Raw genomic sequence first — 72089 nt, forward strand, 5'->3', positions numbered from 1 at the left:
TGCTCTGGTAAACAGTGCGGGTCATACGAGATGAAAAGTTTCCATCAGCGCGAGGTTTTCATTACTACCATAACAGTGGAAATAAATAGTACTGCGCACACTTTGACAAACCTAGAAAGGTTCTGGTGTGCCTTCAGGGAGAAATACATTCAAGCAGGATGTCTAAAGTCGAGCTGGAATGAAACAAGGCCGTCACGCACCGTTTCATTTAACTCACTTATTCCAAATGCTTACGTATGACTGCTAATGTACTGTACGGTGAAAAAGTAGGGCCATTTTAGAGATATCGCATAAGGTTTGTTTTGGGTAGTTAACCCCTTGAACCCTAGGCACAGGATTCAGTTATTAATCCTAATGTAGAAATTAGTGTGAGTTATTTGGTAACTGTTTGGTTTAGCATGTCTTGTGGAGTCCCACAGGGCTCTATTTTGGGACCTATGAAACTGATAATAATTATGACAGTAATGTAGCTATGAGAGTGTGGGCTTGCAAGGGCAAGCTGCCGTCCTTCACACTGTGATCTGGCGGTCTTTTAGGTTTTCACACGTGTGATCTGAATGATTTAAATGGTCCATAAGGTGCATTTGGGAGGTGTGTGGGGAGGGGGGGGCATAGTGAGCTTTACAGACTCACTATGATAGCTTTTGAAATCCCACTGTTAAAGTTCTCTTGAGCTTAGAGTCTCGACAGCCGGCTTATTTTCCACTGTTTTAATGAGAATGACAGACAGAGGGGAGGAAACGCGGTGGGTATTTATAGAAACAGCTGGAATGTGAACCCCTAATTGTGCTTAGTCTATTGCTCCCTGTGTCGTCTGTTCACCATTACGCTGCTTTTCAACAATGGCTCCTGAGAAGCGGGAGATTCACTAGTGAGTAAAACATGAGGGGTTCGCTGCGTCCTGTTTCCATTCCCATCACTTCACAGGCTGGAAGACATCTGGGTTTTTCTTCCACTGGACAGGAGTGAGATCCTATTAGTCAGAGCCAACAAATAGGGGACATTGCTAGACAGTGCAACCAATATTAGGATAGTCTAACATCTATATAACATCAATAAAAAAATTAAGTTTCCTTAATGGTTGTTGGCTTGGACATATAACATCTTTACATTACGCAGTAATGTAAACTATAAAACTATCTCAGCAGGCACCATGCGTCAAATTTTGATGTCAGAAAGATGCAAGAGTCTAACGTTGGACAGACGAATGAACTAAATTAAATTTTGTTAAAAATGAGTAGCGTATATAGATGCCAAATTTGGCTGAAATTTGGTTACTTACTTACTTAACACCCTGAGTTAAAACCATATACATGTCAGGCTGATGTACTGTTTTGGTCAGTGGTCTATTGCGCTATCACTATGGCCCAGGGGTCACAAGTTCAAATCCCAAGCCATGCCGCTTTGCCATCAATGGACAGAGTCTGAGAGAGCACAATTGGCTGTGCTTTCACAACTTAAATACAACCAAGCAACAACATCTGTCGATGTTGGTGGCCAGCTGAGACAAAGTTATTTATGCAACTAAGCAATTCTTCTATGGCAGGATTTTTGGGAAAATTTTGCTGATTCAGGTTGTTCCAATCATGCTTTGTGGTACCAAATAAAATTTTCAAAACACTCTTAATAATAATAATAAAAGGTTCTTTGGAGTGATGCCACATAAGAAAGTTCTTCCACGGCAGTCCTGGAGGTCCAGTGTCTGGCACAGTTTGTTCATTTTCCAGTTTAAACACACCTGGTTCAACTCATTTGTGAACTGCCAGGTTTAGTTAGTATGTTTGAGCGGGGAAATCACCAAATTGTGCTGGAGACTGGCCATCCTAAAGAACCCTGTTCTGTGGCATCACTCCAAATAACCATTTTTGGAGCCTACTTTAAAGCTGTTTTTTAGCACCTTCATTTGCCAACAAAGTTTTGGTGAAATTATGTGTTCTTCAATTTTGTATCACATGACTAAAGCCATCAAATTGTACACATGGGTGTATTGGTGAGAAATTTGGCAGCCAAAAATCAAACCCAAATCTATCCATCACGTACAGTTGTATGCAAAATTGTGGGCGCCAATGATCAAATTACAATTACTGTTCATTTTCTAGGTGAAACAGTGCTGCTAGAAGAACAGAGAAGCATCTTCTGTTGTTTAATTATCTCATTCTCTCATCAAACAAATATGTTCCTACCAGTAAAGAAATAAACCATGGTTCACTTAGACACATATATTTGTAGGACCATGATTTCTTTGTTTGGTGCAGACTTGAGTACTGGTGGAGTGTTTGTACCCGCCAAAACAAACAGATTGACTTTTCTACACCAAACAATGTACCTGTACCTAATGTAACACCCTAAAACTGATCCTCACTGGAGGCACCTTATTAATGACTGACTTAGTCTGGGAATCACCAGTTGTTAAAACATACCAAATATCACCTTCAGTGGAGGGTGCTCGTTGATGACTGACCTAGTCTGGTTCTTACTTAAATATATAACTGCTAAAACACCCTAAAATGAATCCTTAGTGAAGGTTTTGCCTTAATGATTGACTTAATCTTGGACTAACCAAATATTTAGCTGTTACATCACCTTAAAATCATTCTTCAATGATGATTCACTTAGTCTGGGACTAAACAAATGCTGAACACTCTAAAAATGATCCTGACTAGAGGCTCCTTATGACTTAGTCTGGCACTAACTAAAATATATAACTGTTAAACATCAATAAATTGATCTTCAGTGGAGGTTCTGCATTGATGATTGGCTTAGTCTGGGACTAATCAAAATATGAAGTTGAACACCTTACAATGATCCTCAGTAAAGGCCCCTAGTCTGGGACTAACCAGTTGTTGAAGCAGCCTTTGACTTTTAGTGGCGGTTCCTCATTGATGGCTGACTTAGTCCGGGACTAACTAAAATATATAGGTGTTAAAACAGACTACAATTGATCCTCAATGAAGGCTCATTGTTGGTGATGGACTTGGTGGTCTGGGACTAACCTGAATATGAAGCTGTTAAAACCACATAATATCGATTTCATTGGAGACTTCTCATCAACATCTGGAACTAGGTCTAATCTGTCATAAAAAAAAAAAACTAGCATTATTTTTTAGCTAAATAACTGTACAGGATTTCCCCTGAGTTTCTGTTGTCCTTCAGCGTCCACGGTGGAATGGTTTCTACCTTAGTAGTTAACAAATCGTCTGAGGCTGTTCATTGAAATATGAGGATTGCACTCTTGCATTCCTTCTGAAAGGTCACCCTTATTTAGAAAATTTCATTTGGTACCACAAAAACATTGTGAATGGAACAATCTGAAGCAGTCGAATTCTCCAGCCATCCCAACAACACATAACAATCTGGGGTGGCCTTGTGTCAGAGACCTCACATGAAACGCTCGCTCATGTTTGCTCAAACGCCACCGAGGAAAGCCGATATGAGTCAAGATCTCCGGGCTGTGAGGGTTCAGTTCTGCAGCTACTTCTCTTGCAGGCCCGCTGTGGCCTTCCTTAAATCCACACTTAAGTTTAGGGGAAAGGATCAGAACGAGCCAATCACGCTAATGAAAGGCACACTGTTTCCCAGCCTCGCTAAATCAGTTGCAGTGCAACTTATGTCATGTTTACTCTCTGTTGTCACTACACCCTTTTCCTTCTATTGGTCTGACGATTCGAAGTGCGTGTGGCTGAGCATGTCTGTGTATGTGTGTGTTCTCTTCGCAATTAAGACTTCGCGTCGGGATCTTTTGATATAAGATAGCTTTGCAGGTAACACGCAAATAAATCTTCCGCCTTTTGGCAATCCCCGTGAATACCTCAAACAAACAAAACAGCCCCGAACGATAATGATTAAACTCTGAAACTTGGCGACGGAGCCCCGAGAACTTGCCTCAGCCGTGACGTGCGCCTGGTAATTAAACATACTAAGCCGGACAATGCGGCATAATCAGTCAATCTCTGCTCGACGAACACATCAGAGAAAGGCCTGGCATGGAAAAAGCTGGTCATGAACATGAGTGCATAGGGGCCTGTGTCACTTTGCATGCGACAGACAGGCTCCCGACTCCACGCTAACATCTGCGGCACACTCCGGGCCAGGCCCCAAACAGCCTGCGCCGGGTTTGTTTGCATTTCTCCGCGATGACCCATGCGCTGACCTGATGTGAGAAAAGGCCATTCTTTATATAGTACATCCGCACCTAACCATGAGGAGATCTTTATCATCACTGGGCATTCCCATTTTCCCAGTCTGCGTGGAGGAGTTTACTGGAGTAAAAGTGTTTATTTCGAACACTCACGAGACCTCTTTTCCCTCTTTTCCCTTTTTTTCCCTCAACCAACAGTTAGAGAAACAGGCCGAGGTCTGTTTAGTAAACGGGGCCAGCATCTGTTGTACTTATCGCTGTGACTCTCCACACTTCTGTCGTGCCTGCCTACTCACTATCACTGGAGTCGAACAAATCTAACACCACGTCTTTGATGCAACGCAGACACAATGAGAATGACACAAGCGTAGGAACTGTTCCCTGACCGCTTGCCATGCTTACTTCACTGACAGGAATATGGAGAGGAAGTGGCACTCAAGCACATCCTGTTCACCTTAGCGCGTGCACACAGGCAAACACTCTCTCATACATATACACACACACACACACATAAACCCGCAATCACTCTCAGTTCCCAAAAATAAAACATGACTTGTGAAAAACAAGTCATATCTCGTGTTGTTTGGTTTTAAGGCCTTTCATATAATTTCTAATGGGAATAATCAAAAACAAATGCGGACCATATTTTTATAGTGCGAAATGATTGCATAGTAATTTTTAATGACTTATTTTTCTGCCTTTCAGTTGCCTTTTTTTCCATTCACTCTCCCACTGCTTCTCCCGGGGCTCGTCAAGCCCAAGGCAAAGAGGAGCGGAGAGACGGGACAGGTCAGGAGGGAGTCTGGCTTTTTTGGACCAGCCTCAAGAACCAAGCCTTCTCTCTGGTGGTCAGCTTGGCTTGGTAGGGGCGAGGGTCCCAGACCACGTTCTCTGAAGCATCCTAGCGTTAAGATCAGTGAGGACGTTCTGTCTATTATCAAAACATCAAAGCATCACGATCAATCTTTAGGAAGCCTTACATCAGTGACCTTAAAAGCAGCTCTCGCTTTTGCTTACTGATCACGATATCTCTCATAAGCCCTGCTTCACTAACCAGCTGCTCCACAGGATCCAGGTCTTTTTTGAAAAAGGCAAATCGGATGGCATTGGCCAAATCATGTTATAAAATAACAATGTTCTTTTGGCCACCGCACCGGCAAAAAGATATTGTTATGATTATTACTATCATTTGTTTCCTTTAAAAGGTGTAGTTCACTTCAGATTAGTATTTTATGCTCGGTATAATTTGCTTGACTGGACCAACTCAGGTCAACCATTGCAGAGGGATCCATTGCCCAAAACATACCTCAGAGCAGTTCAGCAAGTTCATTTACCTACCAGGCACCATACAAACAGCAGAAGGCCGATTTTAGAGATTTCAGGTCAGAGCAGGTTATGGAAGCTAATCGAGGGCACCGTATGTTTACCGTATTCACACAGTTAAAGTGCTGTTTCTGTTTAGTAGTTTACTTGTAGTAGTTTGTTTAATAGCTAACAGAAAAAGAGGCAATAGGAGCTAAAACTGAGGTCTACGGTGCCGTGTGTCAGCAGAGAGGCTGTCATTGGCCCGTTAAACACACATCAGAACATCAGAGCGAGCACATGAGCATAAACACAGCACTGTGTAGTATCTGTATGTCTTGGGTATATGTGATGTCAAGTTCTTGATATGCTGTTGCTGACTTATATGCGACCTCCAGAAAATGTTGGTTAGATGAATTAGGTGTTGCAACACAATATTGACAGTGTCACGCAAGAACCTTGTATCTCCAAAATTCTTATGTGAAATATGTGATTTCAGGTCATTCTGGAGCATTTCTATTTGTCAATTCAGCATGAAATCTGACAGCATGCCAGATTCACATTATGTCAAAAAGTGAAAAACCAGCGACAATGGAGATACCAGATTTTTGCAAGATGATGACAATATATAGCTTATTTATTTATTTGCATTTATTCTATTTAATTTTTCACAAATAAACACTTATTTAATTAGGTGAAGAGCTTTACATATACTCTTTTCAAATGGCCATTGCACATTACTGTTGATCTTAACATAGTGTTGTTGTCATGCAAAAAACTCATATTTCCAAAACAGTAACTTTACAGGAGAACAGATATTCTTATTCTTATTTCAATAGAATATTTTTATATTTTGCAATAGTCAATGCAAAACTTTTATTTACTTTTATTAAATTTTATTTAAAGTAATTTTGGAGCATTTCTATTGGCCCCTTCATAATGAAATGTCAAAGCAATGTATAGGAGAACAGCCAGATGACAAAAAAAGAAAAACAATGACAACAATGACAACAATAATATATAATGTTGGGCCTGAATAAATATGTGCATGTAAGAGTTTTAATGTGTTAGAAATCCAGTAAGAGGGCAAACAATCGTGGCATCCAGAGCAGAATCTAAGCGTGTATGACATCCCCTTCCCTCTACCTCCACCTATAGGACTTCAGCTGATGGGCCAGGAAACGAACGAGACCACCAAACCTCAGACATAACTAAGCAGAGTGCTGAAAACCCTGCCGTTATTGTACCTCCTAGGCGTGTTGGAAAATCAGGAGCAATGCACGCAGAGTGACGTTACGCAGTCAGTGGAGTAGCTGCGGTGAGGGGAAAGCCGAGAGGGTCTCACCCCAGCAGCTCGAGTTATACAATCCACTTCCTCTTCCTTTCAGCCTTTCAGCTGGGGAGGCCATTAGTGGAGCGAGAGAAGTGCAGTTTCTGCCAGAAACACACTTGCATCCTCAGGTCTGCCAGAAACACACTAGCATCTTCAGAAATGATGTCCTGATCTGATGTTCTGATATGATCTGGGAATCGGCTGTTACATCCGATTGCGTTCCGATTCTTTGTTGCTTTTTCCACTCCATTTACTGAACCGTCACTCCACAGGCACCCAAAACAAACAGTAACCACAACCTGTATCAGTGAGTACATTTTTACAGGGCAACAGAGGGCTTCAAAGCAACATTATGCAGGAATGTTACCTTAAAATAGCAGCTTTAGAATCATGCTTAGTCATTGGTACTCTGGGCCGGATCGCTGGAACTGATCTATAAAACTTTGGTGGAGCTGCACGAGGCCTCTCTCCAGAACTGCATAACGCTACGTAACCTGAGTCATATTAGTGTAAAATCCTGTAATATCACTCTTCTGCCTCAGTCCACATGCTTCTTTACCTGCACATGCTGTTTCTGTATCTCTCAGCTTGACAACAAATGCATGTGTATAGCTGTCCATGAGGGGCCGCTGAGGGGCGTGATTTTTATTTACGACAGTGGTGTAAAAGTTAGTTATACTCGTCAACTGTAGGGGGAGTCCAGGAGCAAATAAAGACCAATTCTCATACAATGTTTTCCAACAGGGTTATATTGAGCTGCCTTTCATGTAAACATGGACATGCAAAATGTGAGCATGCAGCTTTCATACATCAAATCCAAGCACGGACTGGCCATTGGGAAGCTCAGTAATTCTCCCAGTGGGCCAGTCTTGTGACTGCCGGTCATCTGATGGACATCAACCCCAGCTTTATGTTGGCAGTCCATCCCTGATCAGATCCATTTTCTGCTGTCTTGCTGGCGATATGCCACCAACACCATGTAGAAAACACTCCTGCCACCTTATTCAGTTGCGAGGCCACAACCGCCTTTAGACAAAAGTATCATTCAAATTAGCTGCTTTACTGAGGGCAGTGCCCCACAATGCCTCAGGGTTAAAACTGGCATGTAACAGCGCATCAGTGAGGTCAGGATGTTGGATGATCACCATCCCACCACCCATCTCCAACTCATCCCATAAGGACTGGATGGAGCATCATCCATCATTCCACAGTTCCACTGCTTCACAGCTCAATGTTGGGGGGCTTTATACCCCTCTAGCCCACGCCTGGCATTAGGCAGCATGGTGCCAATAGATTCATGCTTATCTGCTCCAGGGAGTCCTATTCTACTGGCAGTGCTTCTCTACAGGGACTAGACAAGCTGTATGTATGTGTACATGTGTACACTTAGGCCATTCTACTATAAAACCCCCTCGCATCAATAGACTCTAAAGCCCAGTGAAACAGGCTTGGCTTGCTGGTTCAGTCGGCGGTGGGGGGGGTGATGGATCACTGCTAAGGTGCCCCAGAGATTGCTCCGTGAGTGCTGTGGTGGTGGTGTCTGCCCATCACTCAGGCTATGTATTCTCACTGCTCTATTCTGCAGTGTGAGTGTGTGTTTACTGCCACAGATGGGTTAAATGTAGAGCCTGAACTCTGTTGTCCTGCTGTGGCTGTAGTGGCTGTAAAGTGTGTTTCAGAGTCTTTGTGACCCTGAGGACATGAAAGACATGTGGGTTGGGAGAAGATTTAGAGGTTGGGAGAACTTGTAGCCTTTGCTAGCAACGTTAGCCGCATAGCTCCAGTTCAGAACTAAAGAGGCAACATTTGGACGCCAAACAGGTCTTGGCTGATCGACTACATCTGGAGTAAGAGGAAAACTGTTTAAATGAGATTTTTCGCCAAGCCATTTTTTAATGACCTGCTAACCCTCTATTCGGCAGTACAACACTGACCATAGAACTGTTAAAAAAAAGAGATCAAATGGAAGCCGGGAAAAGGATCAAGCTAATAAAAAGTAGTTGGAGGAAAGGTGGCTATGTTGTGAATCTAAATGTGTAACAGGAAACGGCGAGGTTGTCTCGGTTCATTAGGTTTTCGTACACCGAGGAGCACGAAGGACGGATGAAGAGCAGGGGGAGGGGGTGGGGGAGCAACTCAGAACTGTGAGATAAGATCAAAAATGGTATACACACCAACAGGGTTATATGAGTCATTCGTTTGTGCAGCGTCCAGGGATGTCCTTGGCCTATTTTATAGAACCGAACAATTTTAATTCAATTAAACATTTGGAAATTTTAGTTGAAGAGTGGGGGAGGAGCTTTACAGGAGGTTTCCACATTTAGCTAATGTCTTTTTATCCAGGGAAATGTGTGTAATAAGGTCACTGTGCTTAAGACTGCCCCTTCTGTTGCCATAATAAGCATAATGTTGACACTTCAGTAGCACCCAAGGTCACCAAAAGCAGCTTCACTATTACTACTGAAGCATGCCAGCACTCAGACAGGGTCTATGAGATGTTATCAGTGTGTTCTAGCATGATGGGGAGACTGGGGCGACTAAAAGTAGTGAAACAGAGAGCATACTTTGATTTGTTTTCCTTGATTTTCAGTCCCATGGTTTCAGTTTCATGGTCTCACCTTTTCTAGGCCGCGATTATGTTACCCAGTCTGACCCCGAAACAAGCAGCGCATTCCTCTCTTTAAAGAACCAGTCCCAACTCCCAGGCTGCAAATAATAAAGCCATTGAAATATGGCTCACAGTCACATACAAGGAACGACACGAACGGTTTATTATAGTAGAAAAGAGCAATGGTTGTGGAGAAGCAGGTGAAAGTGCAGCGATCTCCACCAGGCTCATAAAAGTCACAAAGAACTAATAAAAGCTGATGGAAAAAAGCCACAAGACACAGTCCTGTATTACAGGCAAATACATTAGCTGCCAAAATAACCACAGAATCTCATTATGCTGATTGATAGATTTTCACTCTTGCTCTCACACAGACTCACAGCAGAACCCGCTTCACAAAGTGACAGTTTCACTGCACAGGGCAGAAACATTGACTACGTTTAGACGCACAGCGGCGATTTAATAGTAAACCGTTCAGGCCGGGGCGATACAGGTCAGACTGTTCAAGATGTAAACATGTAAACACTTGTATCCATCCACGACTCGGCACAGCCACGCGGTAGGACCACGTAAAATCAAACACACCAGAGGCTAAGGCCGCCTCAATTCATATATTTATAAAGGAGAATAAAATAACCCAGATACAGTGCATCACAAAAGTGAGTACACCCCTCACATTTCTGCAGATATTTAAGCATATCTTTCATGGGACAACACTGACACTTTCGTTGCCGGTGGTTTAGACATTAATGGCTGTATATTGAGTTATTTTGAGGGAAGAATAAATTTACACTGTTATATAAGCTGCTCACAGACTACTTTTCATTGTGTTAAAGTGTCATTTTGTCAGTGTTGTCCCATGAAAAGATATACTTAAATATCTGCAGAAATGTGAGGGGTGTACTCACTTTTGTGATACACTGTATTTTTAGAGATTAGGTGCGTCATGCAGGGGGCGTTTCACATCATAAAAAAAGATGATTAAGATGGGGTTCATAAAAACAGAGCTATAAATGGTCTGTTAGACAGCTCTAATAAATCCCTTGTTTGGTTAGTCCCAGTTTTTGAGACTACTCTCTTTAAAAAATGATGGTGCTACAGCCTTTGAGTGATGCCATAGAATGTTTGTAAAAACAAAATGTGTGAAGAATCTTTTTAAGGGTTAAAGAACCTTTAAATGATAACAATGAACTTTACAGATTTAATGGTTCTTTATACTCACACATCTTAGAAAAATGAATGTTTGTGGACCCCACAGTGCTTCTTCTATGGCAAGAGAGACAGATAAAATCTGAGAATACAATTTTTCATTATGTTCTATTATCGAAAATTCTATTATCTGCATAGTAATATGAGTTAAAGTTTTTAATATGAATTTCTTAGTATTTTGGAGGTTTTTTGTATTAGTATTTGTTTTTTTTTTGGTACACTTGAGCTGTAGTGGACTCCACAACAGTGAAGAGTAGATCAAACCCACCTGACATTGATCTGAACATGGGCTTCAATAGAAGAGATGTCAATCCTCGTACATATTCAGGAATTACTGTTGCAACACAGACACACCGAAATCAAACAATCTGAACAGAGAATGATACAAATAACCAGTGGAATTTTATGAACTGAACCTAAAACTACTCTTAAATTTAACCTACTACACCTAAACCTAATTCTAACCCTAACCTATCCTACACTTAACCTACTACACCTAAACCTTAACCTATCCTACACTTAACCTACTACACCTAAACCTTAACCTATCCTACACTTAACCTACGACCTCAACCTAAACTTAATCTAACCTAATCTCTACTACACCTAAACCTAATTCTAACCTATTCCTACTACAACTAAACCTAATTCTAACCTAATCCCTACTACACCTAAACCTAATTCTAACCCTAACATATCCCACACTTAACCTACTACACCTAAACCTCATTCTAACGTAATCCCTACTACACCTAAACCTAATTCTAACCCTAACATATCCCACACTTAACCTACTACACCTAAACCTCATTCTAACCTAATCCCTACTACACCTAAACCTAATTCTAATTTAATCCCTACTACACCGAAACCTAATTCTAACTTAATCCCTACTACACCTAAACCTAATTCTAATCTAATCCCTACTACACCTAAACCTAATTCTAATTTAATCCCTACTACACCTAAACCTAATTCTAATTTAATCCCTACTACACCGAAACCTAATTCTAACTTAATCCCTACTACACCTAAACCTAATTCTAACCTAATCCCTACTACACCTAAACCTAATTCTAACTTAATTCCCATTACACTGAAACCTAATTCTAACCTAATCCCTACTACACCGAAACCTAATTCTAACCTAATCCCTACTACACCTAAACCTAATTCTAACCCTAACATATCCCACACTTAACCTACTAAAGAATCTTTGCTTTAAGTAAAGGCTCTTTAAACCATAAACTGGTTCTTTTACATTAGCATGGTTCTTCTATGGCATCGCTCTACTACAAGAACCCTTATAGTACATTTAAGTTTAAAAGCATAGGCAATTCTCACAAACTCAACATCCAGGTTTGCTGGTGTTTGACGCAAACCTTACTAGAAGGTTTCAGACAGGAACATCTAATGGCATTTCCAGCTGGTGCCATAGCCTTCCCAAAAATGCTCTGCTGCTCAAACATACAGTAGATTTGAAAAAAACCTGAGCCATTTTTCAAGCAATAACCCATGCAACTCTTTAAAATTATACTTTTCTATTATTCGTTTTTACAGGAATAAGTGATACTCTCCATTTCCCAGATGAAAGACAAGTTTAAAACAACTGATGAAATGTTCAACATCAACATTGTTTTCATTACCCATAGGCCCCCACTGAAATATCACTAAAAGCACCGAGGACCACGGATCGCATTTTTGGTTTTGAAACGTGCAACGCTTTCTGTTCACACTAATTCCACGTCCAAATTGCTTGAATTAAAGGTTCTAAAATAAGAGTGACAGACAATCTGATCAAAGTGCACGACTCCAGCTCGCTTCAAAGCGCAGTCACCCGATAGCTTTACAATTCTTTTATAGACAGCGCTTGAATTCTCTTATTTCCAGTATTACCATTGGCATGGTGGCCAACACAATCAAACTCCGGTCCAAAGGGTACAGTTTTTCCCTTCTCTCAAACCGTAGTAGTGGCTTTGAGGCAAGTATTCTAGATGATCGAGATATTCTGTTCTGAAAGAACATCTAAGCGCCACGAACGTAACGGGCAAGTACAAAAACACTGTCCAAATGCATGACTGATTTGCAGCACGCATTAGCGATGGAGGAATTCGCGAACGGCCTATACGACGACTCACTTTCCCCAGGCCGCGCTCCACAGACCACCGCTATCCCTGCGCCCGCCTCCCTGGGGCTGCAGTTATTCAACGTCTGCTGTTTTTTCCCTCTGTTTACCGAATGTGCACAGCCAGCTCCTCCGACTGGTCAGAAAGGTCTAGGTGAAAGAGACCACCACGAGCCCCACATTGTGTTGACTCAGTTGCCTTGCTTGAGGCTGGACAACATCCCCTGAGGAGAGTGACAGGGCCAGTGGATGTCGGCCCCTGGGCCCTCTTGCCTCTGCCCCGCTCTGTTGCCCCTGTCAGGGGTCAGTGCTCTCCCGCATGATGCTTTGGTCTGTTCCTCTTTCCACTGGTCTGATCCAGACTCTACTGCTTTTCTCACAAAGCTCCACCACCTCACTGTTTACCAGTTGACTAGCAGTGTCCCCCTGTCTCTGTTCCACTGTAGACCTCAAAGGAGGTACTGACCTTCTCTTTGTATGCATGGAGCAAGTATGTGCAGTGAGCAGGTTACTGAGGAGAAGTACTGTAGAGAAGTACTGCCAATAGATTAGGACCTTCTATGGCAGACAAACATAAACCTGTTGGCACCATGCCTAATGCCAGGCCTGGGCTAGAGGAGTATAAAGCCCCCTACAGCATTGAACTGTGCTCCATCCAATAGGTATGGGATGAGTTAGAGAGATGGGGATGAGGTGGGGTGGTGATCATCCAACATCTCAACCTCACTAACGTTCTTACTGCTGAATGCAATCGAATCGTCGCATCAATGCTCCTCCAGAATCCAATCGAAACCGCTCCCTGGACAGTAGAGACAGTTACTCCAACAAAAACAGGATAAGCTATTTTTAATACCCTTGATTTCAGAAGAAACAATCAACAAGCAGGTGTCTCAAAACTTTTGTCCATATGGTGGATGTAACATTGAGGACCTTATAATTTTGTTGTTCCGTTTAGGGTGCCATAAAGGTGCTTTACAGGGTTATTTGAGCTATGCCATTTATTCAAACCAACAACCACGATTACTAAAAAGAGACTTTTAAAAGGGTAAAACAACCATTTTATTTTATTTTAAGTGAAGGTTCTTTTAACTTTGAGGCCGGCCTCCAAACTCTCCGAAAAAGATACGAAAGGTATGGTCACTATGGGTTTTTTCATGGGTTCTTCATGGGTTTGTTCAATCAAGTAGCCGCTCTTATCTCTCAGTTATACAGAGGTTTCTTATTCAGTGTGAACTGATACATAAACAGTACAGATGTGTGGTAAAATTATATTACTTCCCATAAAAATAATCTCATCCTCTTATTACTTTAACTACTAGTAATTATGTGGTTAATCAATCATGCACACATTTGTAAAGCCCATGTTTTTGGGCTGTATATTGTATCCAGGTCGTTAGGTCTGTGTTGCTGCAACCATGCAGTTTCCTCTGCTCTCTACTGAACTCAATTGTACCCTTCATGGTTCATCAATTGTCACTAGGGTGCAGTATTGGAAAATGTAATCTCATTACTTATTACTTTACTTCTGCATTACCCTCTAAAACCCACACACATCAATACCAACTGGAAGCAACACACTTCAAACACACCTATCAGCCATAACATTAGCACCACCCACCTATTATAAAGTAGGTAAAAAGGAGCAAAAGGTAAATGTGCATATATTTGTCAACAGCAAACTTCACAGCCAAGCCCAGTGCCCAGGGAGCAGAGAGGGTAAAGGGCCTTGCTCAAGGGCCCAACAGTGCCAGTTTGCCGGTCCCCTTTGTGCCGCCACCACAGATCTGACCATTTGAGACATGGACTCCACAAGACCTCTGAAGGTGTCCTGTGGTATTTGGTTTGGCACCAAGATGTTAGCAGCAGGCCCTTTATGTCCTGTAAGTTGTGAGGTCGCAATAATTGATCCATGACCCTGTTGTTGGTTCACCGTTTATTCTTTTTGGGTTTTTTTGAAGCATTTCTGGTAGGTACTGGCCACTGCATACTGCAAAAACCTCACCATAACTGCCTGGTGCTCTGGAGCTGTTTTGACCCAGCTGTCTAGCCATCACAATTTGGTTCTTGTCAAAGTGTCTCAGATTCTTATGCTCGCCCATTTGTCCTGCTTTTAACACCAACATCACCTTCAAGAACTGACTGTTATCTTGCTGCCTAATAAACCCCACCATATATATGACAGATCCCACTGTAGATTAAGAAAATCAATGTTTTTAAAAATAAAATCTTTCTAAATAATGTGACTCTTATTTGACTCTCTTTTGAATCTAAAGCAGGTCTGGCCTGTGTACTGCTGAGACTGGAACTCTCTCTTCTTTATCACAGGGAGTTTAGTCCAGCAAGTGTGCCTCCCACACTCGAACTGCACTGCTCGCATTCAGAATCATTTGCTGCTGTCGTAGGTGGTATATGTGTGAGCAAATTAATTGCAGTCCATGAAATTAATTATGTTCTTGTCAGGACATATGGGTAATACAACACCGCTGGGGTGGTACCCTCAAGGTCTGCAGTACCTTTGGCAAGAGAACACACAGTACTTGTATCATATTGCAATGCATTATTATTTATATATATATTTATTTATATATTTTTTTTTCCCTTTAGTCATCGCCTGTTTCCAACCACTAGCTAGAGCTCCTCATCACAAGGTGCCACAAGCACTGGGAAAGGGTGGCCTAGAACATGTATTTGTAGAAAATGTCATTGTATCTTTTCAAACTGTTGCTAAAGCAATGCCAAGTTCAACACGATTTCTGCTATGTAAGCAGATACAGATATCTGCAGTAGCTAGTATTGCTCTGAATAATGGGGGAGAGGAAGGACCATGCTTATTGATGCCAATTATGCTCTTTTATGTGCACATTCTACCCTGGGGGGCTTTATACCCCTCCAGCCCATGCCTGGCATTAGGCAGCATGGTGCCAATAGGTTCATGTTTATCTGCTCCAGAGAGTCCTATTCTATTGGCAGTATTTCTCTACAGGGACTAGACATATAGTATATTGATTGTCCAGGGTGGTCTCTATTCATTTCATGTGAGACTATATAAATAGCAACAAGGTGGCAAATGTCCCTCATTGGCCCATACTCTTGATGGCCAGTTCATCCACTTGTGAGTACAGTATGTAGGTATCTATCCACCTATCCATCCATCCATCTATCCAACCATCCAACCATCCATCCATCCATCTAACTGATAGTGCATAGATGACCTTTACACTTTGTGTGTGTACATCAGACATTTACTGCAAGTATATGGTATATATGGTATATTTTATACCAAATACCCCCCAACCACAGTAAGACTCTTAATTTCAAGGAAAAGCATAGCAGCCTCAGTTCCTATGTCACTCTACATGGCTTTGCAAAAGAATTCAGCATATTTCCAATTGAGAAACGGATACTTCCTGACACACTGTACACTGTTTATTCGAGGCTGAATCATGACTCAGGGTGGGCAGAGCCGTGGCCGGCACGCCATCAGATGGAATGGAATGAGGGTTGTGATCCATGACATTATCAGGTTAGTGCGGAGAACATAATAAAGTCCTCCTTCTCGCCCCCTTAAACTAGTCCAGTGCCAGAAATCAGACACATGCTCAAGAAAGACAGATCCCTCAACCCTCTCCGTTCTGAGAAAGCACGAATCAGGAACAGGCCAGCGCTACTGGCTGGCCATCACTCTGACGCACGCTTGTCGGCACAAATTCCAGGCTTAAGCCTTTACCGGCTATGATGAATTACCACGGAGATGACAATTTGTCCTGTTGAAGTTCCTGGCTTTGACATTGTCAAGCTTTTAGCCCCAACAGGCTTCTTCTTCAGGTTGAGAGTGGTTCGTTCTAATGTTCACAGACATGCTTTTAACGTTACATCTTATCCTCATCTTCATACTTCATACCTCATCTACATCTTCAACTTTGTTCCACCTCGCCACAGGTCAAAGACCACCTACCGTCGATCCTCACTCACAGTGGACTATCAAAACACTGGCACACTACAGTTGTGACTGTTACAGCCCAGCCAAGGAGAAATGGGCCTGCAGGATAACACTCCTATAGCTGCTGCCAATAAACTGCATCTGATTTATTTTTCACTGTTATGTTTCGAACTAGGAAAATGATTTGATGCCATATCAGTGTCTCCGGTGAAGGTAAATGGATGTGGTCGTGGGTGTGGATCAGCAATCCACTTCTTCAGTCACGCCATTTGAACATTTTCCACATCAGCTCATTCACTCCAGTTTCTCATCCCTTTTCCCCTCATACTACCTCACCACAACCATTAGTCTCCTCTCTCTCTCTCTCTCTCTCTCTCTCTCTCTCTCTCTCTCTCCCTCTGTTTCTCTCTCTCTTCCTCTCTCTGTTGCCCTTTCTCCCACACCTCCACAGGGTAAAACTCACACTTCCTACTGAGTGCTAACAGTATGTTCTCCATGCTAACACACACATGTATGCCTGCAGCTCAATGTGAGATATGAAATCAATTTAAAAAAATGATGCCAACTTCATTAAACATGTACATAAACTCCACATCAACTCAATACAAGGAACAGTGATTACCGTTTTTTGCTGTGCTCTTCAGTACACAGTGTACAACCGATACTCAATAAAACACTAATATGCTAATATGGAGCACTCACTGGCTACACTGTCCAAACATCCACTTACAGAAGGATCTACAGCTGTGGAAAAATACAGAAATAAATACACAAATAAATAAATAAAATTCATGTAATTCAGCGTTTGAAAGAATCTTACTCAACCAAAACTGCTACAATTACTCAGATGCCAAAAACAGTCAAAATTCTGTTTCACATGCTCATTTTTCAACCTCTCCTCACCTCTTTACAGACCTGAACACACAGTTTTGACCTCTTTTCTGATTGGCTGCCCTCTGTCGAGCTTTATTCCAGCTTTATTTATACATTTAATAGCTTTTTTAGATCTTGATTTATATATGTAGTGTAAATGGGTGAGTCTAAACTGCTGTAACTGTATATCTGTATATATAAGACGTATCTTCTAAACTGTGACTTTACAAGAGGAGGAAAAAATCTTCTTAACTTGGAACAGAAGTCGATGTAAATAGACTTTATTCCATGCCATTTTGCAGCATTTCTATTGGTCCATTCATTCATAATTCATCACACAGTGTACAGAGCAGCTACAGGGTTCAGATGATGAAGAAAACTAAAAACAAACAAAAATGGAGATACTTGTTTTTCATTGGACAGCAGTGATATATTGATCACGGGAATGAAAAATACCTTTTGGCCAAAATTTCATATTGAACGGGCCAATAGAAATGCTCAGAAATGACTTGGAATAAGTTATTTCACATTGACTTCTTTTTAAAGGTAAGGTGTCCTTCTTCCTTCTGTAAAATTGCTGTTTTGGAGATGCAGGTTTTTGCATGTCAGGGATCTCATCACTGTCACCACTGATGAAAAATAAAACCCTAAACATCCAAATGCTGGATGGAGGTTTAAAACATGTTTGCCAGCATGTATATCCCAAGAATTGATTAACAGCTTAGCGGGTGGGTTACCTAAAAGTAAGACTTTAGTAAAAGTTAAGCTATGGCTGCGATTTAACCCACAACCTTATCTCCCACACTTAGGGTTCTAGGAATGACCGCTAGTTAATGTGTTAAGCCTTGTTTGTGTCTCACAGTTATCATGCAGGCATGGATATACTAAGGATTGATTAACAGCTTAAGGGTTTGTTGCTCTTCCTCACTTGGGCTGCTGGAAAAGACTTGAGGACATGTTATCCTTAATTTTGACGGATATCCCAAGGACTGATTAACAGCTTAGAGGCTGGGCTTACTTTTCAAGTTGAATTGTGGTTAATTGAGGCTGTACAGGGAAGTTATTATTCTAATTATTATTATTTTTACATTTATTTATTTTATTGTTTTTGGTTAATTTTTAATGTTTTTATTTAATGTCTTTTATTTAACTTTAGGGCACTTTGAATTGCCACTGTGTATGAAAGGTGCTATACAAGTAAACTTGCCTTATGTTTAGACTGTATGAACTGGGCAAGGAGTGAATGGTACATTTTAAAACTGTATCAATTTTAATAATCAGTCACATTGTAAATGTTGCTGAAATAAAAACACGGAGAGGACTTAAGATGAACTGGTTGAACAGGTATAAAAACTGAAGTTGTTTTTGTAATATAGTTTATTTATGTTGAAATGATGAAGACACTTAAATTACATCCATTTAACATTACTTTTTTAGCTGTAAATTGTAACCATTGATGGGTGCCATAAAAAATCTATAAATCTGTAACTCTCTGGTTTTGACTTCAGAGGCCCGAAAACGTTGACCTGCCCTCTGCTGCATAGTAGAGTACCATCCGTCTGGGAAGCAAAGGCCATGTGTATGAAGCTGTTTCCTGAACTCGATCGTTTCCTGAAAAGGAGCCATTGTATCCATTTACATCACACAGAACAAAAACGGAAACACTATAAATATGATCTATGAGATTGTGAATTTTTTCCTTCTCCCTCTAAGCACTTGCAGGTTTGAACATAAGCCCTTTTTGACTACATCACTTGACTACTGCTCTGTGACGCAACCTGCAATACATTCAAGTGTCCCAACTACATACTTTTAGTTAAAGGTGTCACAGAATGTATTTATTGAGAATTTTAAGTTGTGCTTTTATGTATAAATCATAAGTATGTGACTTTCGTTTGAGCACCAAAGAAAAAAAAGGCTAATAAAAATTGTGGCTTTGCTTCTACTGGCTGGCTTACATCACTGTAACCACTCAGAAGAGTTACATCCCATAGTCTAACTTAGCCTAGCATTGATTTTATTATTATAAAAGAACATTGTAATTATTTTTTGGATATTGGAAGATGAAGTGATGACCAGATAGGCTAGGGTTTAGCTTTAGCCAAGACCCACAATGCTTTACACAAGGGGCCCTTTTTTCCATGGGGAAAAACATCCATTAAAAAGTGTTTTCCACAGCTGGGCTTCAACAAACAGTGCATTCAATGAGCAGCACATTTGTGAGCAAGGGATATCTTTCAGCCTAGCACCCACTAGCATCTCCAGCTTCAGCCTTTCAGCTTTGAGCTATCATTCTGTGGACGCTGGCACAAGCGAAGCCATGGTCAAGACAACCAGCGCAGTCTAGCGGTGCTGTGCAGCCTGTGGAAAACTGTCTCCGAAAACTATCTACAAGTATCAACAACACTATATTCTCCCAAAACTAGCAAACATGCTAATGTGTGTGGAGCCCCGTCATTACAGCCCACTCTAATCTCATATGGGTCCCATCTGAGGACGGTGGGCATATTTAACCCCTCCTGGTATCATTACTGACCTTGGTGGGACCCTGGTGAGACACTGGTGGATATCCATATGTGGGGCCAACATGGAGCCCATGGACAAAACTTTATGGTTCCCAGTTGGGCTAAAGATACAGGCCCCACATGAGCAGGCTTTTGCAGTTGGGCTGGGTGTATGTACATTTGGGGGTTTAAATATAGCGAATCCAGACTGGTATGTAACAGTTGTGGGGTTTTGGAATTGGCCCATTTTACAGCTCTGTATTGTCTAAGGAAAGAGGGAACAACGGTGTGAATGTAAAAGACCATCAGAGCTTTTGGTTCATGGTTCCTTCAATTGCTCAAATAATATCATTTCCTTTTTGTGACGCTATTTAAAGCAACAGTACATTAGTTATGGACAAAACAGGTTTAGTGTGACGGGGTGGTAAGTCAAAATGAGGGATGCACACAAATCAAACTTTGTTTTTTTTTTTGCAAAATTACTGAATATATGCAAAATTATTTTGAAAATATGTCATATTACAGATACAGATACTTCTAAAAAAATGTATTTGATTGTATTTTGGATGCAAACATTATGTGTCAATGTGGAAATGAAGAAGTAATCATGTACTAATAAAAAATGATTCACAAATAGTATAGTTACCCTATATTACACATGACTCTGACTCCATTACAAAATTCGACACAGTAGAACTTTAAACAGTACATCAGCTTTTATTCTCAAAGTGCCTCAATGAGGACTGTTCAGTCAATGGGGCTACTCTTTGGACAGATTTGGCAGGCGTCACATGAGGAGGGTGGAAAAAACGTGGGAGAGCCTGATAATGACCGTAATGCTGGATGGCCCAAAGCCTTCTTCCTGCCAAAGGCTTATCCTATTCCTGTGCTAAACCATCATTATTACCCTGTGACATCAAACATCACTCTGTGAACACAACTCTCTGAATTTTTTGTCTTTGTATGTTTTTCACTCACTGTTTCTCATCTCAACCTCTTCACTATCTTTCTGGGGCTTTTTTCTTTCCTTCGCCAACAGCGTTTAAATGGTCGTAAATTAATTTCCTATTGTCCATGTGGAAAAGGAGGGCACCCTGTTTCCACTGGGCCGATGCTGCTGTTGACTGTTTTTGCTCACTCTGCTTATGGGTAACATGAATCACAAATCAGGGTGATTCAATGTAGTAAAATATGTTCCTTACACATATATTAGAAACAGCACCTTGAGTGGGTGAAGGCATTTTTGTGTGCTGAAGCTGCTGGGTTTATTTGGGGGCTTTTTTCTTTTTTTTTTTTTTTTTTAACACTTGCGAGCAACTGGTTTGATTAATAAAGCCATATTGTAAAGTGCTAGTGTGGACCAGGAGCATCTGATACAGTAGAAAGTGTAGTGTAGGTTCTGTTCAAACAGCTAGGTGGAAGGATCAATGTGGGCAGCAGCCACAAGAGCACATGAGCTTTAACGCATGAGGAAACGGAAATGCCAAACAAGTTCACGGTGAAAGCGCGGCCAATCGATGGCCCAGTGCCCATGGGTGAGATGGAAAGTGCTGTGAATTGAACACATAGGCATCATCAAGGTGCTTTCCCTCAACAAGCTCTCCATCAGCCAGTGGAGCTGTTTCATTGATGCTTGTCCCTCCACTGTTGGCCAGATCACAGAGACATGAATGAAACGGGTCACTGAGGAGATGCCAGCTTTTGGATTCCATCGTAGATCCACTGAGAGCTTCATGTGGGCTTTCACCTATGAACATCAAATCTATTGGACTATCAGTTGGGCTAACCATACTTGGGCATGTAATCTGGGCTGGCCTAAAAAAAGTTTTTTGCTGGACGACGCAATTTCACTTTCACAAAAGAAAGAACTGCTTCTTGTTTGCCTTGAAGAGACATTTTCTCATTCTGACGGTCATGGGACATTAGCAGCTCGCTGGCTGCTGGCTTTACCCAGCATCACTCCCGCAGCATAAGCTACCATGGTGTTCACATCACTAAACACAGCACTAGCATTGCTACTGTGCTGGCTGCCGGCTTCGACCAGCATTGCTACTGCGCCAACCGCCAGTCTCGATAAGCATCATTAACATGGCATTAGCATCACTTTTGCAGTATCAGCATCACTACACTGCTGTTGCTATTACTATCATGGCATTAGTATCGCTACTACACCGGCCTCGCCCAGAATCGTTGCTGTAGCGTGAGTCACAAGCCATGTTCATAAAGTCCTGGTCCCTTCACATCTAAAAATTATATGTGTAAGTAAATATGTGGGCTACATCTTAAGGCTCTGAGGGCAAGACTTGAGTCCTTTACCAGGCAGGGTCACATGAAATGCTACATGAACCATAACAGAGGTCATCTGTTAGACTCTATTAGACCCACAGTGGTGCATCACCAAGCAGCAGCTGAAGAAGTGCCAAAAGCCCTCCATTAGCACCTAGCACCGGGATATGTTTCTACAGCTCAAATTTAGAGATGTGATGTCAGTGCTGAGTAATTAGAGAGTGCATCTAAAACAATAATGTCATCATTTTGGTTGGCTAAATAACACTTAAGGGTGTGAGGGAGTGTTTGGGGGGCAGAAGCCTTCCTAAAACTTGCCTAGTGACGCCCCTGTGAGGCAGCATGCACTGCTTTTATTATATTTAAATCCACACTTCCATATAAACGTCTGTAAATCAGCAGTACAACAATCAGATTGGACAACCCCTGCTTTCCCGCAGCCTAGGCCAGAGGGCAGGTGATTGTGTGGTGTTATATTGCCAGTCTCTGGCAGGGCACCGCACCCCTCCGGTTGGAAAACCTCCCTGGAGCTGAAATGAGGTCACACTGTTCAGGAACCCAGTCATCAATAGAGACAATAGGCGGCATGCTGGTCCCATTTGAGCCAAGCTGAGTCGCACCAATCAGAGCACTGGGAATGAACCAGGCACACATTCGGCTTCCTTTTCCAGCTTTCAGCGCTGTATTCAGCTAAATAATCATTTTCCTGTGAACGACTGTGATTACAAATTAACGTAATTGAAAAAGAATACCTCTTTGCCAGGAACTTTAGCATGGACTGACATGTTGACGCAGTGTGCTAATTTCAGACCACAATGATCATTTAATACGTGAAAATAGAACTTACAAAGACAGGACATTTAATGTTGATCAGTCTATATGCACATAATATACGCAGATCAGCCATAACATTAGTACCGTTAGTGCCTAAAACTGAGTAGGTTCCCCCTGAGCCGTCCTAACAGATCTGACTATTCGTGGCAGTGTTTAGGATGCACACCAACACTCACCAAAACTTATTTACACACCAACACTCAGGACTATTCACATATTTACATGTGCACACACAACAAACAAACTCAAAACGAAGACAAAACAAAGCCGGTCTCTATAGCTGTGAGACTGACCAATGACTGCTATTATCTAGGTCTTCAACCAAGCTGAAAGAAGAGCTCTTCCCTGTACCCATCCTGGTAATGCTGCTTATATTTGGGGTGCGCCTTCCCTGGGATATACCATTCCTGGCCTGGGTTAAAAACAAGTGCTTCATAATCATATATATATATTAATCATCAGTACCCCTTTACACATCACAAAGACTGTAAGAGTTACCATGTTTTGTCTGATGAACAAAATAATCAGTATTGTTTATACAAGAAAACCTAAGTTGGATAGATAAAAAAACAGTGCAGTTGTTATACATGACTAAGAAATCTTGTTGCCTTAAAATTTGTGTTTTCATATCAATTTCTTTAGGGTATACGTCCTAGGCCAGCAACACGTTGTGCATCTTTGCCTAAACTGACATCCTTAATAGCTGATATGGTGTTTAGTATAACTGACTGCAATACATCCTGAATTATACCCAGTTGCATTCTTCTGATCTGAAAAAAATAAAGAAGTAATAAAATGCTACACCCAACAAAGATTAAAAAATGGGTCCAGTATGACCCTAAACGTCTATGGTTTTACACGTTGGTTTGTTTTGTTTTGGGTTTTTTCAGTGAAGGAATTGGTCCATTTTCCCATGAAAGCAAAAAGCTCAGCCTGCCCCTTCTGCACATCCCTGTCTGATTATATCCAAGCTTTATTGTCATTTTGGCATCTTAGCAAACAGATAGTGCCTCCCCCTCCCTTTTCTCCGCTGCCGTGCTCTCACATCACACACTCCCTCTGCAAGACGTTCGCATGCTCTGTCTGTGTGGTCCAGTCTAAGGTCATTGAATAAACGTTCTTCACAATGATGTCAAAATACGAACAAAAGTGTGTTTGCAATTTGGAATCATTTCTGAGGATATCTTTTCATCCAGTTCACGTTTAACAGATAATGAGGCTTTCTTAGTTTATTAAATCACACACACACACACACACACACACACACACACACACACACACACACACACAAACACACACAAAAAAAAAAGGACAGCAGGTCAAGTGTATCAAAACATTGTGTTTGGCATAAGAGTCTGAACCCCTGACAGTGACAGCGTTTTCCTCTTCCAATCTTTGTGCACCTGGCACGGAATGACATCATGGAAGATCTCTGGTTTGGAATACTCCGGCTTTACATTGTCAAGTGCCTCATAAAACCGGTTTTGTTGTGGAACAACAAAAGCTATAACCATGGAAATAAATAAAAAGAGACATTATTAAATGGGTCCATTTCAGTTGCAAACCACAAGAAGCGTCATGCCAGACATGGCCTAAAGGTTCAAAGGACAACTAGAGGCCCGTGCCAAATCACTGTCTGGGCAAGAAAGAAGCAGTGAACTGGGAAGGATCGACATTACTGATATTTTCCATTAGTTAACTGCAAGACGGACGTCTCATTGTACAGTATACTGAGGGTGGGACCCTCGGTGGTAGTAAACAATCTAATAATGACTGGAAATCCGAAACGAAACAGAAGCACTATCGTTAGATCAAAGCTCGGCCTGAGCAGGTTAGAATGCTCTATTGCGCAGAACGCTAAGTGCACAGAGAATTAGGATGCAACCCAAACTACCACAGTATCCCAGTGGTGGAGTGGTGTCTGGAAAGGTGGGCCTTCAGAAGGATCTCCAACCCAAAAGAGATGTCCAAACACACATTTTCAATTCAATTCAGTTCAAATCTACTGGCATTATTCTAATACAGGGCCGTACAGCACACCCCAACACAGTGCAGTAATAGATAGGGACGTGGGACAGTATTAATATTTAACAGACACAACACAAGACAAGATGCATAGACAATAAACTCAATCTACAAAAATACAATAAATTAGGCATGTCCCGATCAAGGCTTTTTACCCCACCAATCCGATACGAGGCTCTTAATGCTGACTATTGTCCGATACTGAGGTGTTCCGATCTGATCTATGTATTTCATTAAATAAATAATACGGCCCAACAACTTAGGTAAGATTTTCTGGCAGATATTAGTTACTTAAAATTGAAACACAAAAAAACTGTACTTCAAGAATTGTGTAGTTATCTTAACATGACATTCCTAACAGCCAAAATAAAATAATCAGTATTGTTTAAATAAGCAAATCTAAACTGATTAGACAAAAAAATCTTCTTAAGAATGACAAACAATGCAGTTGTTGAGATTATATTATAAAAATTCCTGTTGCTTAATATTTTGAGTTTTCACAATAATTTCTTTACAGTGTACGTCCTTGTCTAGACAAAAAGCATTTTGTGCCTATTTGCCTAAACTGACATCCTTAACAACTGAGTGCAAGTACAGTACATTCTAATTTAATGCTGATTTATACCCAGTTGCATCCTTCTGATCTGAGAAATATGCAGCATGTATCTTTAATGGTGGAACTAGCTTCCCCTGGGTGTCCAAACGGTCGAGTCGCTCGCTGTCTACAAACACAGACTAAAGACCCACCTCCTCCGAGAATATTTGGACGAATAGCGAGTACTATGGTCACCTTATTGTCTTGTGTTTAGTAATGTCTAAGCTTAGAGGTATCTTTGAACTATTAGTCTATTCTAACTAGCTGAGGTTTTTCTTAAGTAAATAGCAAAGCACTTTTGTAAGTCGCTCTGGATAAGAGCGTCTGCTAAATGCCGTAAATGTAAATGTAAATGTAAAGAGTCATAAAATGCTACACCCAATAAAGAAAAATTGGCCCAGTATAATCTTAAACATCTAGGAATGTGGGACAGTAGTGTAAAAACATTAAACACAAGACTAAACACAAGACAAGGTGCATAAACACAATATATAAAAATACAATACATTTAATTAGGCATGCCCCAATCAACAATCCGATTCGTCCAATACTGATCTGATCTAAGTGTTTCTATAAACATTACAGCCCCCCCAAAAAAGTGCCGATCCACCAGTAAACACCAGTAAAATCAATGTTTTGTAGCAGTTTCTAAAAACTGATTTACTTGTTTGAAGCAACTTTATAACGATTGTAATATCTCTAATATCTTACAGTCCAGTCTGACTGACCTTCCTGACCATTCTGTTTCCAGCTGCTTTACAACTCTCAACTGTCTGATCACTTAGTGTGTGTGCATTAGCATTAGTCTCCTCCTCGGTTCTGAATGTTCTAAGCTAAAGTTTTCCTCTTCCCACAACTTTCCGTTCCACCTTAAACAATGCAGCAGTTACACCCTGCTGTTGAAATGGTAACACTGTAACTGCGGCACTATTTCAGGTGGAATGCAGGTGGAGTTAGAATTAGAAGCCAACCTTAGCTTTTAATTTGGCTGCTAACGTCTCAGCACTTGAGATTCAAGTATCATGCCTATTAATGGCGTTAGAGGACGCTAGATGGCTCTCTATTACAGCAAACCTAGGGATCGGAAGTGGATCGGAACCTTAAAAGCCAATACCTGATCCATAAAAAAGCCTGGATCTGCCCCAAACTTGAAATCACCGGATTGGATAAGGACACCCATTCAATAAATACAAATATATCAAATGATGTGCATGAACGCAGTCCTACATAATCTCACACGGGTCCCATCTAGGCCCCACATGCAGTGTACAACCCATATAGGGCCCATGTTTAACCCTTGGTCCCATTGTGGGATCCTGGTGGGCATCCATATGTGAGGCTAACATGGAACCCATGGACAAAACTTGCTGGTACCCAGTTTGGCTACACATACAGGCCGCAAGTTTCACTTCAAACCCATATTTAGCAGCTACCAAATCTAACATTCAACTACTCCAAAACCTTCTAAAGCAATAATCTGATCGATTATGTGAGGATGATTAGGGATGGAACTAAGGCCTACCATAAGGTAGATGTCCAGGAGCTGGATTGATGACCACTGGTTTGGCTTTAACAGTTGAAATAATCTTAACTCTACATTGTTTTTGGGAAACAGGCCCCGGATGAAGGATCAGAATGTGTAGCGCCATGGTGACAACACTAAAAGTTTTGGAAACACAAGGCAGGTGCCAGTGTTTTCGGGAAACCGAAATAAAGAAGACTTTACTGGTTGTCATTGTTCAAAATGAGTCAGACTGAAATAATGACCAGAGATGCTACTCTGTGCAGAATCATTTGTAGGGGTGGGGTCTGTCATAATCCTAACAAATGCAAGCCACCTTCCCAAAAGCCGCTTTCTGACCTTGTTGCCATAGCTCTGGTGTCCATATCAAATGATGATGAAATGTTTCGTGAAGAAATACTTTATCTCTCTATTTTCATTTTTGTAGCATGTCCAACAGTTCTGAAAATAAAAGAGGTTCTTCAACAGATGAGCTTCCAGAGCTAAAATGGGAGCGAGATTTCATCTTCTTCAACATGTTTGTGCTACAGAGAAGATTAAAAAAGCCTGAGTGGGATCAATCGGACACATTACGCAAAACTTCAGAAATGTCTTTAGAATTTACCGAACCCAATGACCTTACAACGACTTCGACTCAAGCATGGGTAGAGAGACAAAGTCTTAATCTTGTGGTCCTGATCTTGAAATCAGATGATCCAGACTCTAAAAACAAGGTCTTGGTCTGAGTCTTGGTCTGGCCGTACTACACGACTGCTGTCTCAAATAGCACACAACCTCAAAACTGGTTTTATATAATGGATTGACTTGAATCCATGATGTTGACTGATGCAGACTGACATGAAATGTCATTCAGCCATTTGCTGCACTGGAGAATGCTGTATTTTCACACAATTAGAATGTAAACTGACCGCTAGAAACAATGATCTCAAATTCAAGTTTCCATAAAAAGAAATAACAAGGACCAACAAAACTGTACTGTGGGTGTTCCTGCCAACATTTCCTAGCAGACCTGGTTTTGGTCTCTGCTTTGGTGCTGACTTGACTCAATCTAATCCTAGGTTGGGCTTTAGAATCCAGTGGTGTGGTATCAGCCTTGATCTTGAGGACCACGCTCTTAACTACACCTCTGATGACTATGACAGATGGTAATGCTCTCAATGTCTGCAAATACGTTTGCTTTTAGGGTCTGTAAATAAGCACCACGGAAGTGCACGTTGCCGATGACCAATTTTTCGAAAGAGGGTAGAAGCTATAGCTATATAGTAAACAACAGCACCACCCTTTTCCGAGTGTCAGCTAGCAGGGCATAATCCACCCCTGTACTGGGTTCTAGAGCAGCAAAATGTTGTGTTCTCCACAATTACCAGGCTCCATGCAACACCTTTGGGATGAGTTGAAGTGGCCCAGAACTAACCATCCAACATGATTGCCTGATCCTATTAATGTTATGGTGGCTGAAAGCAATCAAATCTTCACAGGCATGTTCCAACAGCTACGGTAAAGCCTTTCCAGAAGAGAAGAGGCTGTTCCTGCTGCAAAGAGGTACAAACTGTCATGAACAAATACAGTATGAGAACCTTTCAAATATACAGCAAAACAGGACAAAAGTATTGGGACACCTGCTCATTCACTGCTTCTTACAAGGGATTTAAAAAAAAAAGGTTTATCTTGCTTTTGGTGGAGTAGCTCTCCCCAATGCCCCAATAGGTTCATGTTAATCTGCTCCAGAGAGTCCTATTCTATTGGTAGTACTTCTCTACAGGGAATAGACAATGTGTGTGTGTGTGTGTGTGTGTGTGTGTGTGTATGCATTTGCACATCTATGTCAGCAATGAGTGCAGCTTGAAGTTGATGCTTGATGCATTCATCAGAAGGGGTGTCCAGAAACATTTGGACATGTACTGTATGTACTATGTTATAAATGGAATTGTACAACAGTGGCATGTCTACAGACCCGCAAAGCCTATAAAAACAGGTAATAACTACATGAGAATTCTCTCTCTGTGCTCTGACAGCGTTGTCTACTCAGCAGCACAGTGGAACATGCCCCTGACATTACAGCTGGGTCTAATTTGACTGGGATTCTTTTCTTTTTCACCCTTTATTATTATTTTTAATCATAAATGTTTCCTCTCGTGGTTATGTTAATATCTGGAAATACACTAGTAAAGCCACAGACCCTTCACAAGTGTTTGCAAACTCTATGATTAAGGGCTCTAGAGAAGGCCATGCCTGGGCCTTCGCCTGGTGGGCTACATGCAGCCCCGGTGGCCGCCTTTTCCAGCTTTCCAGGAATATCTCAGATAAATCAGGTGTGATGGCTGCATGGAAAAAGTGCAGTCTTTGCCATGTTCACCTACTTGTGACTTCTCTTTCCAAACGCTCTTTACACATGATAAGTTGATGATTTTTTTCTCTCAAACTGTAAGCACTGAATGCTTATCCTGGCGCGACTAGAAATAAATAAATAAATAAATAATTGCTTTACTTCCAGGCATGAAATAAGATATACCTTCCAGAACTTCTCTCTTTTTCCTTTTCCAGTAACAGCAGAGGCAAAACCGACCATTCATGCACCTCCTCAGTGCTAACATACACTCTTGCACTCATCAGCTGCACTTCCAAACACACTGTTGAACAACGAGCCCGGTCAGCGCAGCACGCCAACCATCCTGACAGGAAAAACAGGGAAATTACAAAGATCAAGCATGAGGGCCCGACGGAAAACAAAGGCAGGAGAAGAAACGAAAAGCAGCTTCGGCTTCACACCGCTGTTTGTTTTAATTATGGCCATTAAAAAACGGAAGGCCGCAGTCACGGACGGACCTGAGCGCGGCTTCTTGCTCGCTAGCATCAGGTCAGCTTTAGTCCCTGGCAGGGTATTTTTAGCACTGGCAGGACAGCTCTGTTTTGCTGCAAGATGGACGCTATCAATGGGCCAGTGACTGCTCTCAGCTGTGTGGGATTAGGGAAGGTGTGAGGCGGAGGTCGAGGCATTTGCATGCACACAAGGCGGTGCAAGAGGTCATGCAAGGGTCTCGGCCTACAGCCACATAGCTGCTCTCTTGCAAGGCCTAGTTGAAAAGGCTAAGTACATCTGGCCCTCTGTGCTCTGCCATGTGAACTCGTGTAGACATATGGGAACGTGAATTTGCTTCCTTCCTTTTTCTCTTCTTGAGAACATTCACTTGTGGTGTGACAAACTGCCATCACACGTTTTTGATAAGACTTTAGCAAATTAGCATATCCCTTTTTCTTTTTTCTTGGCGAATTAGCATGTGCTGGTTCTCGAATCAGTCCTCAGAATACACAACACAGTCCACATATTTTGCTCTATTTCTTAATGTTGGAAGTTTGGAGAAAGGATTAATGTGGACTATGTGGAAGGCCAAGAAGTAACAGTTTCAGAAGCTCTGAATTAGCATAACACTGCTAATTCAAGGTCACTTACTTATCCAGCACAATTTCCAATCTCTGTGCAGAATACACAGAGGTATGGCACTGACTACATTAAGTACACTGAAAAAGAATATAGTACATACACTGGTCAGCCATAACATTAAGACCTTTGCCTAATATTGAGTCGGTCCCCTTTGTGCTATTACAATAGATCTGACCACTCATGCCAAGACCTCTGAAGGCGTCCTGTGGTATCTGGCACCAAGGTGTTTGCAGCAGGGGCCTCCATGGACCGCATTAATGAGCCTCAGGTGCCCAAGACCCTTTGTTGAACCACTTTTGGTAGGTAGACTTGCCTGATGTTTTGGAGATCCTGTCATCTTGCCATCATAGATTCTTAGGCTTGCCCATTTCTCCTGCGTTTAGCACATCACCTTCAAGAACTAACTGTTTACTTGCTGCCTGATATATTTACCCCTTGACAGATGCCGCTGTAGATGAAGATAATCAATGTTTTTAAGTTCACCTGTCAGTGGTTTTAATGTTATGGCTGATCGGTGTATACTATAAATTGAGATGTCAGTTTATTAGTGCTTAGTCTTTTATGTAGGTTTGGCACAGCCATCTACTGGGGAGGGGTGGTGATTTTGGCCACATGGTTAAGGGTTTAATACCCAAGTCTCCAAGGCTGCCACTGTTGGGCGCTAGAGTAAGTTTCCTAATTCTCTCTACACCAGCCCAATGTGACAAGGGGTTCGTGCCGATCTCCTGTGGGCCTTATTTACTCCGTGTGTACAAATGGAAGGGAACTGGTTAGGGAGCAAATAGGAAGCAGGGTGTGCGCTGCCGCCTGACTCACCCCGAATCACGACCTGTTTCGGTGTGGTCTAATTCAAGACACATTCCGTTAAGTGAACTCTGAGGTCTTTGGTCATGCCCACAAGCTCGCAAACTCTGTTTTGGCTCCCAATAAGCAATGCTGTCCATTGACTCACTCAGCTGATGGTCAGACAAGAAAACAAACAAGGCCTGGGTAGTTAATAGAAAGCGAAACAATGAGTTTATCTTGGAGCATTCCTGGTGTCAGAACGTCTGTGATGAAACATGTTCACATATGTTTCCTTGGAGCTTTGGTGTGAACAATAAAAACATATGGCTGCTTTGATGAAGCATAGGGCTGGAGCACCAGGAATGGCTTTGAGTAATGCAGTACTGCAATGCAAAACTCATAAAGCAAAATCTGGACACTAAACATGACTTGGTTAATTACCCACTTTGGGGTTAATGTTAACAACCTGACAAATTAAATATTCCTTTTGTTAAATTAATTTACTTTTAAAAGAGGGAGTTTGGTTTCACGGGGTCAGGCTGAGGCAGGTGAAGGAGGTGAGGCAGTGCAGTGGAGCAGTGCCTTGGTAAGAGAGCAGCTGTGAAAACAGCTGGGGCTCACATCACAGGCTGGAGCTGGAGACCCGTGCATGATGCCTGTGTGGTTCAGCCCAACCAGAAATGACATCAGGTAAGATGCAGAATTGACCGTGACCCACAAATGCAACAGTCTCGTCTTCATGTCTAATAGCACCCCAAATCTGGTTTGGGGGCTTCTCACACTTTCTCAGACTCCGAACTGGAATGAAGGCACTTTTTTTATTACCAACCAGCAATAGCTTAAGAAATGTGGAGGTACAATAGCCTTTCTGGTGCCCTATTTTATTGATACAATATTAGAATACATTCAGATTGCAATGAAAAAAAGACCTGATTTGTAGTGCCAACCATCACCTCCTACTGCCCCAAAATCTCCAGACTAAACTAGGGCAGACTGTGAATCGTGGCTGCAATTGTGATTGTGGTTAAAATATATATATTTGAAAATATAATCATCTGTTTTTCTTCTTTTAGAAATTGCACATAGTAAAATCATCTTATTCCACTGGAAAAGTAGCAAGTTAAAATCTGTCAATAGAATAAGATCCTTTCACTAGATAGAACTACTTAAGAAAAAAAGAATTAAAGCAGCATTATGTAACATTTTTACTCTAAAATAACAGCTTCAAAATCATTGTGATGCTCCACTGACTGTAAAATGGAGAATAGTGCCTCTGTTGTTGCTACTTCCAGCTTGAAATGCTACTACTGCCCTATGTCACCTGGTGAAGCAGGCAGGACAACGTTCTCCAGAATTGCATAACACTGCGTAACCTAAGTCATATTTGTGTAAAATCCAGTAGTATTACTCTACCACCTCAGTCCACATGCTTCTGTCACTGATCTGTATCTCTCAGCTTGCCCACAAATGCACGTCCTGTAGTGGTGGCTCAAAGCCCGATTTACACTTCTCGACTGTAGGGGGAACCCAGGAACAGGAAATACCAATCCTCCATACTGCTGCTTTAAGTTGATTTAATCTGCCAATATAGACTTTAGACAACATATGTAGCATAACTCTAGCTCTGGGGTACATTTTCACTCTGGAACTGAACATAGCTAGTCAGCAAGAGGGCAGTAAACCTACCTGAAAGTTCTGAGAATTAGAGGATTTTTGAGAACATGACAGAATTGACTTGAACACATTCCCCAACACTTGAGCTGCAGTTTTATTAGCTGTCCAGGCAGTATAAACCTCTGAAAGTCATGGTTATATCTGTGTTGGAAGTGAGAGTCGGCATTGTCAGTGGAAACATGGCAATATTTTGTGGAAATTTTTAGAAATAACCCACAAATAATGAGTTGTGCCGCTACCTGTAGCTAAAAACAGGTTTACTGAGTAGTTTTTGGCCCTTATATAAGGATAGCCATGGACGGCATCCATCTGATTCTGCAGCATAACTAACTAACCCTGACAGTCTTGTAAGCCTACACAAACTTGAATAAAGGCTGTTGCTCTTTATAATCCTCCCATGATCCACAGTACTTCATTTCTAATGCACAGACCCTACAATCTTTTTGGTAATAGGGTGAAATAAACAAGTGGTAGGCACAGCAGGAGGTCAAATGATGACCATGACCATAAAAAGACTGGACCTGTACAGAAGACATACATCAGACACTGTGAAGAAGCAGTGTATATGAAATTTACTCAGCTATCCATTCTGAACAGTCAACGTTGAGCTTCGAAATAATGACTCCTTGTATTCAGAAGAGGGAAACTAATTTAAACACAGCTAATTAACTGAGATTCTATTAGTAGCTAATTTTCTCCCATGGAAAGTCACCCCTTGATCCTAGACTCTAAAATAAGCCCGCTGACAACAAAAGGAGAAAACAGCAGCCAGGCCAATCCAAATGGACTTCCAGCTGCCAAAACAGATCAAGTTCAGGATCCTGGCATTCCCCTTGCCACTCCAAGCCACGTGCCAAATGCTTAATTACACAGATATGACTGGATGCAATAGCAACGCAAAATGTAGAGTAAAATTAGCCAAAACAACATGCCTCACTACTGCAACATCTGTCCAGCGTCTCCTCCCGTGTGAGTTTTCCCCTGTAAGGAACAGGCAGTCAGTTAAGATATATGCTCTCTTTCTCTAAGACATACACACACACACACACACACACACACACACACACACACACTCGCACACAAACCATAACCCATATAAACCATACAGGCCACTATACACACCACTGTGTTATGGTATGTACTGTATTTTATTTATATCTCTACAGATTTACAGCAGTTCTGAGCCTTTTAATGCGCTGCCTGCCATGTAATTAGTGACTATGGTTAAGTAATTCCCAGTAGGATGTTTTAATCACTTTCCATGGCTGCCTAGCTCACTGCCTCTCAGCAGCGCACTGGGCCTTTAATGGAAAAAAACAGGCCCTATCCCGACTCACTGGGTTTTAGGAGTACAGTTAATATCACAGATTCTCCGGTTCAATGTAAAAATGGATTTTTATAAAAATGGAATACAAATAGATGAACTGGGTGGAAAGTTTAGGGTTCGTTTGTTTGAACATGTCTCGTTTTACATTTCTGAAAATGAACATCAATCCCAAATGGACTGAAGTTTGACTGAATAGCAGGCATAATCTAAATAACTACAAATATTTTTTGTAAAGGGGATTTCGGTCCCTGAGCTCAGGATCATTTATAGTAAACAAAGGAGATTACTGGAGTAATTTGCATAAGAAAAGCTGGAGATCGGCCTTAAATAAAATGTCCAGTCATACATCTCTGCTCTCATTTTTGGCAAAAAGATAAAGCTAGCTGGCATAGTCTTCTCTTCAGCAGTGCATTCTTATATATGAGATGAAGTGAGTAGTGTAACAGTGGTGCAGGTCTGGGACAGACGTTATTTTAGATGGTAACAGTTGGTCCTTATACCTGAGGCACTGGATTGAGAAATAGGCAGGTGTGAAGACCTGAGCGATTTTGACAAGAGACAAATAGTTCTGGCCAGACAACAGGGTCAGGATCACCAGGCTGGCTAGGCTTGTAGGGTACTCCCAGTCCTCAGTGGCTAGTACCTACCAACAGTGGTCCAAAGAGGGAAGAACCATGAGGATGAGCTGTGTTGGGCACCCAAGACTCATCAAGAACAATGAACGCTACTCCATCAGATCCAAAACAACAGAAGAGCTTTTGAATGTTGTGCTATGTTAACCTCTGTCCAGGACCAGGCAGTAGTGGTTCCCAATGGCAGTGGCGTCTTTCAGTAAGATAATGCGCCCTGCCATCCTGGACACATTGTTCAGTAATGGTTTAAAGAACATAGTGATGAATCTGAGGAATTGCAATGGCCTTCGAATTCATCGGATCCAAATCCAATCCAGCATCTGTTGACTGTGCTGATTAACATGTCTGTTGTGGCTTCAGCTCACAACATACAGGACCTGAAAATGTCAAGGATCTGCAGCTAACATCTTGGTGTCACATGGTGCCTTCAGAGAGTTCATGCCTTGGGGGATTGCTTAATACAGTACATACAAGTAAAGTCTTGTTTCTTGCGAGGAAAAGGGGCATAAACTCTCCCAATTAACTGTTTTCAGAAGAAGTGTTGGGTGAGTAAGTGTAGCGACCGATAGACTACCAGATATCTGAATGACAGTAGATGAAAAACAAAGGATATGGAGTTAAAGCTTCAGGAAGCCTAAATTATCTTAATGATTTGGCTAATCCTTCTTTTGCCAATTAGTATAGCTCATTAATATCTTCCCAGTGCCAATAACTGACCCAATAACCAATAAAGGTACCCTTACCAATCACAACAGATTCAAGTAGTGTTATTTCAATGACGATTGCTCACTGGGTAACTACCAAGCTAAAGCTAACCAAAAGCTAGCTCATCTATCAGCATCGCTAATAGAGTACCACAACCCTATTTGGGATGCTATGAGACATGAAGATGAAGCTGTTGCATCTGGGGGTCACGGCTAATGCTGCTGCTTACCTGATGGCATTCCTGCTTGGGCTGAACCACATGGGCATTATGCAGTCTCCAGCTCCAGCCTGTTTGTCCATTCATTTGTCCTGGTGCTCGTCCGACCATCCTTGCTAGCAGTCCCTGTATATTCTGGATGTAGAACACAGTAAAATGGATCGTACCTTAAGCCATAAAAGCCTATTCTGAGTGGCTGATGGATGTGTAGAAGTGCCTGATTCACTCATTTCTCTCTGCTCCACTCACCCTTGTTATTAACCATGCTCATTAGAATATTAAGACCACGCCCACTCAGTTCTCGGCTAAAAACTAAGAGATTTTAATTCCTGATTTACCATACTTCAAACTTTTTATCTTTTCATTCAAGCCTTGGTGAGTGTTTAATATAACACTCATTTTTAGTGTAACCCAGAGTTCCCTGGGGCTTAAAAGCTTTTTTAAAATTATTTATTTATTTTGTGATTTACTGCAGATTTCAGAGTGCACAACAGTAACAGTGCTTTTGGTTTGGCAGGTATGGCGTAAGGTTTTGGAAAACGAACATCAGGTTTGGTTGAATTTTATTGTTGAACTGATTGGGGGAAAATAAAGAACCTGCTGCCTAATTGCTTCATTTGCATTGCCAGTCAAGCGTGGTAACTGTAGTAATGCTTTTGTAGAGAGAATGATGCAATGGCAGTCTGCACCTCAACATGATGTGTTTTGATCAGTCAGCCCCAAAAGTGAATGCTGAAACGCTGATGGTGCCTTCAGGCAACTCCGGCCAGATTTGCAGGGCAAAGGAGCAGCTTGATGGAAAAATTAGACCTGTGGTGGGGCATGTGTGTGTGTGTGTGTAGGTTTGATGTGTGTATGTGTGTCTTTATTAAGCATCTGGATCTAATCAGTAACTGTTATTGAACTACTGAGAACTTAGTGCAGTCACTGAATGCCCACCGGCTATATAGTGGCCCTCCAATGGGAGAGATTTCACAACTATGCGTAGCGTTACTCAAACACACATGAGTGATCTAAGGTACAATGAAGGGATGAGGAAACTGCAGCAAAGCATGGAAAACTTATCATTTTTTAAACATCATTTATTGACTTTCCAACCAAATCATATTTACCTGACATCCAAAAAGATGATGCCTTCTTCTTACATATCAGTTCCTATCAGTTTACCAGCATTACTAGGTGGCCCAATGTGACTGGAGAACAAGACAGGATGCCCCAGACTGTGTAGGAGATCTAGCAGACACTTGGTTATGCTGTGTTGTCAGTGATAGTAATGGGAATTAGGTAGCCCTCATCATTTTGCTGCTCAGAGAGAATGCATGCTCTTGAATTGGAGGCCAAGGCTGGCGAACACTATTAAAAAACAAAGGTTCCTCAAGGGTTTTTTGATAACAGCAATGTATATTTATATAAAAAAATAAACCAGTTTTATACAGACCCATGACAACAAAATGTGACAATTTAAAGGTAAGTTTAATTAAAATTCTGAGTATTCAATTTATCTTTTTTTTTTTTTTATCTGATAAATGCATTTTGTGTGTCTGTCTTTTGGATCCTTTGTATTTTGTCATTGTTTACCAGTCAGGTCGGAAGAGGAATTTGTACACATGTGACTAAAAACAGCTAAATTTTAGGATTTGTTCAATGTGTACTAAATATAGTTTGACCACTGTATGCGTCGCATGTATATACAAATTACTGACACTCAGAAATTAAACAATTTGACCAGGTAAAATGGTACAAAGCAACCAATAACATTTTATTACTTAAACCTGATCTTAAATCTCAACCTACACCTAAACAGAACATACTATACCTAAACCTAATTCTAACCTTAATCTAACCTAACCCAACCTACACCTAAACCTAACTTAACCCAACCCTTAACTTAACCATAGTAGAATGTGAAGTTCTTACTGTTTCTGCAGGAGTTTCTGGCCATTAATTCTGTGGCTCCACTGTTTTCTCAAGTCTTCTTCGAGTCCATGACAGGCTGGGTTGTATGTGTTTTTGGCAGAACAGCACCACCAGTGGACAGGAGCTCCTTGTAAATCGTAAAATATGTATAAATGTATTTGTGCAAATATGACAAAGGTATTGTAATGCGATTTTAGGGGTACATATACAAATTTTATGAGATGAATTTCACATAAAAATAAATTAATAATGCAGGCTCTAAACATACAAAGTCAGGCTCTAATACAATCTTTAAAAGTAAGGTGTAACAAATGGGCTCTTTGATGAATACTGTAGAAGAACCTTTTTGGTTCTACAAAGAACCATGTTTTAAAAATATATACACAAGCAAAATAGATATTTTGCGTGTATCATAATATTTGGTTCCATGAAACAATAATAAAAACAAATAATATAGTTGATTCAGGAGGGTTAATCCAGTTTTCAGCACTGACCCCACATTGATTCCATATAAAATTGTGTTAATTGAGGAGTCTGCCAATTTAACCTGCCAATATGGTTAATCGAGCAGTCTGGCGATTCAGTCTGCCAATAATGTAAATTCTGTTCTGCGGAGGGCTTCGGCACAGTGTCAGCAGTAGCGTGTGAACATCCGTTCAGCGTGGCCAGGCCGCACGTTGTGTAATGAAACCTTCACTGCTACTACTTAACTCATTAACACTTACCACGGAGAAGAACACAATGCGTTTCCTTCTGCTCTTTCTCCCTCTGTCTCACACACACACACACACACACACACACACACATAAACCACCGCTTGAAGGGAAAAATCGCAGGGCCCGAGAGCCAGACACGCAAGCGGATATACCTTGGATGTGAGCTTTCAGGAGGGGCTGCTGCATTTCATTTTTCATCGTTGGCCTGCCCGCTCCGTGGCCTCGCAGGGCCAGCCCCTTGTCCACCAGCGCTGCAGATGTATGTTAACTAGTAGCAGAGGCCGCACGCTCTCAGATGCCTGTCAGGGCCGCCCACGAACTCGGCGCTCCATACCAGACGAGTGCATCACCTCGCTTTTGGAAAGAATGAACGCATTGCTTCCTAATGTGTTTCAAATGAGCGCAGGTATTTTGTGGGGGGATTGGCGCGCAGAGCAGTCCCACCATAGTCACACATGTAAACCATGAAGAGATCTGTTAAGTTATAGAGGAGTGGAAGAACCTTATGAGCTGCATCAAGATAACAGTGCATGTACCAGTGGTCTGCAAGCAATACTGAAGAGCGCAGTGGTATTGAGCCCTTTTATACTCCTGGCTTGTTATTCAGTAATTAGGTTTAAGGCTTATCCAGTAACTACTATGAATTATTCAGTAGGGACTATGAAACTAAGAGCCACATATTAAAGTGTGAACCTAATAACACGTCTTTAGAGTTTAGGTTTTAATTAAAAATGTAACTACCAAAAGAAACCACATCATAAAGTTATTGATGGTCTGCAGAACTAAAACATGATCTACCAAGATGCTTCCTAGAGAAAATAACTGCATTCTGAGAGAAACTTAAAAGATCATTGCTTGCAGGACGTTATGTAATCATTGCATTACAGGTTTCTTTGATGAATAGGTGCATCCGTTGTATTTGAATGCAAATGTGATGGTAAAAACTGTAATTCCCCCTCGATTCAACAGTAGATGCAGCCCAAGCTGTAGTGTATTGTTTGAAGTGAGCTGACCTGTGGAGACAGAGCAGAAGCCCTGCCGAGATGACAGAGCAGGCTTTGGGGAGGAAGACATCAGGGCCACTCAGAGCCCTCACAACATCCCCTTTAATTATTTTTATAATGCAAGTGAAAAAGTGAGTGGAAACTATGCGCATTCCAGGCTCCTGTGGTGCTGAAGAGGGACGTTTTTTTTTTCTTCTTCTTCTTCTTCCTTTTCTTCTATGGTACTGCTGCAGGGTTGGATCAATTTACGCTCCACAATCTCACTCTCAAACACACACATACACACACATACTTTTGCCGTGTGATGGTTTGAGGTTTGTGCATGGGGACAGTATAAATACATTCTGTTTTGTACAGGGTCCTGTGTTCCTCCTCTGTCTCTACTCTACCTGCCCCAACTGCTTCGACCTGCCCAAATGGACAAATGGCCCCCATGCCATCTTTGCCCTTGCTTTACTGCTTTAAAATACTCAGGAAATCTTAAAAGGCAAAAAAAAAGACCAAGCCACAAAGCATACAATCAAACATGTCACTAATTGTCTTCTTAGCTCAAATGTTACTACTCAGTCAAAATGGCTAATGGAGAGAACATGTAATTGAGGCCTGCACCCCATGTACTTGCCTCAAAACATGAAACTCAAGATTCATCTGTCCAAAGCACACTGTTCCAGATGTCCTGGTCTTTGTCTGCGTGTTCTCTGGCAATCTTGTTCACCTCCCATGAAAATGAAACCTGAGCAGGCTCTTTCTGATGGTTTGATGGTTCATCAAATCTTTCCATTTTCCTCCCAATTTGGTTCTGCTAATTAACCCAGCTGTATGTAGCTCCCCCTAGCACTAGCAATGCTCCCGACACTAGGAGGGTAAGGACTTAACACATGCGTCCTCCGATACATGCAAAGCTAGACACCGCCTCTTTTCAAAAATTGCTTAAGAGTGACTAGGGGAAGCTGCGCCACCCAACGGCCAATTGTGCTCCCTCGGACTTCGGTAAAGGGTAGATGCTGAACTTTGACTTTCAACTGTTGCAAGAGCCATCTGTAAGTCCCAGGATGACATTTTCGGGTTGTTGGAGACATCTTTACACATATTGTGGTCTTGGGCTCTTGGGCTCAACATGCTAGAACAACCTGACCTGGTCATGTTGGCAGTTGTTTTAGATCCCTTCCTAGACTCCTCTGCATCTACAACTTTCTTACTGAAGGCCTCAGAGAGCTCTTTGGATCTGGCCATGGTGATCTTCTTCACCACTCACTTCAACTCAGTCAAGAGCAAACCAGAGTAAATGTCTGAGGTTTAAATAAGACTCCTCCAGAATCTTCTCCAACCATGTTCTGATCATCTGCAGCTGATGTTCTGCACTTGATGCCATGTATTTCCTCACTGGAACATTATATTTTTATTGATTACATTTTATAAATGATTTTTTCTTAAGTTGTATGCATTTCGGTATATTACCGCCATCTGTCAATATTGTTCAAATGCAGATCAAATCTCCAGATGTTGAAAAATGTTCAAAAAGACAAAGGTTCTCAAGGGGTGGCCTAATTTTAGTAGGTCTATATGAGATGCCTTGGTTTGTGTTTACCTTTTTAGACAATTATAAGTGGTGAGGCATTAGCGTCCATTGCTATTTAGCAAGATTAGCATCATAGGTCCAGTGTGAAACTAAAGCACACTCCACAGATCAACGGCATTTGGCACTGCATAAGGGGAAACCTGGGAAATTGGGATTTGTTGTCTGAGCCATCATTTCAACTCTGGCTCTTCTTTATTTTAAGAAGGTTGTTAGTAATTTCGCTCCACTGGTGGCCAGTGACCCCTCTTGCTTTTCTCTGAAGTCCTATCCTCTCTTAAGCGTTGTGTCATGACAACAGCAGAACTGACCATGGCGCTCTCATCTTCTTTCCCCTACTTCTCCTGCTCACCACTCTAGGTCCTTCACCTATGCCCTTTGGACAGATTTGGAGCTTCACAGCAGTTGACAGCAGTTTCTGGCAGCTTCCCTTTATGCTTCTCACCCCCGTTGGCCTCTCCGTGGTGTGCCTTGACCTTTGACTTCACTGTCTGTTTTGTCCAGGCTGTCCAATCTTTCTCTCCCCTTTCTTCTCCCGCCCTCTGATATCTTCTGTCTTCATCGTTATTGGTTTTAAACTTTCCATTCCTTCTGTTTATCTACATGGCGTGCTCTGCATGTGACATTAGGTTCTTTCTGTTCCCAGGTTCTCCCCGTGTCCGGACTCTCTGCTGCTCATTCTCTCCATCCCTCTCTCTCTCTCCTTCCCTACCTCACTCCATATCTTCTAGAGCCACCCTCCATCCTGGCCCTTTTTACCCCGGTCAGTTTCTCATTATGCTCACCCACCAGAATGTGGAACCGCTCCACTTCATGCGAGCGCAAAACCGCGAGTGTTGTTCTAGCTGGAGCGCGCCCAAAGTGGGCCTTCGGCCTGCACTCACCCTCACCCCCCCCCTTCACTCTTTAGGAATAGAAGGGGGGAGAGCGGATGCCTGGTGACTTCTCTGTCTAGTTGTTTGTGTGTCCAACCCTGAAGATGCTGTTGCTGGTTTAAGCAGAAATAAGCTCCCTGCTGGAGAGGCCTGAACTGTGGAAGAGCAGCACTGATGGTTCAACTGAAGGCCCATGTACAAGGATAGTGGAGAGCACTTGCATCCTGAGAGTCCTGACTCTTTGCAGTTCCAAGGGTTAAGCCTGGTTCACATTCAGAGACAGTTTTAAAGGCAATTTGATCACGTGACCTCAAATGAACGCCATTAGTCAGTGCTTGTGTGTATTCTATGTGTGTCATCTAATAGAACTGTCACGTGAAGACCCTTTTCACATTTCCAGGTTCTCACTTCCGTCTGTTTCTGATACCAGATCATTTTGCTCCCAGTTGAGTCCAGCTTTGAGGTGTTTTGCTGTGTTCCTCAGTGCCACAACTCTAAACAAAAACAGCTATACCTGGGTTTCCATACATTTACGACCAAGAACATGCTAAGATCTAAATGGATCCGGGCAATCCCAAGGGAGGAGGGTCCCAATTTTGCTAGTAAAACTGCTGTTCTGATGAGTCTGTAAAGTTTTCCTGTGTTTTCCATGATAAGTCTTCCTTGGGTGCATTTTACAACCTGAGCCTACAGTTTTTATTAACTTGAGTATTACAAAAGTATACATGGTAAATCACTACGGTCACTATCATTTATCAGCTACCTCATCTTTCCCCTCTGATACAGTGATTTTGTGCTGGACGTGTTTTTTCAGATGATACTTCTAGCCAATTGAAATACCCTTCCTGCTGTTTTATTACATTTCATTTTATTAGATGTTTGGCAGTTATACCTAAAAATATACACTACAGATGCTCTGGCATGGTAGCACAACCAATGTTCATGTCTGCAACCGTCACTTTGCTAAGAGCGATGTCTGTAAGACTCCTTTGGGTCGATTCCTTGGATGCATAATCCCCTAGATGCATGAGCTTCCACATGGCGAGGAATAGATGTTAACAGTCAGGATAAAGAGGAGACATCACTGAGGAAGTGAGTGTATCTTTTTCATCTGACCAGTCAATTGATCCATTAATTAGTATAACAGTGTAGAATAATATTTGTTTGTGTATAGAGTTAGAATTGAGCCATAATTATATTTTTATGGTTTGTAAATATGCTGTCTCATAGGCTATCTGATACTGATTTTTATGTTTGATATATGGTTAATCTTAGCTATTCAAACATTCAAATGTAATAGGCAATTTCTTTTTTTCATAAACTGGTCCAAATCACTGCTTGAGATATGAGGAAGGTCCTCAAGACAACATGTAAAGCGCCTTACTGCCATGTTTTAAAAAGCCCAGCAGACTAACTGGATGCAATTTTATCTGCTAAGTCGCTATTTCCTCTTAACAGTATCGGCATCTGAGAAGGGTCCATTCTACAGACAGCGTGGACTTTCAATGTTAGTGGTAGCATGCTTTAAAACTACATATATGAGTGTGAACTTGGTTGTATGCTGCACCCACTTGATGGGGGGTAACGCTTTAATTGTTACCCAAGACAGTGCTTTGTTGTCCACACAGACAATCCTACCATTTGTACCAAGTCTAAAATAGCATTAGTGACGTACGACATTGATGTTGGTTGGTTCTGGATCACAGACGCCCCTCGGATTCATCCAGACGTTGTTTAATGTGTCTGCACTGCACGTCTGCCACTGTCAATGCATCAATGCTGTGGGTGGTTTAAGCCTCGATAGCCAAACTTTTGGTACCAGGCATGGTGACTTTCAGATCTTTTCTGGGTACAGATTATGCAAAGTAACACCTGTGTACCTTAAAGTATTAGTGATTACTAATGCCTGTGTACCTTAAAGTATTAGTGATTACTAATGTCTGTGTACCTTAAAGTATTAGTGATTAGTATATCAGCTAGCCCAATAGACTCACAGTGCAGGCCAGACAGAACCATTCAATGGGAGCTACTATAAAGCGTGAGAGGGTGTAAGGCCAAAAGTATGACATAACCTGCTAAAATCCACGTCCCTCTGTGTACTGGCAGTGAGTAAGAGCATTAACTGTGCTAGCATGGGGGTTCTCAAACGGGTTCACTTCCATTTCACTCAGACCACAGAGCACCGTGTGTGCACACAGACCATACGAAAACATGTCCAGATGCCTCACATATCGGCCAAAAGATCAAACCCGCAGGGTAATAATTCCCCAACTTAGATACCCATCAGAACGTTCCCCATAAGCAGTTTGGTCATGAATGGCAGTGTCCTCTGCTAGGCCTAAGACACCTGCAGTTGTGGCCTGGATGGGATATAGTTTGCAGCGAGCTGCCTTGAAATAATGTGGGTTTATAATGTGCCGCTGAAAATGGAACAGGTCAAAGCACAACGCCAGCCTTTCGGCCCATTAATATAACAGGAATTATATTCATTATTCTTTTGGTTTGGTCTTTTTTATATGTCTAGTGACTGCATGTGTTAAGTATTTGCGGCTCAGCACTATTCACGCCAAGAAATACATAACAATGAAGGAAGGAAAAGAGGGAGAACAGAAATGATGAACTTTTGAATATTGATTTCCTAAACTATGCATCCAGGGAAAATGCCAAGCATCACAGGACCAGTAAATCGCATCGCTGCCAAACGTCCACAGTCGTCCAGAGACGAATACGGCTAATGGCACAATCAATATGTTTGCTATTGGACTGTAAACCAATATGATCATGCACCACAATTAACCACACAAGAAGAGACAGAGCTGAAGTGACTTAATGAGTGAAGTATCTCTAATTATCAGGTTTATTATGCTGCCAGAACGGAAGGTAAGGAATCAATTATTCCGGCCTACCATGTTCTCTGGCCAAATTAGGGCTCCGAAACCTAAGTAGAAACATGACCAAATAAGCTGTTTCTAATGAGAATGATTTCTACCCCTAACCCATAGCTGTCTCCTGCGCTGTTCTAGTGGGTAAGATTTACTGTTTGGTCGGGAGTTCAAAGCCATTTCAGTAAATTCTTCATTTAGGAACGAGGACAGGAGAAGTGAACTGTACCCTTGTTATGAGCCGAAATGTTGTTTTTTTCCTGCTTTTTATTGCTGGGGATTAATAAGACAAGCACTGGAACACCCTCAAAGTCAGATCTTGACTACTCAAGACCTGCTAAATCATAACAAATTAACTTTAAAAAAGTACACCTCTTGGGGGGATTGGAGGATCTTGGGCATTTGCCGCCTGCTATAGCCCCTTCCACCCCTTAAGGCTCCAGGGGGCTCAAGGGGGTGGAAGAGACTAGTGAGACTGATAGAGAGGGAGAGAGACAAGGAGACAGACAGTCAGAGAGAGAGAGAGAGAGAGAGAGAGAGAAAAGTAAGGGGCAAAGGAGGTCATACCTCCGTCTTAGCCTGGGATACATTCAGCCAATCACCAACCAAGACTGCCAGCATCATAGTCACTGAGCGAACCGGGGTGAGAATCCAGGGCATGAACTGATTCACACAAACCTCACATGACCTCACAGAGCAGGAAAGGAGCTCAGTTCACACAACTTGGGTTGCAGCTATGGGTGGGCAACTGAGTATACACGCCTGCTCTACACGCCTGGGAAGGCTTCAGACTTGATGATAGAACTTTGCTGTGAAGAGTTGACTGCATGTAGCCACAATAGCATTAGTGAGGTCAGGTACTGAAGGTACTGAAGGTACAGTTACCATCCCAAAAGCCCTGGAGAATGTACGGTAGTTCCAGTGCTCCACAGCGCAGTGCTGCTCCAGAGAGTCCCATTCTATTGGCAAAAGCTTTCTATGGTCGGGTTCACTATTCTAATAAATTATGCCTCAATGCACTTCTCTGTGAATATTACGGGCAGATGATACCGAATGTAAAGAGCCAAGAAGTGACAACAACCACTGTTAATTAATAAAAGACATGGTAACAAGGACCTTCCCTTTCTCGTCATTCATTTTTGCTATAAATTATAATAATAATTCTATCCAAATCTAAATCTTGCTCACAAACCTTAGAGAAGCTAAACACAGTTCTGCTTTATCAAGTACACTATTTTTCCTAATGTTTGTGGACACCCTTTCTAATGAATGCATTCAAATACTTGAAGTTGCACCCACTGCTGACACAGATGTGCAAATTCATTCACAGTTTGTCTAGTCCCTGTAGAAAAGTACTGTCAATGGAATAGGACTCTCTGGAGAAGATAAACATGAACCTACTGGCACCATGACTAATGCCAGGCGTGGCCTTGAGGGGTATAAAGTCCCCCAGCATTGAGCTGTGGAGAAGGCAAGAACAGTGTTCTCTGGAATGATGGACTGAGCTCCATTCAAAGCTTTTGGGATGAGTTGGGGATAGGGGTCATCCAACATCCAGATCTCACTAACGCTCTTGTTGCTGAATGCAATCAAATTCTTACAGCAATGCTGCGAAATCTAGTAGCAAGTCTTCTCTGGGCAGTTGAGAGTTACTAAAACAAGAGCAAAGCATTTTAGGAGGACAGCTGATTTAATGAATGTAGTGTATGTAGTGTGTGTATATATTATGGGGTAGCCATGGCCTAAAGGTTATAGGAGTGTCTTTGGGACTGAGAGGTCGCTGGCTTCCAGTTGGAAGTGGTAGGTGAGGGAATGAAAGAACAGCACTTTCTCCTCCCTCAACATTAATGGCTGAGGGGCCCTTGAGCAAGGCCCACAACTCCCAATTGCTCCCAAGCTGCTGAGGGTGTGTCCCCCAATTCACTAGTGTGAAAGTGTGTGTGTGTGTGTTCACAGTGTAATGACTATAAAATGTGTTTCTAATTTTAATTCATATAGAAAAGGCTGATGTTAAAGTTCTGCCATATTGTCTGGCTGTCGCAGTGCTTTGGTTGTTTTACTGGCATGATGACTGCAAGACAACAGATCTCACCAGCAGACATCAGTGCCTGCTGTTAAAAGCACTACAAAAGCAAGCTGAATTGAATGGAGTGGAATCTTTTGTTTTACAACACTGTGGCAAGTCAAGTGGTGCGAAAGCAGTTGTGAAAGCAGGAACTGATAAACTCTGGTAGTGTGAAAAGGCACTTTATTGGTTGCCTGGCCTTCATTTTCCACAGTGCCTAATGTGGTTACTGCAGAAATGAAGGAATATAGAAGAGTTATTGGAGTCTGCTCGACCGGAGATGGTTGTAGTCTGGTGTGGGATTTTATTGTTCTTTTATTGTTGTTGGGCGAGAGCTGCCAGGATCGTATCTTAAATATTCGGAGAGACAGAGAGGGATAACGACAGTTATATTTCATTCAAGATGTGACATAATCACACATTACATTTCTGGCCTGTGATTCGGTTCACTGCCTGATGCAGGTTAGAGATAGGTAAGTGAATCTCTCTCTATCAGATCATATAATACACATCTCAATACATAAGATACAACACATTGCAATAAGATACAAAAACTGTAGCAAATTAAGTGAACATATCAATACTGATCCAATATGATTTGGTTTGACACTGATGTGATTTGATTCAGATCTCAAAATGATTCGGTTAATTCAATTCAACGTGCACTTTTCTATGTATTGCACTTCTAGCTTTGGGAGTTACAGCTAACACTAGGCTGTACTTCTCCCGCTGTCAGTAAGGAAAATGAAAGTTGAGTCAATGAGCCAATAAAATAAAAGTATCCAGTTTTTCAATCATTTTCTCCCCAATTTGGACCGCCAAATACATACCCACACATACTCTCTCCCCCCATCACACGCGATGCCCCCGACACTAGTGGACCAACCCACGTCACCTCTGACTCGCCACTCATTTTTCGAACTGCCACCAATGCAACATCACCGGGCGACCAACGCGTCTGGAGGGAAGCGCTGCACTCAAAGTTTTGACGACCAGCAAAGCAATGGGGGGAGGGAACGTCATCTACCCATCCAGGAGAGAACAAGGCCAGTTGTGCTCTCTCAGGGCCTCAGCTACCAATGGCTAGCAGCATGACCGGGAGTTGAAACAGCAATCCTCTGATTATAGTGACTGCGCCTTAGTCTGCTGGGCCACTCGGGCCCTTCTGTTACATTTTTTATTTTAGAGTTTATTCTTTACAGCAGGTAACATTAGTGCCATTTATAGTTATCAGTTTTACTGTTTACCTGTATGTTACAATTATACTAAATATATTATTTTTTTCCATGTGTTACAGAAACAAAAAATGTCAAAAAAGAAACAACAGTGTTTGTAAAAGACAGGGGTTCTGTCCCAATTGCATACTAATCTATCTATCACTGACTATCACTGATTACTTTTTAAATAGGAAGTAGTATAAATAAAGTGTCAAAGTTGAGTGAATTCAAACGTTCACAATACATATTCAAACTTTGAAAAGCGTTTTTTACAACTGATGTTGTCGCAAAGCAACTTTACAGGGAAATTGCGATGAAACAAAAGGTAAACAAAAGTAAAAACAATTTAAAAAGTGGCAATAAGGGGGGTTAATGTTGGGACCTGTATTAATAATAATAGTAGCAAATGGTCCATGTAATATGCTACACTCAGAGCCAGTATGAAAGGGAGGAGCTACATACATCTGGAAATATGATTAGAAAAAGATTTGCAGATAATGATACAAGTGCAGCGGCAACGGCAGCTGGAGAACTTGCAGCAAGGAATGTTGGCATAGCAACGCTTCATCACTTCCTGTTAGTACAAAACGGGTTTGTATCTTGTGTATAAAGTATATAGCCAACCCCACACTATTAAGATTAGCATATAGTCTAAACCTTATAGTATTTGTCTGTCGTACGCAAGACTGAAGACAAAAAAAAGGGGATGGCCTTCAGCTAGAAAGCTTTGGCAGCTCTAATTTGCTTAAATTGAAAATGTAACGTTATGCTGAATATCATCGCTGTCCAATGAAAAGCCTTTACAGGAGAATTTATTCCACGTCATTTAGAGCATTTCTATTGGTCTATTCATCCAGAATCACGGACTGGGCAGCTATAGGGACAAAAATGAAAACGGACAGCAGCGATATGTTAAATTTCCAACCATTAAATTAAACTAATTGCTAATTTGTGTAAATACTTGGTGTCCCCAAACTTTTGACATGCAGTGGCTTTCTGATGAAAACCACAGGCAGGAGTGAGGACGGTGGTGTCAATAAAAAAATGTAGGCAGAGCTCTGTGAGCTCTCGCCGGCTCTTTGATATTCTCACTCCAACTGTTTGCCCTTCTGTTAATGAACTGTCAGCAGGCGTCACGTCATTGTGTGCCGTGATGAAGAACTGGAAAAATGCTACTTGCACGCATCACCGAGCTGTTGTTTAAAAATGCAGCTCAAAGACTAATGAAAAACGTCACACAGTGCGTGCCAAGAGTCATTTCATACACAAGTTACAGAGTGTTCTTTTAAATTACTCATTCTGGGGTGAGCTGTTGCTGTGAGAGAGCGATGTGTGATCTCCGTCATTGTTTTGAAAAAGGTTGTACAAAAAAAAAAAAAAAAAAGCACATTAAACTGGAATTGGGCTTTAAAAAGACTGATTTATCCTATCAATGCGGTACTTAGAAATAATTATTGGGCAAGCAAGGACCGCCGGACAATTAAATGATATAATATGTAGGAGAATGTGAGCAATTGTGGGAAAATATCATGGAAAATATTAGCAGGATGGAAAATATTACAGGTAGTTGGATTCCATGAGATACTGTAATAATATAACGCTTTCTGTCTTCATGATGACAGAACTTCCAGAAAAACATTAGATTTCTTCTGATCCCACCTCCTCACATGCCACACACACACTCTCTCTCTCTTTCTCCCTCTCTCTCTCACTCTCTCTCTCTCTCTCTCTCTCTCTCTCTCTCAGAAACACTTGCCTAATGAGTTGGTTTGGCCGTGGTTGCGATACGGGCAAGAAGGCACATTATGACTTAACTCGAACTGACGAACTGAGGAATGAGGCATTCGTCTGATTCACACACATCTTAGCAGTGAGAGAGTGAATGAGAGTCGGAGAGTGAGAGCCAGAGCGAGTGCAAAACACAGAGCAAGCTAAATGGCTTCAAAGGGCCTTGCCAAAGACAGAAGGAAGATAACAACCCTGTTAACGTGGGGCATCCTTGAAATCTGAACAGCTATCTGTCTCACTGACGCTTTTATTTATTGCCGCTGTGACCATCGCATTCCCTTAACACTCCAAAGCTTATCACACACTAAAGTGTATTACTCAGTAACTACAGGGACCTCTGTACAAACTGCTGGGGCTATTCTCTGGTAATAGACGTTGGTGCTAACACTTTCAGCCTGATGCTTTTTAAGGGGTTAACTGGTGTACTGCTTATTATACTTGATCGAGTAGCCTTTTGTTGATGAGACCAGCAAACAAGAGCAGTAGGCACTATCTAAAACTTGAAAGTAATCAATAACTACAAGCAGAGGAGTGCTATAGGTAGACAAGCTGCTCATATGCTGGCAAGACCCAAACCCATATATGACAGCCAATGACCTGCTTGAAAGTTTAGCTGAGTCATTAGGTGGTGCACTGTTCCACTGTGCAGCATTGCTTGCTCAAACATAATTATCAAGGAAGAGTCATGGGGACCCTGTTAACATGTAGCACCACTGAAAAACTACACAAGAATTTAATCTGTCTGATTGCCGCTCTTATATATTGCTGCTGTGACCATCATGTTCTCTGAACCGATGTACCACTAATTATACTTGCTCCAATAGCCTTTTGTTGATGAAACCAGCAAACAAGAGCTCTACGAACTGTCTAAAGTTCTGAACCTAAAAGTAATCGATGCCTATAAGGCAGGGGGAGGCTTTACACAGACAAACTGTTCATATGCTGGTAAGACAGGCAAATCCAAACCAATATAGGGCCACCAATAACCTGCTTGAAAGTTTAGCTAAGTCAAGAGGGTGGTGCACTGTTCCACTGTGCGGCATTGCTTGCGCAAACTTAATCCTCAAAGAAGAGTTGGGGGACCCTGTTAACATGCAGCAGCACTGAAAACTACACAAGACAATTGTAGATCTCACCAATTGCTGCTTTGACCATCACATTCCCTGATGTTTACTTTTTGCCCTTGAGCTGCAAGGCTAATATAGCTAACAAGTAAACACAGGTTACTGTTAACTACTGTTTTTGCTATGTGATGTATTTTATCCAGTGGGTATTCTTGCCTTGAGCCCAATCATTTCATTGACCCCTGACCCTCCGCAATCCTGACCAGGGAGGCATATAAGAACATGGATGGATGGATTGATGGAAGTATTGTGTCCAATCTGGTGAGATATAAGCTACAGTAGCCTCAAAGCTCCAAAACAAGACTGAAGAAGCACCAAACCAAATGAGAAACCAAACATGTTGTAGCTGATTAGCTAAGAGCTAAGTGTTAGTGTGCAAAATAATAAAAACGTAGAAAATAAAGAATACCTTGATGTGAAAAGTGAACAAAAGTGTTAATATCATTCTTTATAAATCATTTGAGGAGTATTGGTTAAAAGAATCCATGGAATAGAAGGTTTGAATCCCACTGAGCAATGTGTCCATGGCCTTGCCAATTATTATGATAAATGGTCTCGTTTCTGTGTTGAGGATAAGGTACCATTTTTGTGCCAAGCTTAAGCAATAGTTTATGCCCTCAGGCTGCTGTAGTCTTATAGTTCAGTTATTAATCAACAGATTTGATATTTTGTAACTATTAGGCCTATATACCCGATTCCACACCTACATTAAAATGATTTCACACATAAAGTGAAAGTCTATGTATGCATTATCTGAAATGTGGGTCTAGATGCTCAACCTTTGGGTTCAAGGGGTTTAAACCTGCCACCAAAGCAGATTTTTATGTATTAAACAGTGATGAACCACGACTATTAGAGCTCGTCCTGCAGGTTGGGTAATGAAAGTTCTAATCTGGACATGAAATGACCTAAAAAAATCACCTCAATGATAATCATTTGTCATAGTCTACTGCTACTGAGGCTATACAGGAACCCTCAACGTCTGCCTTCTGGAAGATGCCTGTTGGTTTGGTTAGAAAAGCATTTTGCAACATTGACCAATCTGAATTTTGTCTCCCGTTGTGACCAAGGTCTCCCATTGATTAGGCCTTCCTGGGCCCAGGTTCCCAGTATTAAGTGTTAAGATTGTCTTAACGAGTTAAGAGAGTTTTTTAAGTGATGCTTTAACAATGATGGTCGTAATAAGAGGATTTTGGGAAACCCAGCCCAGATTAACCACTAGCATCATTAGAAAATGACCAGTTAGGTCCATAAGTATTTGGACAGTGACACACTTTTTGGCCTTTTGCTTCCATACACTACTTCAATGGACTTAATATGAATTAGGATGTGACTGGTGTGTAGACTTTCAGGTTTCAAGAGGGTTTAACAAATACAACCATTAAAGAATCACATCCATTTTTGTACATGGCTCCTTCATTTTCACAAGCTCAAAAGCAATTAGCCAAAGATTTTAGTCAGTGGTTAGAAATGGAAAACTGCAGCGGTTGTTCTGAGCCAGAACTCTTTACTGACGGAGTCACTGTAAAACTGCTACATGCAGATGAAATGTTGAGGGTTGAACGTTAAATGTCTGATAAAAGCTTCAAATGGAACACAGCATTTTTACAAGTTTCAAGTGTCTTTAATGTGTTTAATCCAAAAAATGGGCATCGTCATTAGCTTAGCGCTAACATACTGCAAGAATGCCATAGGGTCGCTTCCAGGAATTAGCACTTTAAACATAGTTGTTGTTGTTGTTTATTATCATTTGGTAATTATGGCCCAAGCTGAAGGCCTAGCTCTGTCACTCTATCAGTAATGGTTCACCACAGTTTGATACATAACATCCCAAAATAAAGGGGAGAAAAGATGGGAGTGGGAATGCAAGTGGGAATGGGAGTGGAACTGCTACACTGTCCTAGAAAGCTTATCTGAGCTTTACAGTGAGAGTATGTGTATGCGTGCGAGTGTGCATTTGTGCATGTGTAAATGCGTGTGTGTGTGTGTGTACATTAGTATAAGCGTGTGTGTGTGAGACAGAGGAAAAGAGAGTGCGCGTGGGAGAAAAGCAGGAGAGTGTGGAGGTAATTACCTGCAGCTGCTGGACTTAGCTGGGGGGGAGGTGGGGGATAAATCTGTAACCACATCAGAAATTATCCATAAAATTTACAGCTTAGGAAAGCCATGTGTGTGGCTCTTAGCACCCTTTAACCCTCACTGCCTTCTCTGGCGCTCTCTCCGAGCAGGACGGCAAGACAGGGGGCCAAACGTGCCGGAAGAAAACCAAACCGGTCCCCAGTCCTTAAACTTTTATAAGCAGCCCATATAACCAGGCCGTCCTGTTACATGTGGACAGCATAAATCATCTAAAAACAACTAAATACAATGCTAATGGTATGTCTAGCTTGCCTTTACCGTACCTCCACCAATCATTAACTTCTTTACAGGACACAAAAATAGCTGGAGAGTCTATCCGTCAAGGTAATAAGATGGAATGAGTTAGAAATGAATGCATAAAAGACTGTGTGGGATATATATGGATTGTATATGTCTCCAGTTAATTGATAAAATATATCCGTGAGTGAAAGTATGACCCGAAATTTCCACCAGAGCTGGAGCTGGCTGCACATCTGAAATCCATAAGTGCGTTACAAAAACATGTGCTTGTGCGCTACTGTAGATGACTGGCAGCATTCAGCGGACCGAGTGAACCCAAAGCACAGCCGGAAAGTTCCGGGCCTGGACTGAGTATCGTGTATCTCCAAGTTAGAGTCCTGATTGGAGATCAGCCACTCTGCAGGCGTCCCTGTGAATGTGGCCATTTGTTCTTGATTCAAAAACTGATCCTGGATTAGAAGCTTAATACAAACAGAGCAGCACTAAGTCTCCTCTAAGACCTAACTCCATACCTAAATACCATAATATCAGTCTCAAAGCTCGTACATTTCAATTGGAATCCACAAGAGGGCGCTCTGATTGCTTAGGGGAAAAACGGTCATTGTCATTGTAGACACTAGGCTGACTAGTCAAACTGTTAACCTATTTTTTTTTTACATGCACTGACAGTATAAACTGTATAAAGTGCAATACATGTGGTAATTATGTACGTTATTATGTGTGACTATACAGCGTTGTACAGGTGTGTACAAGGTGCTGCAAAGGGTTTTATTTTTCCTACCCAATTTTCACCCCGATTTAGCTGAGCCAATTCACTTACTCTTTTCGGACCGATGCAGCATCCCTAAGCACCCAACACACTTAGAGAAAAGGGCCGGATCCACTGCTTTGATACATCAGCTATCAGATGTCTGTGCTGATCGGAATTACACTGGGAGTGATAAGGGGTGATGAATGCCATCTCCCCACCTAGAAAGACCATGGCCAAATGTGGTCTCTTGGGCTCCGGCTGCTGATGGTAAAGCAGCATGATCCAGAATTCAGACTCGCAATCCTTGAGTTTGGTACATTTGGTGAAAGTGAAAGCTGTTGGATGGTCCAGAGTATCAATCTCTGGTCCTCCTCGCTGCCTGAGTGTATGTAATGTACGGCTCACATGCAATTCGTCTATGTGAAAGCAAACTAATGGTAATGAGCCTCTCCACCAGACATACATGTCGTACATGTCGAATTTACTGCATTAACATCCACACTGGGAATAGTGTAAGATGCTTAAGGAGCCTCTTCAGTTTAGAACTTCTCAAGATGCTTTGAGGAACCTTCAAGGAACATTTTTCTTCTAAAACCTTTTCTTGAAGGTTCCTCAGATCACCTGAAGAAGTTTCAAACTGAGGAACCTCCAAATGTTCCTCAAGGATCTTACCCTTTTAACAGTGTTCTCAGCTACTAAACAAGCCCTCCCTGAGTTGAAGGTGGTGTGTTAGAGCAGGAAAGCACTGAAAGGAGGACAAGGGGTCCTCCAGGACCAGGGTTGGGAACCACTGATCTCAGGGATGTCTGCACAGATGTTCCAGGACGGGGTTGCTTTGTGAGAACACGTCTAAACCACACAGACTGTGTTATTGAGTTAAGCAGCAAAACAAACACATAGCAATAGCAATAGCAATAGCTGTACTGCATGACACTCATTGCATCATTTACTGACCCATGAGCAACTTGTGACCTCAATAATGGAATTGTTGGGAGGGTCTAACACCCTTGTTGGGGGGACGATCGGAGAGAGAGGTAGAGAATAAGTAAGTGTGAAGGCTTTCTTGTCCCCGGGATGATCCCCTTGGCTGTATTAGATGGCGTCAGTAGGCTCTAGGAGGTAATAAGTGTGTTTATTGTCGCAGGTGGGCCAGTGTGTGCATCTCGGTGCTGGAAACACAGCTGTAGGGACCAGAGAAACTGTCTGCCGGACTGTGTGTGTGTGTGTATGTGCAGCTCGGTGTGTGTGTATGAGTTACCCAAGGCTCTTTCTCTTATTGTGCTGTGTAGTTACGACATCTGACCCTAAATTAGCAGGAGCGAGTATTAGTTCAAAAGCAATGTCAGATAATTCGCTCTTTCGTTCTCGCTCTCTCTCACTCTCTCTCGCCCTCTCCTCCTCCTCCTCCTCCCTCTCTTCTCAGTCAGTTTACTTGTGTCTTATCAGATTCAGAGATTCCACTGAATCCTCTGAGGAATCTGGCCAATAACGTCTGACATTAGGTCTTCACTACTGTTGTTGCTGAGCGTGTCCTAAACTCTGCAATGCTTCACCCAAACAGTTACTGTTTTTAACCAGACTGGTTTTGTATAGCGAACAGCCATAACATTAGTACCAGGTGAAGACAGGTGAAGAAAAGACAACCGGTGAACCAGCAAAATGTCATGGGCACCTAAGACTCATTCATGTTCCCACCTACCAACTTTAAAGTGTCTGCTGCTAATGTCTTACACCTTCAGAGGTCTTGTGGATATCCACACACACTAAATGTCAAATGTTTGTGGACATCCACCCCTTCTAATGAATGCATTCAGTTACTTTAAGTTACACCTATTGCTAACACAGATGTGCAAATGCAGACACACACAGTCTACTTGGCTACTCAGCCCTGTAGAGAAGTATTGCCATAGAATAAGGCTCTCTAGAGCAGATTAACATGAACCTATTGGCACCATGCTGCATAATGCTAGGTGTGGGCTAGATGGCTATAAAGCCCCCCAGCATTGAGATCTGGAGCAGTGGAACTGTGTTTTCTGGAATGATGGATGGTGCTCCATTCAATACTTTTGGGATGGGTTGGGGAGTTGGGGATAAAGTGGGTAGGTGACCATCTAACATCCTGACTATAACGACATGTCCTTTCTAGTGCCGATGTCGTGACCTACCTTTCTTACCTTTAAAAGTGCTTTTTGAAGACTGAGGTACATTGCATAATCACTTTGGCCCCGTTAGAAAACAAAATCCAAGTTATGCCGCCTAAAATAATAACAATGGCTGGACATTCGTTTTATTATGGCTCCTTAATCTCACCTGAAATAGAACAAGCTGAGGGAGTCCAGCATTTTTGTTTTGTGAGGCTGGACGAGGGAATAGAGTAGACTCAGATGGACGTGACTGGCCTTTGTGACAGAGAACAGCAACAAAACAACAAAGACAAGTAATTGAAAAAGAAAGAGAGAGAGGGAGAGAGAGAAAGAGAGAGACTGCCAGACAGTGTGGTGAGTTTTGGCTGAGCCTCTGTTCCTCCTAAACAGCTGATTTCCTTCTCAACGTAAGCCTTAGGGCTGACTCTGTGTGTGTGTGTGTAAGTGTGTTTGTGTGTGTCTGTGTTTGTGTGTGTGAGCTGACTTCTTCTCACTGGCTCTCCCAGTTCATCCTAGGACAGATTCTCATGCACTCAAACACCAGGCAGCTTCCAAAGCCAAGAAACCGACTCCATGGTGACACACGCAGGGACAACCAGTGTAGGAGTGTACGAGTGCATGAGTGCATGTGCTCGAAAGACCGCCAACTGCAAATGAGCCCCATTTCTTCGTGAAAGGAAAGAAAGGGGACACAAAATTGCGGTGGATCTCCAGGCCCGGGTTTGAAGAGATAGCATCGAAAAGGTAGCGAGTCCATCGCAAACGAGTAAGTTGAACACATGGAAAAACCCAATGGCTGGAAACATTCACATGGTAATTCTGCTCCTCCACTTCTATCTACAAATAAACTCCAGCAGATTTTCCAAAGCTATGCTTAAGTGCAGGAGCGGGAGAGAAAGAGAAACGGGAGAGAGAGAACTTGACAGAATGTGCTGTTTGAGATGTCTTCCATGACAAAGGCTTTCAATGCTGAAAGATTCAGAGGGAATATTAAGCAAATTAGGCAAATCGATGAGACAGTTTTAAAAGAATAATCACACAGATCTTACACACAGAACAGATCTTAAACTTTTATTTATTTTTTACCCATTTTCACCCATTTGGATGGCCAATTACCCACCTCTATCACATCCAGTGCTCCTGACACTGGGAGGGTAAAGCCCGACACATGCCTCCAGCAGCCAGCCAGCACCTGAACTACCGCCGACTTCATCAGGCAACCAACGCACTCGAAAGCGCTGTGCGGCGTGGCTCTGATGCATTGACCAGTAGACGTCTAGAATGGCTAGAAGAGATCTTATTTAAACATTTAAGCTGAAACTGGAATAAATGAGGTAGAGGTTCGAGGGTCATGAGGGTTAACGGCCAATGGGCCTTGCGCACTGAGAAAGCCAATAAAAGCATTCACTTCAAAAGAACACAGATCACAGTCCAGCACAGCCCAGCTGCTCAGCTAGTTCATCTATGCAGAAAATATTCATTATATCAGGAAATTATTATAACAATCGCTCTGTATTCCTGTCAGAGGTGGACTGCAAAGAGGCATTAATGGAGCTATGTACAGGATTATTCCCTTGAAAATATAGTCAAATGACCATGCTGAATCAGTACTTTTGACGCATGGTCAGGCAGCCGCCATGAATACCGCTGCCAAGTCCGTGCCCCGTCGCTGTAATATGCTATGCATTGTGCTTGGGACATTTTTGGACATGTGCCACACGAACTGATCCAATCAGATTTAGCTCCAAGCAAGGAGGACGTGAGAAAGTGGCAGAAAGATTGAGCGAGTGTTTGAATAAACCTAAGATTTTCTGCTGGTTATTGGTATAAGTATGCACTTCGAGTTTTCACTTTTATAATTATATCGTTTACTTGCAAGTAACTGAATTGTTCAAGCTTTAAGGTTATTATTGCTCAGTAATAAGTCTTAAAGATGTTAAGAAGACATGTCATCAGGAACAAGATTGCTAGAAGCTGGTAAAAGTGCTGCTCGTAGCTCCTGCAAATAATTAAACTCTCATCACAGCCTTTGACCTGCTGCACTCGTTAGTTAAGTCTTAATGAAATGCCAAGATATTCACAAAGAGGTGCACACAGAAGGACTTTGATCACTTGTTGCATCATACAGTAAAAATGCATCTATACAGGACAAGTGCGTTTATGCATATCATCACTGCCACACAAAAACCTTGTATCTCCATTTGTGTTTTTTCACTTTTTCACATACTAACTAAATTAACATGTTTTTACTCAACTTTATAAAACCCTTTAAATCACAGGCTTAATATGTAGTTATTAATCTTAAAACATGTGATCCAGAAATTATTTGGATTACTATGAAATGTTGAAAGCTCAGTACTTCTTCCTTTAAGTTGTAAAATGTAAATTGTTTCTGTCAAAAAAAAAACCTCCATTTTTCCTGTTTTTCACTTTTTCACATATTGTGAATCTGACTGTTGTTAAATTACATGGAATCAAACCTTTTTACACTGACTCCCACTGAAAGTTAGAAAGAGTTTTTCCTTCTTCTGGAAAGTTGGTGTTGATTGGAATTACAAGGTTTTGAGACCAGACTAAAGGCCAACCTGTCACTCTTAATTGAGGTGCAACAAATGGCTCTTTCAGTGATGCCACAGAAGAATCACTTTTTCTTCCATAAAGAACTTTTTTGTAGGATTTTTGCAGGATCTGGGAGTGTGAATAATCCCAGGTAGAACTTTCAATTAATATAAAGGTTCTTTACCACTCATATTTCTCTTTTATAAAATTGGTTGTTTAGTGAACTAATAGTGGTTGTTATATGGGACCAATAGAATTGTTCTAAAATGACTTGGAATAAATTCTTTTTACATTTATATTTACAGCATTTAGCAGACGCTCTCATCCAGAGTGACTTTGAATAGACTACAATTCAAAGACCCCTCTAATCTTAGACCCTACTAAACACAAGTCAAAATGGAGACCATAATACTCTACTCTTCACCCAAGTACTCTCAGAAGTGGAGGGTCTTCAGTCTGCATTTAACAGGGCACCTTGGGGAAGTTTATTCCACCACTTTGGTGCCAGGATAGAAAAAAACCTGAACATTTAAGGGATGGCGGGTCAAGCCGAGCCGCACTTGAAGCTGGAAGGGCTCTTGGTACTCTTTAGGGGCTCTTTTGACCATTGACATCAAGTATGGATCTGGTTCTTGGCTTTGTAGGCCAGCTTTAGGGTTTTGACTCTGATGCAGGCAGCAGCTACAGGAAGCCACATGTGCATTGACTTCTATTGAAAGTTAAGACGTTTTTTTTCTTCTCCAGTAAAGTTACCTTTTCGGAGATACAAGCCAGTCTCTTGTAGGCCAAATAGCGTTCTATCACCCTCAGACACCTACAGCTCTTTCTGAGGGTCCACACTTCAATTATTCACTCCACACAACATACAGGGGTTTTCTAGTAGTTACTGAATGGTTTTTTAGTTACTGAATAACACATCCTGACTTTAAGGGGTTAACCCAGCAACTTTCAATACTAAGTGAGGAGAATTTTCACCAGTGACTGGTTCAAATTACCAAGCTAAGTAGTAAAATACAGAGAAGCATGCAGGCCTGAGGCCTGAAATTTCCACTGGGGTTACGACTGAGGTCAGATGTTTCACTCTTTCATTCAATCAATCAAACAATCAGTCAAACAGTCAATCAGTTAGTCAACTAATCAGTCAGTAAATTCTTTATTTAAGAATAGGACAGAGCATCAGATGAACTACTAATCTAAAGTCATGTGAAAAAATGCGGACAAAACCTATGTAAACATATAATATCTTCATTTGAACAATTTTGAGAGATTGCGGTAATACAATTAAACACATACAGCGGCAGAAACGTGTTTAAAAATCATTTGTAAAATGTCATTAACAGAAATGCAGTTTTCTTGTAAGGGATAAGTTTGTACACCCCCACATTTATTACTGCTTAAAATGTGTAAAATTAGAATCAGGTGCAGAACATCAGCTGCAGATGATCAGAACATGGTTAGAGATTCTGCAGGAGTCTGTCTTATTTAAACCCCAGACGTTTAGTCTGGTTTGCTCTGGACTGTTGAAGTGAGTGGTGAAGAAGATGATCACCATGGCCAGATCCAGAGAGATCTCTGAGGCCTTTAGAAGGTTGTATATGCAGATGAGTCTGGGAAGGGGTTTAAAAAGATCTCACAACAAGTAGCCTAACTAAAGGAATTTAATTTAATTTACTTTACTTTTTTACAATTTTTTACAATTTTTTACAATAATTTACTTTAAATACATGATCAATTATCAAGTCATTTTTTCCATTATTTTTGAAAAGATTACTGCATTTACATCACCTTTACCTATACATATACTTATAGTGAAAGACAATCAAATTTTATTATTTCCATATTTCTTTATACAGAACTAATTATTTAATCGTGACCTCTTTTTCCCCCCTTCTCTTTTAATCCCGAAAAGTGTCAACCTTTTCCTTTTTCAAGCTTATTTAAACAGTGAGGCGTGCAAAAGGCCCTGTTAGATAACAGCCTCTTTTTTTTACTGCTTCGGCAACTTCACATTACAGAAAAAGAGGTCAGAGAAAGTCTGACACTGGCACAACAGTGCAAACAGTGTGGCGCAGCCAAAACTTCACTCAGTGTGTTTTGTGTTGGTTTGCCCCATTCTCTCTGTTCTGTAGTCATTGTTTGGGTAGAGGGCTGGTGTGAGCTTCATGGCTCATCAGATAGACCAAACAGGGCGACGCTTAGCACTGCCGGCTGCTCGCACTCATGTTAATCAGTGTACTCAGCCCCTCCACAGCGCAAATGAAAACAAGCCTGTCAGACATTCTTCATGGAAGTCATTTTCCAACTAGAAACAGGAGAGGGAAAAGAGCGTGCGCGAGAGAGAGAGAACGAGCGAGAGAGAAGAAAAACTTCCTGTCAGAAAAGTCATGCAAAATTCTAATGTAACGCATTCCCACCGAATTCTTTCAAACTACCAGAGAACTGAAGCTCGATTCAGGAATCCGTAGAGCTCTGTCCAAAGCTAGTAAACCTTCTGCTCTCAAACACTAAAAACGAATGGTATTTTTAGTGCAGCTGGAGACATATCATTTACTTCGATTATTTCCAAAAAGAGAAACTTGTTAAAACACTCGACCCAAGGGTGCAGGATCGATTTGCACAAACAAAAAAAAAGAGCACAGAGGAAAAATACAAAGACGGTTGGTGCTTATGAAAAGTCAGAGGAAGAGGAAGAGGAAGACATATACAGCTTTTTAACTTGAGTATATTTTTTGTCGGGGATCAAAAAAGTGGTCAAAACAGATGGGAGGTCTGAGTATTTTTCCAATACAAACAGCAAACCCAAGAGAACACTTACAGAGTGGTCTTCAGTAATATTTAACTGTATACGCACTACGTCTAGAATTGTGCAATGATATCGATATCAACAGATGATGAATTTTTTAATTACTGGCATTTGACAGATATTTATATTTTACAAATATTTTAATCAGTATTTAATGACGCATTCAGTGTGCCCCTAGAAGAGTAGTCTAGATGGTACAGATGGCAGGGTGAGCCGAAGCTGACCGTAACACACCTCTAGAGAGACCTCAAGGTTCCAAACGATACAATTCTCGGCGTCGAACCATGGAGTCAAGGCTCCTTAAGTACCCCCAGTCCCAGGTGAAACACATGAACCAAACTAACTGAATCATGAACCGATACAAATGAACCAAACACATGAACGCAAACGAGGCAGAAGTCCTTATTTGGGCCTGTGGGCGGCGGCTTCGGAATTGCCCCAGGGGAGGGCACGATACTGAGGGTCTGACAACTACTAATTCTATCGAATTTATAATGTTTATTTCTGACATTTAAATCAGGCAGATGTTTTTTTTATTACCTTGTGTCAGAATTCCATGATGAATGGACCAATAGAAATGCTCCAAAAATACTTTCTTACACTAAGGCAATCTTTTTCTTCTCCTGTTCATTTCCATTTTGGAGATTTTGGAGGTTTTTGCAAAGGTAAAAAGGTAAAGGTCCATGTATGTGTCACTGTACAGTGTACAGCAAAATTTGCACTCCACATTTTACCCATAAATGATAGTAAACACACACATACACACACACTAGTGAACTAGGGGCAGTGAGCACCCACACACCCAGAGCGGTGGGCAGCCAACTCCAGCACCCGGGGAGCAGAGAGGGTGAAGGGCCTTGCTCAAGGGCCCAACAGTGGCAGCTTGCAGAACCCTGTCATCAATAACACAAAGCTCTAACTGCTGAGCTACCACTGCCCTTTTGTGTGACAGTGATGGTGTGTTACCTTTTTCTGTAGCACTACATACAATGTAGCTCCAGTTTCTACATTATATACATTTGTGTTTATGTTTATGTATTGCTACAGCATGAAAATTATCGCATAGGGCCATTGGCCCTCAGTTCCCCATGCCAAAAACAGTCACCTCCCCTTGTAAAACTACTACTCCGACATCAGATCTGATCCCTTAAGATTTTTATGATACTCTTAGACGGGGGGTGGGGGGTTCAAGGGTTCTTTAGTAAGGCAATAGAACCAGGACAGAGGTATACATTTTCTTTTTCTTGTTAAATGAACTGCTTGTATAGTGTCCGAATCAGTTAACGAGTTTATCAGTGTAAATCTGGAGCATTTCACCATTGCTTTGGGAGAAATCCAAGTGCACCAAATTGCATCACAATACACGTGAAGTAGAAGGTCCTGTGTTCTGGACTAGTGCGTATTTCTGTGCAGTTTAACATGGAGCAACTGTAGAGCTGGCATCTGTTCACAGCTGTGGCAGCGTTAATTATCTGGGCAGTATACCCGGTTAACACCTGACTACCGGAGCTGTTTAGCTCAAACCTGTGGAGTCAGATCACGTTCTCACCACAAGCAAGATCACCTCATCTCCAGGGTCTCGATGCAGTTGTTTTGGTCCACATCCCAGTGTGATTACTGTATTTACACCTGCCTAACTGAATCCAAACAAAACAAAGTGTGAAAACTAACCAGAGTCAGATTTTAACCGGACGCAAAAATGCCCTTATTTAAATAACCTTTTTTTTTTTTTTACATATTTTTATAGCACCAAATATGTTACACATGTTCAAATAACTCTTTTGCAGTACTTTTTACAGGAATCAAAAAAGTGGTTAAAACAGATCGAAGGTCTGTGCATTTTTCCAATACGCAACAGCAAACCCAAGAGAACACTTACAGAGTGGTCTTCAGTCATATTTATGTATATGCCCAAATGAATCTCACCAAGTGTGAAAATGAACCACAGTCAGATTTAACCAGACTAAAAACATGCTTATTTAAAGGACCTTTTTTTAATGTTTTAAAAGCACCAAAAAGGGATCCATTATTGTTAAATATACATATGCTCAAATAACTTTTCAGTACTTTTTTTAGTACCCTTTTAGCTAAGACAGATATCTGAATTCCATTCATACACAAACATAACCTGCATAATATAATAAACAGATAGATAAGAGTCAACATTTTAGAACTTGCAATTGCAATTAATGTTAGTGTGTTTTCAGTTTTCCGTCCAATGACCTACTTGTTTCTTTCTTAATGTCTTTCAGAGCTCAGGAGAAAAAAACATATCTGAAAACACTTTGTTTCCAGCACTAAAAGAAAAGTACAAAAACAAATAAACAATAGTTCATATTCGTCCCACCGCAATTCCCCCCCCAGTGTTGTTTGAAACCACCATCCCCTTTGAATTTTTTGTATAATTTGACCACTGATTATAAACCCCCCCTTCATGAGCAACATCAAGTGCTGGAGCAAAGGAAAGTACAACAATGTGCAATGCATGGGGTCCACAAGACTAGCCTTGAGAAACACTGAGCTAAAGTAAGCAAACACATCCAAAGAAGCCGTGCCCGTGTTGTCCAAGAGCGGAAACATAATCAATGTGAATTTGAGTGGAAGAAAGACAGAGTAAGGACAGTGTAAGATAGACCCAATTGAGGGGGGAAGTCGAGGGCCTGGATGCAGAATGCAACATGGAAAAAGCGGGTTTGAGATGGAAAGTGGCGGGGGAAGCCAGGCGCTTGGGTCAGTCCAAGGCTCGTTTGGGTTGGGCCGCTGCAGGGCCGGGGGAAAGTGGCTGCTTCCCCTTACACTGTTCCATCAGATTAGCGTCAACACACCGCCTCATCAGCGCTGACATGAGAACGCTTATGAAACTGAGACGCCAACGTGCCAGAGCTTCTGAACAGCACCGGAGGGCCCATATACACGGGAGTGTACACACAAACGCACGCACTCGCTCGCTTTTTTAAATGTAGCTGTTAGCTTGCATCAAAAACAAGCTGTTTGTTGATGTGATGGTTTGTATAGCTGCAAAAAATGCACTGATGTCATTCGTAGTCATCTGAATAAACTTCTACAGTGTGGCTACGCTAACCCTGCTAACCATACTAGGCCAAGATATAGGCCTGAAAGCTAAACTACACTAAACTAAATAAAACAAAACACATTGGCTTTAATGACACATCGATCAACCATAACATTAAAACCACCTTTTGTGCCATCAAATATGCTGTGATCCATCAGGACATTGACTCCTTAAGACTTTGACATTTAACATTTAACATTTTGTTTGTTCTTGTGTACTGTAGTTTGTTCTACAGTAGCTCTTCTGTAGGAATCAGACCAGATGGGATAGCCTTCGCTCCCCATCATCAATGAGCATTGGGCGCTCATGATCCTGATACTTGTTCAACAATTGTCCTTCCTTGGTCCATTTTTGGTAGGTACTGACCCTACAACACCCTACAAGGTTGTCATATATATTTAAATGTGGCACTACTGTTCAAACCTACCAAAGCTCAGAGAAATATAACACTGCAATCTGTTTCATGTATCGTAAAGAAAATGGCCATCAGGGTGTTCAATGTTACCCAGTTTCTAATAAGAATATACAGCCGCCATAGTAATAGTATAGCCAAAGTATATAGTACTCATAGTCCAATAAAGGATACACTACTTTCACAAAGCTTTACTGTGAACGGTACACACTTTAATACTAATGAAAGCTGTTGTGAATATAAACACTAGCCCTTACATGTTCCAGCCCGACTGACCTTTACGGTTTGCTGCACAAATTAAGGGCCTGACATACTTTCCAATCAGTGCTTTCTCAATTTACTGCCTGTTTAACCAGTCTTCATCTGCATTCTGCAAAAGATTTGACTTGAGTGAACACTGTGAATTCTACCTTTTATAATCAGTACCTCCATTTGGATCCACAACAACTACAGAATCTAACCAGACAATGTCAATATAAAAAAAAAATACAAACTCTGATCCAAAATATCTTCATATCTGAATGATTCATCAGATTAATCACTGCTTGGCTTCCAACATAAATATTTTAATGATGACCAGTAAAGAATAAGTGAACAATCTTTGCATTTTCTAAAACCTAACCTTTGGCTCAGAATGTAAAATTAATTGTAGATATTTATTATCCAACTATTATCCAACTATATATATAATATTTAATATTATAAGTGACAGCAATGAATGCCAGAATTAAACTTGTAAATTGACAATTACAGGTTACAAGTAAACATACAGGTTTGCTGTAAACCCAGTTGAATAAATCACAGTTTATTTATGTAGCAGTAAATATAACCAACACTGAACCAAAACTCTTTTATTTAGTTTCCTGCCAAACCTAGTAGGGGGCGCTAGTACTTGATATAACCTAAGTACAATGATACAGCCTGTCTGAGAAACAAAACATGCAGGCTTTTACTGTGGAATTGTTACATGTATGCCAATGGATACCAGAGAACACTGGTGAAAATGGTTAAATCTTGCTGTATTGTCCTGTACCACCGAATGTACTCCAGTACACAATGGATTAGGTTTATGTTTTTCCTGTTTTCCAGCTTTCAAAAGCAGTAGAGCTGCTAAAGTGCTGAACCCAGTGAGGGAAAGTTAAAGCACCAGGTTTGCCAGTATCAACAACAGCAAAGGCATTAACTAACAGATATTACAGAACAGTCACTACACTACAAAGTAATCCAATAGAACTAGAATAAAGTCAATCTGCAATCTTCTTTAGTGAGGCTCAGCTATGAAAGGCATGGCAGAAATAATGAATAAACAAGAAACTCCTATTTTTTTTTGTTATTTAGAGTAAATGGCTTTAAATATTTGCCAGTCTGAAGGTAAAACACATACAATTCAGCCCAGCAATGAGATTGGTGACATGATCTTACACAGTGTTTATGCTGAGCTAATGTTTGTTTACTCTAACTGGGCAACTCAACCAAGCAGTCACACAAGCATTTCGGGTTGTCATAAAAAAACAACAGTTGTTAGAGGGTGTAGAACATTTTTTTTTTCTTACTTCACCTTTCTTTTCTCTAGCTAGTCTAGTCAATGTCTGAAGAGTTGCATCACACCAGTACATTTTCAGACAATTATATCCTGTTATATATATATATATATATATATATATATATATATATATATATATATATAACATATATTATATGTTGCCACCCACTGTAGTTAATCAGCATTACACACTCTATTCAACGAGGGGAATAAGGTCGAACAGCCAACCATTGGAGTTGCCAAGTTTTATTACAGCAATTTGATCACATAAAAGTCTACCGTGCAGTTACAATGCCTGTTAAAGAATCACTGGACATAATGACTTGACAGTGAACAGTGGTCAAGCAATCTGAATAATGTCTTTATTATTCACATACAGTGGGGGAAAAAAAGTATTTAGTCACCAGTTGTGCAAGTTCTCCCACTTAAAAAAATGAAAGAGGCCTGTAATTGACATCATAGGTAAACCTCAACTATGAGAAACAAAATTCTGAAAATCACATTGTCTGATTTTTAAAGAATTTATTTGCAAATAATGGTGGAAAATAAGTATTTGGTCACCTACAAACAAGCAATATTTCTGGCTGTCACAGACCCTGTAACTTCTTCTTTAAGAGGCTTCTCTGTCCTCTACTCATTACCTGTATTAATGGCACCTGTTTGAACTCGTTAACAGTAGAAAAGACACCTGCCCACAACCTCAAACAGTCACACTCCAAACTCCACTATGGTGAAGACCAAAGAGCTGTCGAAGGACACCAGAAACAAAATTGTAGACCTGCACCAGGCTGGGAAGACTGAATCTGCAATAGGCAAGCAGCTTGGTGTGAAGAAATCTACTGTGGGAGCAATAATCAGAAAATGGGAGACCTACAAGACCACTGCTAATCTCCCTCCATCAGGGGCTCCACGCAAGATCTCAGCCCGTGGGGTCAAAATGATCACAAGAACGGTGAGCAAAAATCCCAGAACCACACGGGGGGACCTAGTGAATGACCTGCAGAAGCTGGGACCAACGTTACAAAGGCTACCGTCAGTAACACACTACGCCGCCAGGGACTCAGATCTTGCAGTGCCAGACGTGTTCCCCTGCTTAAGCCAGTACATGTCCGGGCGCGTCTGAAGTTTGATAGAGAGCGTTTGGATGTTCTGGAAGAGTACTGGGAGAATGTCTTAAGGTCAGATGAAACCAAAGTAGAACTGTTTGGTACAAACACAACTCGTTTGGGTTTGGAGGAGAGTGAATGCTGAGTTGCATCCAAAGAACATCATACCAACTGTGCAGCATGGGGGTGGCAACATCATGCTTTGAGGCTGTTTCTCTGCAAAGGGACTAGGACGACTGGTCCGTGTACATGAAAGAATGAATGGGGCCATGTATTGTGAGATTTTGAGTGCAAACCTCCTTCCATCAGCAAGGGCATTGAAGATTAAACATGGCTGGGTCTTTCAGCATGACAATGATCCCAAGCACAATGCCAGGGTAACAAAGGAGTGGCTTTGTAAGAAGCATTTCAAGGTCCTGGAGTGGCCTAGCCAGTCTCCAGATCTCAACCCAATAGAAAACCTTTGGAGGGAGTTGAAAGTCCGTGTTGCCCGCCGACAGACCCAAAACATCACTGCTCTAGAGGAGATCTGCATGGAGGAATGGGCCAACATACCAGCAACGGTGTGTGCCAACCTTGTGAAGACTTACAGAAAACGTTTGACCTCTGTCATTGCCAACAAAGGATATATCACAAAGTATTGAGATGAACTTTTGTTATTGACCATATACTTATTTTCCACCATTATTTGCAAATAAATTCTTTAAAAATCAGACAATGTAATTTTCTGATTTGTTTTTTCTCATTTTGTCTCTCATAGTTGAGATCTACCTATGATGTCAATTACAGGCCTCTCTCATCTTTTTAAGTGGGAGAACTTGCACAATTGGTGACTGACTAAATACTTTTTTTCCCCACTGTATACCAAGATGTCCAATAAGTCCTCCTATTGCACTTTACTGTGTGTTTAGCTTGACTTTATCTTCATTTTACAGAAACAGCAAGGCATTAAACTGGACTTAATGACCTGACAATGAACAATGCTCAAGTAATCTGAATACTGATTTTTTTAATAACCCAGTGAAGGAGAATGACAGACACCAGGCTTGACAGTATCAGCAACAACAACAGGGAAGAATCCATTTTATGAATATTTAAAGGTACATCTCAGTAACTCTCAGTAAATCTCAGTAAAAATACCTGTAAAGATTGGTCCTGTAAAGATTGGTGCTAACAGCGTTATCCATTCTGCTGACTTTTAAAGTTGTTGTGGTTATTCTGGGCTGGCAAATGTCAATAAACTAGAGTTTATCTCTAGTTTAATTTTGATGTGGCCTCTGTCATTTCATTAAGGCTGAATCTTTTATGCAGTCCTACAGGATGATCATTGGTCCATTCAGATAATTTGTTCCATTATTTCTGTTCAGAAGCCGTCTCCAAATACCTACATTTGCCGCACACATGCACCCGGCTATTTAAAGCCTGATCAAAATCATTAGCCTACTCGAACTGTTATTAGGAAGTCTTTGTTGCTCTTTGGGAGTCTAAAGAATAAATAAACCTGTCTCAAGTCTTTTCTTCTCTTAATGGTTTACATGTGAGAACTGCTAATGACCCACCTTTTAGCAGTGCTCATGCAGTCAGTGTATATAATGTAGGCAGGGTGGCCAGCGGGGTCCTAGCAGAAATAATCCGGTGTCCTTGTTGATCTGTTTGTTTGTGTGTTTGCTTGAAGAGACAAACTTAAAGGAGGGATTCTTTTGAAACAATTAGACACTAAATAGCCGGAACCTGCTAACATACACAGGAGTGCACGCAAGCCAAGCCAAGATCATGGACAAATTGAATTTGACAAATCCCAAATAAAAGAATTAAAAGATGTCTCGACACTAAAAACTAACTATGCATTTTTGTTTGAAGGCACACACACACATACACACACACACACACACACACACTACCAGCCAGGGGGAGATCATCAGAGACCATTGTGCCGAGAGATCAGAGAACCGGAATTCAGAGAAACAGTGGACACATGGGCGCAGGTAATGGGCCTAAATGATTTTAAGTGAAGTGCAGTTAAAAGGGTGAGAGGTTTGGCACACAGGCCACAGAAAAGCACATTCTCTAATTATCAAACCACATTAAAGGCTCTGATTGGATTACAGCACGGGACGCAGTGCTCTGTGATCCTGAGCGGTGCTGCAACACAAACAGAGGGACAGTGGGTTTAGCTGTGCCAAAGCAAAGCCCAAGCAACATTAGTTAGGATATCCAATATGGCCAGGCCTCATTGAAAACATGTGCCCTGGTGCGTCTGTAATTAGAATTAATTAGCAAACTTCTAAGAAAATGTAAGGTATCTAATGTTTTATTATCTACATAATATTTGTGCAGTCTAAAAATTGCATGCCATTTACTTTCATTTTTCCTAAAGAATGTGCACAGAGTTTCTATTGCTAAAACATGTTAATGGTGGCTGTCTTGTGGACAGCACGTGGCAGCACTTTACAGTTTACATGGTTCCCTGTGTTTTTGAAACTGTAGTTCTTTTTGGAGGAGAGTGAATGCTGAGTTGCATCCAAAGAACATCATACCAACTGTGAAGCATGGGGGTGGCAACATCATGCTTTGAGGCTGTTTCTCTGCAAAGGGACTGGGACGACTGGTCCGTGTACATGAAAGAATGAATGGGGCCATGTATTGTGAGATTTTGAGTGCAAACCTCCTTCCATCAGCAAGGGCATTGAAGATGAAACATGGCTGGGTCTTTCAGCATGACAATGATCCCAAGCACAATGCCAGGGCAATAAAGGACTATCTTATCTTATCTTAAAGAAATAAATGTGTTTATCGAATTTGTCCCTTTTTATCCTTATTTGTTACTGCCAATTAACCCACCTGTCTGTAACTACCCCTAGCACTAGCAATGCTCCAGCGAATAGGAGGGTGAGAACCTAACACCTAACTCTTTTTTCAAGCTGCTGTCAGGCACTCTGTATTGCGCCCTCCCCCGGGGCGATCCTGAGCCATCGCCCACAGGCCCAAATAAGGACTTCCTGTTTGTTTAAGTTGATTCATGTTCATTGTTTGGTTTATGTGTTACACCTGGGACTGGGGGTTCTTAAGGAGCCTCTACACTGTTGTTTGCTGCCACGAATTGAACCGTCTATAAATAAAATACAGAGCTCGACCTCTGAAACCCTTTTAACTCACAGTTTATTCAATTTAAAAATCAAGTTTGTAAATTAATTACATTCAAGTTTACATCAATTTCATTAACTCTAAAATAGAGCCATGTAGGACTCTTCAAAATCTGGTAAGCTAACTGAATCATTAACCTATGCTTTAAAGGATTAACTCAGTAATTGAATGAAATCAGTACCCCAACTATCTGATGAACTGAACAGGGTGTATTTCTGACATCAGGGAGATCACCAAACCGTACTGATGGCTTTCCTCAAGAACTAGACCTGAGAATGGCGGCATCACCCCCAGCAATATTTTGGAAAGCTGCAGATCAAGTATATAGAGTTTTATTATAACCAGTGTTAAGTGTATTATCAATGACATTCAAAATGACACTTTCTGGTATGACCATGACAGTGGGAGATGGGTGGTACTTTGTGGGATGTTCAAGAACCCCTGAAGTGAAGGTGTGACTTCCAGAATGGACTTCACACACATAAAGTGGCTCCCAATGGAATAACAGTAGTGCTCCACGGGCCACTGATGCCAGAGGGGCACAACGACTCTGGCGAGTGCTACAGAGCAATTGACACTCCACTGTGGACCAGCTCACCTTTACAATGAACACCTTCCATCACCACAAAGCCTCACTTGTGTCATTCAAGCCAAGGGTGGCTGTTCTCACTATTTGGTAGGTGGTCATAATATTCTGATATGATGGTGTATAATGTTCATTTCTCCTCCCAGTTTGATTAACTAGATAACTAATCACAACTTTCCCAATATGCTCATCAGTGGATTTGTTGTCTTCATGATGAGTCATTCAGAAATCAGCTTCTGCTGCTAACAGTCGCTACTGGCCATTTGCAACCAAGCAACAGTTTCCCAGGCATGTCCGATACACCATTACCACAAAACTCACTGACATTCAAGGGTCATTTTCTTTTGT

Source organism: Salminus brasiliensis, chromosome 22, assembly GCF_030463535.1.
Source record: "Salminus brasiliensis chromosome 22, fSalBra1.hap2, whole genome shotgun sequence".
NCBI lineage: Eukaryota > Metazoa > Chordata > Actinopteri > Characiformes > Bryconidae > Salminus > Salminus brasiliensis.